At 39.2% G+C, this 72,089-nt stretch overlaps 4 protein-coding genes, 1 long non-coding RNA gene and 1 pseudogene across 8 annotated transcripts; 2 read left to right on the top strand and 4 right to left on the bottom strand.

The window, feature by feature from the left end:
* Window positions 1–15,483: 15,483 nt before the first annotated feature.
* LOC116192083 (cytochrome P450 71A1-like) lies at window positions 15,484–18,072 on the bottom strand. Its single transcript, XM_031520509.1, has 2 exons — window positions 17,058–18,072; window positions 15,484–16,480 (listed from the first exon to the last, which is right to left on the bottom strand). The coding sequence occupies exons 1-2, from the start codon at window positions 17,985–17,987 to the stop codon at window positions 15,872–15,874; spliced, it is 1,539 nt and encodes a 512-aa protein (XP_031376369.1). The 5' UTR covers window positions 17,988–18,072; the 3' UTR covers window positions 15,484–15,871.
* An 819-nt stretch (window positions 18,073–18,891) lies between these two features.
* On the top strand, window positions 18,892–20,607 carry LOC116203995. The gene has a single exon (XM_031536006.1). It carries the CDS (start codon window positions 18,892–18,894, stop codon window positions 20,605–20,607), a length of 1,716 nt encoding a protein of 571 aa, XP_031391866.1.
* Window positions 20,608–25,206: 4,599 nt separating this feature from the next.
* Window positions 25,207–25,799, bottom strand: LOC116195524. The gene is made up of 2 exons (XR_004154680.1): window positions 25,675–25,799; window positions 25,207–25,594 (listed from the first exon to the last, which is right to left on the bottom strand). It is a non-coding gene; the product is annotated as an uncharacterized LOC116195524 (long non-coding RNA).
* Window positions 25,800–34,984: 9,185 nt separating this feature from the next.
* LOC116192780 lies at window positions 34,985–35,980 on the bottom strand (annotated as a pseudogene).
* A 3,729-nt stretch (window positions 35,981–39,709) lies between these two features.
* LOC116192781 (peptidyl-tRNA hydrolase 2, mitochondrial) lies at window positions 39,710–42,914 on the bottom strand. 4 transcript variants are annotated; one of them, XR_004154146.1, is made up of 8 exons: window positions 42,751–42,914; window positions 41,851–42,057; window positions 41,563–41,623; window positions 41,395–41,431; window positions 40,903–40,980; window positions 40,651–40,808; window positions 40,382–40,421; window positions 39,710–40,184 (listed from the first exon to the last, which is right to left on the bottom strand). XR_004154146.1 is itself a non-coding variant. In XM_031521423.1 (8 exons), the coding sequence occupies exons 1-7, from the start codon at window positions 42,784–42,786 to the stop codon at window positions 40,417–40,419; spliced, it is 528 nt and encodes a 175-aa protein (XP_031377283.1). In that variant the 5' UTR covers window positions 42,787–42,914; the 3' UTR covers window positions 39,710–40,184; window positions 40,382–40,416. The 4 variants fall into 4 exon arrangements, 3 of the variants coding, with proteins under 3 accessions (XP_031377283.1, XP_031377282.1, XP_031377281.1); XM_031521423.1 differs by having other exon boundaries at window positions 40,382–40,452; window positions 40,736–40,808; XM_031521422.1 differs by having other exon boundaries at window positions 40,736–40,808; window positions 41,851–42,054; window positions 42,751–42,913.
* Window positions 42,915–46,869: 3,955 nt separating this feature from the next.
* LOC116204016 lies at window positions 46,870–48,803 on the top strand. Its single transcript, XM_031536037.1, has 3 exons — window positions 46,870–47,640; window positions 47,785–48,037; window positions 48,799–48,803. Exons 1-3 carry the CDS (start codon window positions 46,870–46,872, stop codon window positions 48,801–48,803), a joined length of 1,029 nt encoding a protein of 342 aa, XP_031391897.1.
* The last annotated feature ends 23,286 nt before the right edge of the window (window positions 48,804–72,089 follow it).

The raw sequence follows: 72,089 nt of genomic DNA on the forward strand, positions 1-72,089 counted from the left end.
GATTCTCCATACTTTAGACATCTTCATTGCTGAGTATAGAGGTTGATTAGTTCATATTCAGTTCATTTCAGCTCAGGTTAAGGTTTGGTGTGTTGGGACAAACGTGTTTAGTTTGCTGTAAATTTGTTATTAGTGAATTGGGTGACCTTATGCACTGAGTTTACAGGTAGATTAGGGTCTTACCTCAGTTCACTTCAGCTCATCTCAATCTATGTCTGATGTGTTTTCGAGTTTAGTTGATGAAGCGCTAGTTGAAATTAATTAGTGGTCTGTGTTGCAAGTTTGCATTCATGGCATAAGCATTCTTATTTGTCGAGTTTAGAGGCGGATTAGGTCATATTTCCTTTTGTTTAGCTGAGTTTATGTTTCCATGCGTTGCAAAAAAAAAAAAAGAATTAGTTTATGCTCCAGAAATGTTCTGCTTGGCTTGGGCGTCATTGATCATTAGGCTCACCTATAATTAGGGGCTTAATTTAGTTCAAGTCAGCTTAGTTTAAGAAATATATTGTTGATGGAATTTACTTAAGGAAGTGGGCTGTTCATGATGTGCTTGGGTAAATTCAGAATGTTGCCGTAATGAAAAGATGATATATATATGTATATATATGTACATGTTGCTAAGTTGAGTTGACATTTGTGTGAATTGGTTCTATGAAAGTTGAGTGAGATTGGTTCTAATTACTACAAAGGTCATGGTAAGTAATATGATTGATACAAACATGTGTATTTTGGTATGAATTATCCTTGTTGAGTTGAATTTCATCACAAGAAGTCCATGGACATATTAAGTTGGAAATAATAAGAATATGTATATTGATTTATGCGGGATGTTCTAACTATGTCTATAATTTATAGGAGCCGAGGAGACCGAGACTATACACCCGGAAGGCTCGACTCGTTGAGTTATCATTTTGGGGGTCTTTGTGAGTATTTTTATTCCACTATAGAATGAAATTAATTCTTAAATTAAATATATAAATGCCTGTTTGATTGAAATAAGTTAAATGAGGATAGTATGAGATTTCAAGGAGTTACTGTAAATGAATTCGGTTGATTACTGTCAGCACCTAATTTCGGTCCATCGGCTCCGAGGGGGGCAAAATTGTCATTTCCCAATTTATCACCTTTTCTTAAAAAAAAATTAAATTAATTTTAATTAAATTAAATTATATATGTATATAAAAAAAAGAAGAAGAAGAAAAGATTCAGGCAAGGCCGGGCAGGCCGGGCAGCATTGACCGGCTGCCTGGGACCCGCCGGTCCTAATTTAAAAAAAAAAAAATCGGGCAGGCCGGGCAGCGCCTGCCGGCTGCCCGCGATTCCCGCCGGCCCGAAACTACCCCCAAATCGCGGTTTTCCGCGATTTTCTCCAAATCGGCTGAAATCTCAACGGAAACGGGGAAGAAATTGCAATTAAATGGACAGAAATGGAATTCGGATGAGGAGGAACAACACCCATTGAGAGAAATCGGAAAATTTGCTCTCGTTTTAAGGAATTTGGAGATCGGAGAACTCGGAAAACCCTCGCCGGAAAATCCCAAAATTCTCCCTGATTCCGACTGTTTAAACTCCGTTGAGGCCCTGATCGACCACGGCGAAGCCCAAGCGGTGCCCAGAGCCATCTCCCGCGTCCATTCCGGCCCTCATCGCGGCATCCAGGGGCGAGAACCGCCGCCCGCAGCTCCGTGGCCGTCGCTGACCGCTCGATCCCGACAGCCCTTGGCTAACGGGCCTCGGCCCAGTTCGTTCTTTTGCAGGCCCAGCCCGGAAGCTTGGCCCATTCAGGCCCAACGCCCAGTCCAGCCCAGCATCTCTTCCGGGCGGTTTCTCCTTCGGGCGGGCGCTCCGATCAGATCAGATCCGACCCGATTGTCCGGCGGTTTTTTTATTTACAGAGAAGCCCCTCAACTTTCCAGATTAGGTAAATCCTCGACTTAGTGGCATGATTAGGACTCATTTCCTGAATATTATTGCTTGTTTGATGGATATAATGTGAATTGAGTGTTCTTGGGTCGTGTGGGTGATCGGATTTGTCCCGAACTCGATTTTACGAACTTTCCATTTTGTTACATTTCTGTCCAGAGGACTCATTTTATTTTTTTCAGATCTGCCCCGAACCCTAAAATTTATTTTCAACCAAGTCCCGGTCATTTTACTATTTTCCAATCAGTCCTTGGATTTTTCAGAATTTCTCAAGCGTCCCAAAGGACTTTCCAAGTTGTTTCAGTTTAGTCCCTGGGCCATTTTTCACCCTTTTCAGATCTGCCCCGAATCTCAAAATTTCTTTTCAATCAAGTCCCAGTCATTTTACTATTTCCCAATCAGTCCTGGAATTCCCAGAACTTTTCAAGCATCCCAAAGAACTTTCCAAGTTGTTTCAGTTTAGTCTTGGGGCCATTTTTTTTTTATTTTCAGATCAGTCCTGATTTTCAAATCCATTTCAAATAACTCCTAGGACATTTTCAGTAATTGTTTGCACAGTCCCCATTTTTAGAATTTTCAAATCAGTCCCCAATTTTTTTTAGAATTTTCAAATCAGTCCCCAATTTTTTCAGAATTTTCAAATCAATCCCTGATCTTTTAAAATCGTTCAATTTAGTCCCCTGGACATTTTCTAAAAATATCTTACCCTTTTCTACTTGGATGACCCACCGACAATGTATGTGCCGCATTTAAATATTTTATTTTTGTAATTATATGTATGCAACGTGATCATGTCGGAAATTAGAGTTTATCGGGCGGTCAACCAAATGGCTATCTCGACGACTCGAAACCCGTAAATCAAAGCATTCGGCAAATTTCTAATTAACCTAAACTTCTACATACGGGGTAATCAGGACGTTGAATTTGGCAGATTAAATCACTTGACTCTTTTAAATAAATTGTACGAATTGATTAATAATTTATAATCACATCGACAGTTCAAGAATTGTTAGCCATGCCCTTTCCAAATTCACAATTTCAAAAGCACCGAGATACGTGCAACGTAATCTTGATTTTCATACACACACATATTTACCGATTCAAGGGCATGATTACCGGTTTTTGTCCTGCCGTCACTCTAGTGTAGGTTTGTGTTTAGAACGGGTTAAAACATGGAAAAACGGATTAATCACAAACTCGGCATAATCAACATGGGCAAATAGTCAAGTAGAGGGCTAGGTTTTGGGTTTTAGGTGAAAACACTCTTAATCTATAAAAGCCATATTGCCACGATACAGAGTAATCTAAAAATAACCCACACATTCGAGACTCGACCACAGATGTCATGTCTATCGGGTCCGTTTTAAATAATGTTGAATGCTACATACCCTATACATCATCCCTTTTATTTGTTTTAGGGTAGAATTTGTATGCCAAGATACCCCGGATAATAATTGATTAACTCATGTAAATTCGGCAATAACAAAATCTCATTGTTTGTTTATTTGCTCTTACTTGTTACATTCTTGCACTTATTTGTTATGCGAGTCGAGCCCGGTCCTTTAGGATACGATTCACACTGGGTCCAACGCCCATAACCTTCGGCCCTCGACCTTTGGGTCGTAAAATGGCAAGTGGCGACTCCTTCTCACGTGCGTCCGTCGCGCATCCCCGGGAAGGTGGACACTCCCAAGCCGCATTGCATTTAGGCGCGCGCATGCGTGCCCCGACGAGACGAAATTCGCGCACAATTACGATGTGGTGAAATTATTGGTTGTAGCCATGGGACCGCTGATCTGGCTTTATATAAATAGGACGCCTAGACCGCTGATCTGGCGGGATATAAAAAGGGACGCCTAGACCGTTGATCCGGCGGGATACAAAAATGGACGCCTAGACCGCTGATCCGGCGAGATATAAAATGGACGCCTAGACTCCTACTGTCGGAGGATAATAGGCAGCCTCCGCTTATGATAAATGAAAGGAGGAGTTGGTGGATATGAGTGTGGGGTCATGGTATCATTGTAACTCTGTCGCAAGGATTGCGACCCTATGGCTACTATTGCTTGTTGCTTAGAATGATTGTTTGAATTATGTCATATTGAATTAGTCGATAAGAGAAGGTTTCAGGTTGGAAAGTAGACACATATACCACTAGAAATTTTAAGATAGATGATCTTACTATAATTGTATTGTGAATGCATAAATAAGTTTGATGCTTCATTCTGTTGTGGAATTTAATACTCACTGAGATGCAGCTCACTCCCTACATATATTTTTCAGATGAGCTAGGAGCTAGACTAACCACTCAAGACATCTTTTTGGACAACGGGGATCAGCGAGGAGGATCTTTTCGCAGTGGGGCCCACTCCTAGTATAAGTAGTAAGTTCTTGTAGAATGTTATAATTATGTTACGACCTGAAACTTTTGTTTAGTTGGATTAGTGATATAGTTGTGAAAAAGTACTCCCTTGAGAGTTATATACATATCAGAACTTGCTGAATTGGTTATACACTTTTGTATAGCTTGCTGAATTGGTTAAATATTTTGGGAGGTGGAAAGCAGGTTATAAATGAATTGTTTATGTGATAATGGATATCGAGAAAACATAAGGGAAACTCTGCTAAAATTTCGGGTCGTGACATGATTGCATCAAATTAGAACATTTTGTATTAAATCCTAACAGAAAATTCATTTTGTACTAGAGTATTACATTTTATAAGCTTTTTGTACCTTAGTGTAATTAGCTCTATAATTTATATGATTTTTTTTATCATATTAGAAATTTAAAACATTAATAATGTCTCAATAGCGAATTTATAAATGAGAGGTGTTATGTAAATATTTAGTTTAATGTTCATTGTAATTTCCTGTACCTAAATTTCTAAAAATTACATATCTATAAATATTATTGTGTTACAATCATTGACGGGGAAGAGTCAATTTCAAAAAATTTATGATGTATATTTATTTATTTATTTTGATAGGCATTTAAAAAATTAAATAAGGCAATTCATTTGATAACTGATTCAGTTAAACAAATATGTCCCATTTTCAACTGCAAATACCGTATATCAATTTGAGAAATTATTTCGTAAAAAGAATTATAAGTAATTTTACAATAATTGTATTTTTCATACTTCATTTTAACCCATACAACAAACAAGGCACAAGGCAACTTTTTTGGGGCGACCTATAGAACGTCGCTAAAAGTTCGACGCGGTGGGGTTTGGGGTGACCCATAGGTAAACGTCACCTAAAACGTGCTTTAAACGACCCATAAATAAACGTCGGCCACAATAATCACAAAATGATGGCCAGGGGTGACCCACAGATAAACGTCGCCTAAAATACGCTTTAGACAATCCATAGTGTAACGTCGGGCCTAATAGTCACGAAAAGATCAACCAACGTCGAGGTTTGTGGAAACATCGTAACAAGGTTATCCTGAGAAGACTTTTTCTTATCAATCGGAAAGTTTGGTCACCTAAAACCTTAAAACCCTAAAACCGTAAAACCCTTAGGTTAACCTTTTGCCTACTCATGCAGTAACGTCACCCCCTTATACCTATGACATCGTTTATGTGGGTTGTCAAAAGCCAATTATTTCAACTTTTTTGTCGAGCCTACTGTCAAAACATGTCGGCTTGTTGACAGATAGTAATTCATTATATGTCGAGCTGGAACTGAATGGTCCGGAATCCAGTTTATTTAAGCACTCGATCGATAGATTAACAAAATTGCCCATAAGCGTTGTCTCTCTTTCTCTCCTTCTTTTAAAACTCATCGGAAGAACGTATGCACTTGTGCTTGCAGTGTCTGCAATAAGCTTATTAAATTTGTAATAAAATGTTTCACGTATGGCAGACGGTAATCCATTATATGCTTGTACTTGCATCATTTCACAAGGGAATATAGTACTCACATAATATATATATATATATATATATATATATATTATTTCATAATGGAATGAAGTACTGACCGAACTCGCTAAAATTATTTCACTGAGTCAAAGCCTTCCGATGCATAATTTTGATCTCATCCATCGTCTATCATTTGAAGCATAAAATTAAATTATGAACAGCATAATAATATGACAATACATATCGATGCTGGTAAGTTTCCTTCTTGATAGGAAGAAGCCACACTAATACTTCCATAATCAATCCCATTTCTATTTTATCCTATATTACCCACCAGCCCTATCAACGCGTAACTTAATCACTATAACCTAATCATATAACACCATTATTTTACATCACTATCTACCTTTATATCTTTCTAGAATCACCACTTAATAGTTTTTAACCTCCACGCTTTACTTAAGCAATTAAATGGAGAAAAATATGTGTTTCAGTTATTAACAAGATGTTTAAGTTAACAAAAGAATCGATTTCAATAGTGGAATTCCATGAAAATAAAAAGCTTCTCAACTTGTCCAAGAATACAGGCTTAAAAGTAAAAGATGCTCAATTAATTTAAACTCAACATCTCATCTCATCCCTTCCGAGATATCCACATGCATTGATCAACCAATACATCTCCGTACCCACCAAAACATTTATAATAATTTATACATGTCAATCACTCCATTTACTTTCACATATATAACCTAAATCATATCAACTTAGAATATGTTGCAAATCATATCAAACAGTTGACCAATTCAATAAGCCAAGTTCAAGCAAAGGGTGCAAGGAATTCTAAGTACTTCCCTTATTCTAAAATACTAATAAGCAAGATCTTAGTCACACAATCCACCACATAATACCACCATAATGCATGATAAATTCCCAAATCAACTTCATACATACCCTGCTCTCAATCACAACAAGTCAACTTAGCCAAAGAGCATACAGATTTCTATTAGTACGATCCATTTCCACTAAGACATATATATACACACATTAGAAACTTACTAATTCAATCAATAGATTTGCTCCCTGCCTCAAGATTGAATTATTAAGCTCATATGAGTGACCAAACTCATTCCAACAATAGAATAAGACTAACTCCCAATATATCCTACTCAATTTGACATTAATTAGGAAAAAACTAACCAAATTACAGCAACTAAACTTCTCAAAGCTGAACCAAACTAAGATGAATGCAAGGATAGCCATAACTATCCCAAACCTAGTGAATATGAATGTTTAAATCATAGACAATCAACTTACAAATCAATAATTCCAAACTTAGTCTTCTTCCTCTTCTTCTTCTCCAACGTGTCTTCTCAACTTAACTCACTCCTCCCTCCCTCTCTCTCTCTCTCTGTTTTTGCTCTGTTTTTTCTTCGGTTCCAGAACACAGCTACCCCAGCCCAAAACAAAATAAGAAAAAGGAAAAGAGAGAAGTCAATGGCGGTGGATTCTCAGGGAAATATGAGGGGAAAAATGTTTGGCCACGTGGGGCCCTTTGAAACCTCTTTTTCTTCTTCTTCTTCTTCCTTTTTTTTTTAATTCCAGCCACATAAACGTGATATATAATATACATATATAAGTATATGTATGTATATGATTATGTATGCAGTTTTTGAAAAAAATATGACAGGTCTCACAATCTCTCCCACAAATAAAAACTTCGTTCTCGAAATTTGTCTGAGGAACCAAAAAATTTAGAGCATTAAGGGTTATCGCATCCTCATTATGATGTTCCAAAGCCATACTAACAGGAAATACCATCTCTAGTTATTTGAGACGAGGTTTCAGAAAGATCTCAAGACCACAATCTGCCAGGCTGCCACCAGTAAATCTAGAAAACAATATTATACACAACAGGAGGATCGTTGGTTGAAGAAAACACTAACAACAGAGCTAAGCCCAGAAAACCAATGAGGGGTATGCTTCCTCTGTTCTAATGCCATGAGTCATCATCTAATGCAACAAAGATGAGGTATATCAAAAAGAAAAGCTCATGAACCCACAAAATTGTCGATATAGGAAACCTATATATTGAATTGCTAGATTAGAAAGAACTGATTTCAGAGTTTCAGACGTAACATGTCTTGCACTGCCCTTGACCAAAAAAAAAATTGAAATCCAAAAACAACAATCCGTTTCTCTTATTACCCTTCAACATATTTGCCCATTGGGATATCAACAAAAGCTTGTCTCTAATGGTAATCTTAGAGAAGAAAATAGTCAGACGAGTAAAGATTAATTCACTTTCATATATCATATATTTCCCTAAGATTGTCGTTTGTCATCTATCAACATATCAGAATAGTCAACTGGACCCCAGGACCCCAATTCATATATTGATGCTTAAACATTCTTAATCCCACAACTAAACCACGTAAGTTTAAACATTAATACTGCTCAGGCTTAAAAACTATTCTAAGCACATTGAGAAATCAGTTGATCACACCCAACATAGTTGGAACTTATGTTAATTGAGAAAGCGCACTCGATTGATGCGAAGTGTCATGCAAAATCTCAACTCTGAAGGTACTTCAAAAACTGAGCGGACAAACGCCACAAAAACCCAAAGAAACACAAGCACTAGATTTATCGTGCATTCAGCTAAAATTCTCGGCATCAACTTCCATATGCAAATCGGTAACAAGAAGAGTCTCCCCACAAATAGCCAACTAATCCCGCATCAATCCAAATCAATATTTATAGAGACTGGAGTTAAAAACCAAGCATGCTAAAAGACCGCAAGCTACAAGAGAGAGGCATCCATCAAAGCAACTCCAGCCAAAGGAAGAGCTACCCAGAAGACCATACTATTGCCTCTAACATGAAAGAGCCAACAACGACACAAACACCAACAGCAGATAGAGATGAGAAACCTAGAAAGCAACCTGATCAATGCGTGTGCTTTATTGTTTAAGCCCATAAACCATCTGATTAGAAAAGAGAGCAGTGCAACCAACAGATAGATATCGTTCAACCTTTTGCATTCATTGCTGAAGAATGAGAGGCAGCTAATATGGAAAAAAAAACTTCAAACAGGTGTATAATATCCTTAGTCACGTAGTAGGCAGCTAGAATTTTCAAAAAATAAAAGAGTCGCAAAATCGGCAAAGACAAATCCATTACAATTAACCATCATCATCCCGTCACAGCAACTGATCCAATGAAAGAAATTTATCATCTCCAATCTTAAATGACCCCAAGAAACTTTACCAGACTCCAAGTAAACCATGGTGACTCCATCAGCTCCACTGCACCGTAGATATGTAACTAAACATTCCTAATGTTTTGAAAAATCCATAAGAAAAAAATGAAAACACCTGCAAATCTCATCACCCTACACAAACTACTGCTACATAACAGGCCAAAGCAATGACTTGAGATAGAAAAAAAAATCAGTCCAAAATATAAATGTCTGCCGACATACCAATAGATCAATTGGATCCAAATCCCAAAAGAAAAGCTTCCAAAATGCATATGAAGTAAGAAACAACAACAAAGCAGCTGAAGCATCTACAACACAATCATAAGAACAAGCTCCAAGTGGAGGAGAGAGTGACGACAAATACTAAGAGAGTAATTATATATTTAATCATTCAAGGGAAGAAAGTATGCACTCTTTGTATGCCATCATTCTTGTTATCCCCGAAACGCTAGATAAAAGAATCTGTATCATGTGCATAATGCCAAGAATAAACTTCAGGTTGAACTCCAAACATTCGGAACCATCGTGTAATAAACCAAATCAACCGAAGCAAAGAAAGGAGTTGAAATGCCCAAGCCTTTGCCAAAAAGAATAATTATGGACCAATATCTCTATAATTATCAAAAATTTCTCGGGAATCAAGCATTTACTTAAGTTTACAAAATCTCCTAGCCTAAGCTCTGATACCAAAATTGTCACGACCCGAAATTTTAACAAAGTTTCCACTAAATTTTCTGGATATCTATCATCACATAACTATTCACATAAAATTTGCTTTCCATAAACACCAAAAATATATATGTATATATATATATAACCAATCCAGCAAGCTCTCGCATATATATATACATTCCCAAGAGAGCCACATCACTAAACCGACTAAACAAAAGTATCATGTCGTAACATTTTCAAATACATTATATACAAAAAGAATACCTATCAAATAATTAAGGTCCCTACCTAGCTTTCGAGCGGATCCCCGATATCAACAATGGTTCTTTTATGCAGCTAGAAGCTTATCTAGAAAAATATATGCAGGGCAGGAGCTGCATCTCAGTGAGCACTATATTTCAAGTAAAATTATTTACTATTAAGTAATAATTATATTTTTAAACGACCAAGTGTTTATATAGATAACACTAGTATACCCAAGTTCGTCATTTAATTCACTAACACAGCATGTTGTACAATACATACAGATAATTACTAAATTCATTATTAACCAATCAATTATCTTTATAACTATAATATAATATTAGAATTAACCATTAACTTAGCATCGCCTAACAGTCACACCCTGACTAAATCAAGTATCAGCAAACAACACGATTTTTACAGAACAACTTCAGACAATCTTAACAATCATTACATCTCCAGCAATCAAACCAGACAAACAATATATAACAAAATCAATCAATATAGTCATATGGTCGCATTCCCTTACAACAATTTAAGACGGTACCCTGACCCCGCACATCTCATCCAAACCCCTTTTTCTATTCCGCCGGGGTCCAGCGGCCATTCAGACCTCATTTTCTATTCCGCTTGGTCCAGTGGCCATTCGGGCCTCATTTTCTATTTCATCGGGTCCAGCGGCCATTTGGGCCCCATTTTTTATTCCACCGGGTCCAGCGGCCATATGTGCCCCACTTGCTATTCCGCCAGGTCCAGCGGCCCCATGGCTATAATCAAGCAATATTAATATACACAAGCACAATCCAAATCATCAAGCAATGGTATCACATTATCATCACATATGTCATACACAATCAACATACACAATCACACCGCATATCTCAAGTCAAAATGAAACATAAAAGGGCAATACCTCTCAAATTATTCCACACTACATAGCAAGACCGATCCTTTAATCTAACTATCACAATATTCTTCTTAAATAATTTATATAATTATAATACATCATTTCATAAGGGAATAGAGTACTCACATATATATATATATATATATATAAATATATCATTTCACAATGGAATGAAGTACTCACCGAACTCGCTAAAATTATTTCACTGAGTCAAAGCCTTCCGGTGCATGATTTTGATCTCATCCATCGCCTATCATTTGAAGCATAAAATTAAATTATGAATAGCATAATAATATGACCATACATATCGATGCTGGTAATTTTCCTTCTTGATAGGAAGAATCCACACTGATACTTCCATAATCAATCCCATTTCTATTTTATCCTATATTACCCACCAGCCCTATCAACGTGTAACTTAATCACTATAACCTAATCATATAACACCATTATTTTACATCACTATCTACCTTTAGATCTTTCTAGAATCACCACTTAATAGTTTTTAACCTCCACGCTTTGCTTAAGCAATTAAATGGAGAAAAATTTGTGTTTCAATTATTAACAAGATGTATAAGTTAATAAAAGAATTGATTTCAGTAGTGGAATTCCATGAAAAAAAACAGCTTCTCAACTCGTCCAAGAATACAGGCTTAAAAGTAAAAGATGCTCAATCAATTTAAACTTGACATCTCATCTCATCCCTTCCGAGATATCCACATGCATTGATCAACCAATACATCTCCTCACCGACCAAAACATTTATAATAATTTATACATGTCAATCACTCCATTTACTTTCGCATATATAACCTAAATCATATCAACTTAGAATATGTTACAAATCATATCAAACGGTTGACCAATTCAATAAGCCAAGTTCAAGCAAAGGGTGCAAGGAATTCTAAGTACTTCCCTTATTCTAAAATACTAATAAGCAAGAGCTTAGTCACACAATCCACCACATAATATCACCATAATGCATGATAAATTCCCAAATCAACTTCATACATACCCTGCTCTCAATCACAACAAGTCAACTTAGCCAAAGAGCATACATATTTCTATTAATACGATCCATTTCCACTAAGACATAAATATGCATTAGAAACTTACTAATTCAATCAAGAGATTAGCTCCCCGCCTCAAGACTGAATTATTAAGCTCATATGAGTGACCAAACTCATTCCAACAATAGAATAAGACTAACTCCCAATATATCCTACTCAATATGACATTAATTAGGAGAAAACTAACCAAATTACAGCAACTAAACTTCTCAAACCTGAACCAAACTGAGATGAATGCAAGGATAGCCATAACTATGCCAAACCCAATGAATATGAATATTTAAATCATAGGCAATCAACTTACAAATCAATAATTCCAAACTTAGTCTTCTTCATCTTCTTCTTTTCCAATGTGTCTTCTCAACTCAACTCACTCCTCCCTCCCTCTCTCTCTTTCTCTCTCTCTCTCTCTCTCTCTCTCTCTCTCTCTGTTTTTGCTCTGTTTCTTCTTCGGTTCCAAAACACAGCTACCCCAGCCCAAAACAAAGTAAGAAAAAGGAAAAGAGAGAGGTCAATGGCGGTGGATTCTCAGGGAAATATGAGGGGAAGAATGTTTGGCCATGTGAGGCCCTTTGAAACCTCTTTTTCTTTTTCTTTTTTATTTTATTCCAGCCACATAAACGTGATATATAATATACATAGATAAGTATATGTATGTATATGATTATGTATGTAGGTTTTAGGAAAAAAAAATGACAGGTCTCACAGCCTTCTCCTCATTACATCTTAGTTTGTTATAAAAAAAACTCATCTACCGTCAAAGAAACCTATTTTTCAGTTCCTTGTAATAATAAAGTTACTTAATTTATGAGATCTATGATACTAAATTATGTAGAACCATTTACAGTAATTTGATCATGGTAGTTCTTCAAGTTTGTGAAATATTATGTAGTCTTTTGATGTCATTATGATACCTAGTTTCTTTACTAATGATAAATTATTTCTTTGTGCTTATCAATTAAGTACACATAAATACATAAATGTGTCTCTGTGTATATTTCCAAAAATATAACAAATATACGTGTTTTCACGAATACATGAATAAATTTTACAAAGTGTGAAACAATTACTCAATCATACCTTTTTCAATGCATATAGTAGGTAAGTATATGCTTATAGTCTTGATTATATTAGTAAAATTTATTTGAAAGCATTAAAAGATAGTGTTCACGTGCAATGCATTTGCATTTCTACAAGTCTATTTAAAATTATATGGTACTTAAAATGATTTTATAAATATATAAATGATCCTGAAAAAATTTTCATCCCTTGAAGAATCTTGAGTAAAGGGGCTGGGGAGACTGAGGTTATACCTTCGGAAGGCTCGACTCATTAAGTTGTCATTTCAGGGGTTTTCGTGAGTACTTTCTTCTATCGTAAAATGATAATATATATATATATGTATATATATATGTATGGTTATAGAGGTGATCGTGGTTGAATGATTGCGGAACATAGTTGATGTGCATGCTGAGTATGATTGTGATTGTTGGACTATAGCCATGGGACTGCTGGACCCGGCGGATTATAAAAGGGGCCTGATCGGCTGCCGAACTCGGCGGAATATAAATAGGGACTTAATCGGCCGCTGGACCCGGCGGAATACAAATAGGGGCCTGATTGGCCGCTGGACCAGCGGAATATAAATGAAGGTCAACTTTTACCGCCTGAGGTTAATGGGCGGCCCCCGCTGATGAAATATGATATGTGAATGAACATATAATTTCTTTGAAGTATGCGGGGTCACGGTACCGTCAGAACTTGTCGCAAGGCAATGCGACCCCATGGTTATATTATTGTTGTTTGGATTTGGTTGCCATATGAGTTGTGTGAAAGTATGATCTTGGTATTGGATTCTATATCTGGTGGAATATGTACATAAATAGATATATGATTGATTGTGGTGAATTGTGATGTTAACATATTAGTTCATTTTACGTTGGAATATAGTACTTACTGAGATACAGTTCACCCCCTGCATACATTTTTCCAGATGAGCTAGAAGCTAGACTAGCCGCACAGGAGGACTTTTGGATAACGGGGATCAGCGCGAAGGATTTTTGGCAAGTAGGCCCACCCATAGAATAGGTAGCAAGTTCTTGTAAAATGTTATAGTTATGTTACGACCTAAAACTTTCGTTTAGTTGTGTTGCGAGATGGTTGCGACTGAGTACTCTCTTGAGCGTTTTATGCATATATCAGAATTAGTTAGGTAGTCATATGTTTGTATAGAGCTTGCTGGGTTGGTTTAATGTGTTGGGAGTTATGGAAACAGATTATACATATATGAGTTGCATAAATGACAATGGATATTAAGGAATAGAGAGGAAACTCTGCTATATGTTTCGGGTCGTGACAGCCCGTTAAGATCCACGAGCAACACGGCTCATGTATCATGAGTAATAGCTGTGTTTACTTGATGGCTAAGTATATGAAAGATATACTTTCCTATTTAATTTATCCTTAACTATTGGGAATATATTGAAAATCTCTCCAAATTAGGCAACAAATATATCTCCAACTATATATAAATACCAAGGTATGACACCAATTTACAATTTACGCCCTAATTGCTCTTGTACGGCCCAAACTGACTTAAGCGTCGAAGAAGAAAATCGGGACACCACTCCGATCTTCCCCTTTTGCAGGTTGTTCGAGGCATATTCATGGAGTTCATCGGCTATTGGAGAAGATCAGTATCAGCGAGAACTCATGTGGATTTCATATGACTAATTGTGGACTTTCTAGGTCGGTAACAAATAGTATTCATCTTTTTATATTAATAATTTGGAAAAACATTCGACAAAATTTTTTCTTTTATTTTTATGAAAATTTATATTTTAAAATCTAGCTATTCGAGATCTCACTTATACTCAATGTCACAATTAAGCTGACCAAGTTAATAATTTGATCACTATTTGGTGCACTTAATAATAATATGCACTTTTCTAATGAGAAAAACTAATATGCATGTCATTGTAACACTTTCGGCCACTTATGAAATCCGACGGCAAAGTAATTACCTAATACATACATTCACTCGTATATAATACGGTAATTACACCTCACCTTATTGTATATGTAAGGATTTCTTCGCTGTAATTTTCCAATCCTTTATGCACCACCAAATATTTCCGATGCCTGTACTCTAATTTATAATTTTCTTTTGTCATGCTATCAAGTGTGCTGAGAGTTGTCCCACATCCAAATATTGAATAAGAATCCATGAGTTTATAAAAAATTGGGTACCGCAACTTATAAGCTCGAGATTTTAGGTTGAAAATGGGACCAATAGTTTGTGGGCTCACACCATCGAAGGCAGCCAAAGTTGTTGGCACACTTATAATTGAAAAAAAATGTTCAAGGTGGCACATAGAGACTTTGACTTCAACTGAGATATGACAATGATGTTAATTCTCCTGAACTCTCAATCTTTTTGTATTTCTCTCTATCATTCACACACATGTCTGCAGCAGAAAGAATCCGCAGAATTTGCAGTTAGAAAAACTGAACAGAGGGAGAGGAGAACAAGGGATGAAAACTGAGAGAGAGAAGAAAACTTCATTAATTTTCACCACAATACATCATTGACTCTTTCCTACATATATAGACACAAAGCAATCTATAACTGCCACTTAACACAGACTAATAACTGCCACATTAACACCTGTCTCGCATTCCTAAAAGCTAGGAACTTAAACTAAACATAAAAGGACACATAACACATAACAAAACAAGAGATAACTGTCATCTTGTCTGATCCAAACCACATCAGTACAGCAACTCTGATACAATCTCCAACAATAAATGATCGCACAGGAAAATGAAAACTTAGTTCTTTAACATCACATTCGAAAGGACATAACAACACAATGCACTCAGTCGTTGATCAGTTGCTGTCTCTCTCTGGCAACATATCATATACGATCATCAAAAGCGTGGTTTTGCCACAAGAATGAGTTCCTCTACGCGGTGCATTGTGATACCAAACACTTCGGTCATGTCCAGATCTTCGGGCTTAACACCCGAGGGAAGCTCCCAATCAAAACTATGAAGAAGCTGAGTTAAAGCAAGCTCAACAGTGGCTGCTCCGAAAGTAACAGCCGGGCAAATTCTTCTACCGGTGCCAAATGGTATCAGCTCGTAGTCCTGCCCTTTGTAGTCGATCGGGCAGTCGAGGAATCTCTCCGGCTTAAATTCCTCAGGATTTTCCCATGCCTCAGGGTCTCTTCCGATAGACCATGCATTGATGAAGAACCGAGTTTTTGCTGGAATTCTATACCCCTCTACAGCAATTTCTTCCGTTGACTCTCTTGGGACTAAGACCGGAGCAGGAGGGTGAAGTCGGAAGACCTCTTTAATTACTGCCTTCAGATAGGGCATATGAGGAAGGTCAGTGTCTAGTACGAACTTCCTCTCCCCGACAATGCTTCGGACTTCATTTGTGGCTCGGTCCATGGCTTTCCTGTTCAATATGAGCTCCGTCATCGCCCAGTCAAGGGCGATGAAGCTTGTATCAGTTCCTGCAGCAAACATATCCTGCAAGAAATAAGTGTTACATCGTCTCCTTTTGATATTAGCTTAGTCATTCAGATAAGTTAGCCAATAGCTTTTGATACACGGTATCAGAGCATGTCTTTGTCTCATAATTAGTTAGGCACGTTCATGGGCAATATTTATCAAATCAAGTGCTCAAAAGTAAGCCAATACAAAAAGAAAGGGGGAGAGGCTGAGGGTCGAGGAGAAACAAGTCCAGGATATATGGAGAGATGTTATAGACTAAACGGGGAAAGCCCGACCCAAAAGAGAGATGTTATAGACTCCCGACCTAAAAGACTAGTCTATTAGGTAGGAGAGCCCATTATACTTTGCAATTGGTTCACTCCATAACAAGAGAGGATTAAGAGCCAATTGGATCGATTTATCCATTCTATCCTACCCTCCTTCCTAGTGATCCTGACCGATCCTTCCTGACTCATCTAACTATCTTTTAAGCATAGATGATCTCGTAAGGTTCAGAATCCGGCTTGTCTTCCACTTGCTTGTCTGCAGCCTCAGCTTCAGATAGGTTTGTAGAAGTTAGAAGCAAGACAAGGAAGGAAAGAATTTAACTAACCATGATTATGGCTTTAACGTTATCCATTGTAAGAGGCGTTTCCGCCAAAGAGCCTTCCTTCTGTATTTCGAGCAAAACGTCAACAAGATCCTTGTGGTCATCTTTCCTTGATCCATCAAATACACGATTACTATGTTCACTTAGTATCCTGTCGAAGAGCTCATCAAAGCGTCTGGAAGTGTCCTGCAGTCTCCTTGTCATGCCCGTGAATCTGTGTATGAACTCCTCCAGGGACGGGAAGAAATCTCCTATGCTGAACCCGCCAACGAGCTCCTGATACTCCTGAAGCATATCCTGAAACCCGAGCGAATCATAATCCCCACCTCCAGAGAAATCCCGTCCGAACGCGACCCTGCAAAGAACATCGTTTGCATAAAGCCCAAGAATCTTTGTCAGGTTCACACTCCCGGAACATGAGGATTCCTGGATCCTGTCAACCATTCGGGCGACTTCCTCTTCCCTGACAGGCCTGAATGATTGAACCCTCTTGGCACTGAGCAGCTCAAGAATGCAGATCTTCCTTATTTGTCTCCAGTAGGCCCCGTAGGGCGAGAAGACTATATCAGTGCTGTCATAAAAGATATACTTGGCTGCGAAGAGTCGCGGGCGGCTCGACAGCACGAGGTCATAGGTTCTCATAACTTCTTTGGTCATTCTAGCAGAGGAAATGACCACAGTCGGAACCCAGCCGAGCTGCAGGGAAATGATGGGCCCATATTTCTTTGCGAGACTGTGGAGGGATAGGTGAGGTAAGTTCCCAAGCTGGTGGAGATTCCCGACGAGCGGTAGCTTAGGAGGGCCGGGGGGGAGTTTTCGCTTTCTATAACATTCTGTGAAGGCATAATTCAGCAATATCACGAGCAAGATGGTCGGGAAAAGCAGAATCATAGGCCGGGATTCGTCGGGCTGCGGCCACTGAAGGAGAGCCATTGGACTGCGGGTGTGCTGGTTTTTTTTTGGGGGGTGGCGGCGGCAGGGGAGTAGATTCCTCTTTGATATATTAATTAATGACAAATTATGGATCGAATAAAAAAAATCTCGGCAAAAGAATCGTTTCCATCGCACGTTTTTGGAGTATCCACTTGTGGAAATACGTGTGTGTCCAATTGACTACAGTAACAAGTCTGCTTCATCAACTCGTCAATGCGTGTTTGGAAAGGTGTGAAAAAAGATGAGGTTGCAGTCCTATTCTTAGAAATGTTCCAAAGAGACAAGGAAAAACATGCCCGTTGCTATTTGTCTAATTACCAAATTGACATGCTGCCCAGCTTAGCCTTAGCTGAAATATATTAGGTATTTGGTTTGATAATTATTCTTGGAAAAGTCTTCTGAGAAACATTTGTAGGCGCTTTCTGTCACTTCTTTACACAATTCCACCTCAATTCAAACAAAGAATAATTTGTAATACAGTGGCACGTCCCCTTATCAAATAATCAAGAGATTTTAGATTGATTTTCATTAATAGAACTGTCCGTGCTCTTTTATTTACTTTTCATTTTCTTATACTAAAAGAAAAAAGAGAACCTTGGCCACTTAATCGACCAATTCAACTTCACCAAAATAGGATGGCCCAGAGATCTAAAAAACAGATCTCGAAAATCACAGCTAATAGAGGATGATATGCGATCATAGATTTCCATTTATAATTGTTGTATTCTAGGCATTTATCGATATACATTTATGTACCTTCCTTTAACAACCATGTACATTATCTATATAATTGAATACACTCACCTCACCTAATGAGTGGGGATTCAGCCTTTCTTTCTCTGTTTCTTATGGTATCAGAGCCTACGGGGTAACACCCATCTGTTCTCTAACTTTCTTGGCATCAATGGCTGACAGCTCTTCCTCCTCAACTCTCATGACCCTTCCCTCTTCTTCTTCAAATCCCACAACTCTTCCTTCATCTTTTCCAACAATACCGGTCAAGCTAAATGGCAAGATCTACCTCTATTGGAAAGGAGTAATGACTCCTCTGCTGACTACATATGGACTGCTTGACTATGTTGAGGGAAAAATCACAATACCAAGCAAAACCACAACAGGAGCAGATGGTACAGTCATGCAAAATTCGGATTTCCTCAATTGGCAGTCAAGAGACAATTTTGCTCTTACCTGCATAATGCTGGCAATCACCGAAGAAATCGGTGTAACCATCCTCTCTGCCAGAACATCCTCTGAAGCCTGGACGTCACTTGCCACTGCCTTCCTCACTCTAACTGCTGCACAGGAAGACCTCCTTGATCAACAATGGCGTGACCTCAAAAAAGGAGACCAATCAATGGCAAAATTCATTAACTCAGTAAAAGAGCATGCTCTGCGATATGCACAAATTGGGAAACTAAAGACCCCTGCAGAAATCAACAGGCGTATTTACACGGGACTCGGTCCCGATTGGGAACCGATTGTCCTTGCCCAGTCGGAGAGAATGCTCACCATGACCACGGAGGAACTTCAATCGCTTCTGGTTGGCCATGAGGAGCGTCGTCTCTATGCAGCAGCCCAAACCGTGACGTCTCCGGCCGCGCCATCTCCTGCACCTCTCTCGGGTCTTCTGGGTCCAGTCCCGACTGAGGTTCACTACACTAATAGCCGCAGTAATCAAGGGAATCGTGGCAATTGGAATGGGAAAGGAAAAGGATGGAAAGGCAAAAGCAAAGGAGGCGGCTCGGGAAGGATTTCGTCCGGAGAAGAGGCGAGCAGAGAAACAGGGGAAGCTAACCCTAATCTGCTATCGGGTGGAGGAGGAGAAGCTCTCGGGTCGGATAGGCATTTTAATCCGAGTTTCAGACCGGGTAGATACACGGGCCAAATTCGAGACCAGCGTACTGGGCCGATTGGGCCCCTTCAACACCGGCCCACCTCGTCCGGTTATTCAACTCGCAGCCCAGCTCCATTTAACAATAATTTCATTGGGCCGGCTCAGTACATTGGGCCCAGATCCACAGTCGTCTGTCAGCTGTGTAATCGTGCGGGCCACACCGCACCCTCCTGTCAATTCAGTCCTATCTCTGGGGCACAGGCTCATTTGACCCACGGATCCTCTCCAGGACTACATGACCTTGACTGGTATATGGACTCAGGTGCTACACACCATGTGACATCACAATTATCTAATCTTAATCTTCGTGATGATGCTCCGATTTCAGATAATGTCTTCGTAGGTGATGGTAAAGCACTTCCAGTTCTAGCCTCTGGTTCCTCTACTATTAAAATTTCCCAACGCCCTTTACACTTAAATCATATTCTATATGCCCCACACATTTCCAAAAATCTCATCTCTATATCTAAATTTGCCAAGGATAATAGATGTTTCTTTGAGCTTCACCCAGACTGTTTTCTTGTGAAGGATCTTCATACTCGCCAGGAGCTTATGCGTGGTCCAGTTAAGGACGGACTCTATTGCTTTCACCAGAGAGACAGGCATGCTAATGGTCCACAAGCTCATCTGTCCACAAGCTCATGCGATAGAGACTTGGCCTTGACTTATAGGTTTGATAGATTGTGCAACCGATACCCCTTATACATTACGAGGATTTCTCTTTAGCTAGGCGGGGTGGAATTTTTGTTTTGTTTTTTGTTTTTTGTTTTTTTTTTATTCCCCTTCTACTATCAATAGCCATGTAAGTATATGGGGGCAATTCGTTCATCTCCCAGTCCAATGGGTTGATCTTCTATTAATCTGAGGTCCATTGCCCGGAATAAAAAATTCCTTCATCTCCTAGCCTATAATGACCACAGTCGGGTCGCGGGCGGCTCGACAGCACGAGGTCATAGGTTCTTGTAACTTCTTTGGCCATTCTAGCTGAGGAAATGACCACTGTCGGAACCCAGCCGAGCTGCAGGGAAATGATGGGCCCATATTTCTTTGCGAGACTGTGGAGGGAGAGATGAGGTAAGTTCCCAAGCTGGTGGAGATTCCCGACGAGCGGTAGCTTAGGAGGGCCAGGAGGGAGTTTTCGCTTTCTATAACAATCTGTGTAGGCATAATTCATCAGCAATATCACGAACAGGATGGTCAGGAAAAGCAGAAGCATAGGCCGGGATTCGTCGGGCTGCAGCCACTGAAGGAGTGCCATCGGAGTTTTTACTGCAGAGAAACTAATGGAGTTAGCTGTGCATAAGAGTCGACTGAATCTCTTCTTTATGGAAATATTTGGTCCAATTGACTACACTAACAGGTCCACTTCATCAACTTGTTAATGAGTGTTTTTTGAAATGCGTGAAAAAGATAAGGCATTAGGTGAAAAATTATTACCAAATTGACATGCTGCACAGCTTAGCCATGGCTGAAAAATTATTAGGCATTAGGTTCGATAATTATTCTGGAGAATTCTTCAATAGACACTATGATGCGCTTTTGACTTCTTTGGGCAATTCCACTTCAATTCAAACACGGAATGGATCATATTGAATGGCATGCGCCATCGTTTGATAACTATTATAATGTTTTAGGTTAATTCTCCTTAATAGGATTTTTTATACTCTTTAATTCAACTTTTTAATTTTTATTTTTTTATACTAGACTCATAAACCTAGTTTATTAGAAACAAAAAATAAAAATAAAAAAACCTCGAAACACGGGCACTTAAATGGGATGATCTCAATAATCTTAAAAACTATAGAGGCGCTGCCTGAACCTTAACTTATTGGGAGCCCCCATATGTATGTATGTATATATATTTGTTAAATTTTTATTTTTTAAATAATTAAACGATGTCTATCCAGCTCAAAAGTTTTCTTCTTTTTTCGGTAGAAAAAAAGTTTATTTGTTGATGGTTTGTGCAACCCATAGCCCTTATAAACAAGTGGATTTTTCTACTGCTAGTAGGTTTGGGATTTCACCTTTCTTTTTCCCACCTTCTACTAGCAACAGCCATATAAGTATATGGGGGCAATTCGTTCATCTCCTAGTCCAATGGGATGATCTTCTATTAATCTGAGGTCCAGTGCCCGGAATAAAAATTCCTTCATCTCCTAGCCTATTTGGTTAAGAACAGTTGGGCCCGTGCTCACCAGAGCTCAATGAACACAACCTCAATCCCACCCAATGGCGTAGGCATTGACGTATGTTCACAACACCATCCCAATGGCCCCATCAATTGCAATGTCGAGGAGTTCGGGATTCGCTGGATATGCTTCGTCTTTGGGATAGGACTAGGAGGAAGTTTTCCTTTTACAGCACCGAAACAATAACCGACAAACCCAAATCGAACTCGTTGTTTGGTCGTGATTTACTGAATATGGTCCATCACTCTTGCAGTGATTGTTTGTGCGAAAAACATAAAAATTCCCGACCCTCGCAAGAAATTAACATAAAGGATCATCGCAACAAAATAGAAGTCAGACTACCGTGTAAAACTTTTCCAATTTATTCTTGAATGACATCAAGAAAGGGTATGTCATGGGGATAGAGAGCCAAAGAAAGAGAAGTGTGACCCAATTGGGCTTCCATATAGGGGGATTCACACTGAAAAAGAAGAGAAGTGTGAAGACAAGGAAGGATTTCTCTTTGTCCAGTCTAGTGAAATTTTTAAGGGAAAAATATATATCATGGCACAACCTTTTGCTTTTGTGTCAATTTTATCACAATTTATCACATCGTTTAGGATGTAGTGTCAATCATTACACAACCTTTTTACTTTTATGTCAATTTTATTACGATCTTTTAAAATTACACTATATAGCACATCGTTTAGGGTGCAGTGTCAATTATGTCATGACGTCAAAGTTTCCATAGAAATTAAACAAAAGGCTAATGTGGCGCACCCATAGATGAATAGCGGGCCCAAATTCTTGCCACATGCAAATTAACCCATATTCTAACCGGCCCAGTGCTCTTTTACCCAATCGACTCCCTCATCATTAATGCCCAAATATCATTCTCACCTCTTCACACATCTCCCATCTCACTACAGCCCTAAATTTATCTTTAGTTCAACGCTTTATCCTTTCTCCACCGTCTTCACCTATGAGTTTGTCAGTCTCTCTCTTCACACTTCTCATTCTTTTGTTCCCATAGAAGAAAACGAATTAAGATTTGCATTTCATTTGACAAGTATTAGCTTCCCTTTTCTTTTTAACGATTTTTCATCGATTGTTCACTATATGAACTGCAATAAGTTCAACATGTGTTTTTTTTTTCATTCTATTGATGGTGTGGCTGTTTTCAAAAGGAGCAATTTTTTATGCAAAGAGGAGGGAATGAGATTCGGGTACTGATGGTGAAGTAGTCAGGTGGGTAAATGAACACCGAGCGAGTTGGAATATGGGTTATTATGTATATGGCAAGAGTCTGAGCCCACTATTCATCCACATGTACCATACATCAGCCTTCTGTTAAATTTTCACAGAAAATTTAAAGTCATGATATAATTGACATTACATCCTAAACGTTGTGATATATAGTGTAATTTTAGAAGATTGTGATAAAATTGACACAAAAGCAAAATGTTATGTTATGACATATATTTTTCTCGATTTTTAATCTCTGATCTATTATACATATATTAAAGTATAATTAGTACATTTATTATGCATTAAATAGTTAAATATAAAATAAATACAAAACTAATAATTTCTAATTTTGTTCTCTAAAAAGTGAATCACATAAAAAAAATTATGAAAATATTCTACACGAAAATAAATATAAGTTTTTGTACTAGAAGTTTAGTCTTAAATATTCTAAAAGGATATTTGTATAAAGCTTTTCTGCTCTTCGTATGGTAACAATGTAAAAGTGAGGGTGTCATGTATATATATATATATATAAAACTTTTTCCATTGATAATCTAACAATGAAAAAAATTGTATGTCTTATAATTTAGGGCTAATTACACCAAGAGTACAAAAAGTTTACAAAATTTAATATTTTGGTATAAAATAAAATTTTTATTAGAATTTGGTACGAAATGTTCGAACTTGTAGTAATCAGGTGCACTCTGTTATCTATCCCTCTGACGTCGTCAACTTCCGGTGACTTGGCCAATGACGTTTCAAATTGCATCCGGCGTAGCAAGGAATTTAAAATAAAAAATTCGTTTTTAAATTTTAATTAAAATATAATAATAAATAAGTAAAAGAAAAAACAAATAAATAAATAAACTATCTTTCCTCTTTCCTTTGCTCTCCCGGTCGTCTCTCCCTCTTCCTAGCCTATCTCTCCCCCTCGTAAGTCACCATAGGAGGCTCGCCCGGCAACCCGCCATCGTTGGAAGTTTGTGTCCTTGGAAGCTCGCCGGAGCCTCTCTCTCCTCCTCGTCTTCCTCTCAATTGATCTTCTTTTTTTCTTTTACTTTTACTTTTTTTCCTTTTTTATAAACTCTTGAGTAAATCAGGGTGGAGGCGGCTGATCCCTTGACTTGTCTTTAGAAACAAGGCAGTTTAGATAGCAAATGACACAGAGGCAGGAACTTATTATTCTTCTTTGCAGAAGATTCGTACTTCCCATCTTGGATCAAGCAGAGCTCAGATTTGCTGTACAAGGTGTCAGCACCCCATTTTGGTCCACTGGCTCTAGGACATGACATCAGCAAGGCTGACGACTAAGGTTCCATAACTCTAAATAAAAAATAATGGTGAGGGTAACACATGGAATTTTGCAGCACACACAATTGAACCCGAAAAGTAATGCACGAATTATCAATATCCGAACCGAATGCAGTGGACAAAGAGGAAATCACGTCTTTGTACAATTTTCTTCGGTGAGAACGACTATCTTCGTGGATCCTAGAACTAAGTTTGATTTTTTTTAGATCAAGGTTTGGTGAGTTGGGGACATTTCAACGCAAAAATCACGTCGAGAGCCCATTCGAGTAAAAAGATAAATCTCGTGGAAGCTGAGGTGCCCAAACAGTGGATACAACAGCTCGAGCATGGGATTCGACGCATCATATCACGGTCAATCCTAAACCTAAAAGGGTTAATTCTATATGCTTGACCTAGGAAATCGAGTTAGGTTCGATTTGACGGGTCACTCATCCCAAGATTCAATACGGAGAGAGAGTTATGAATTTTTTAGCACACCATGCCCAAAACTGTTAAATCGGGACAGACTCTGCCAGTCGAGGGAGAAAATCCATAAAAAATTCAATTCTTTGTATTTTCAAGCATGGCCAACGTCAATGGACTCACAATTCACTGAAGATTCAGAAAAAAATGGGAGATTGTTTTGGCTAGATTAGTATAGAATCAAATATTTTCTCACAAGTCAGGACCGAATTTCCTGGTTTTGGCTAGCTGTCGAAGAAAAATTGCTTCGGGCACTTCCCAAAGTCGAACGATCTTCAAATTTTAAGAGGATGTGCCTAACTCATGTAGGGATCAAAGAAAAATATCACATAGACTGAAAGGTTCATGAGCAATTCAAGAAAATTTCAGATGTTCAGGTCAGCTCATGGACTGCTGGTCACAGCTCCCCACCTGCTGCTTCTTCTGCTCCAGCTGAACAAGATTGAGTGCAAGCAACCTCTTCCCTTTTTCTTCTGCTGCTGCACGCCACCTGCAGCTTCTCCTCTTCCCCTTACGTCTGCAACCTGCAGAAGAAAACAGACAGAACAGAGAAGAGAAAAGAAAAGAAAAAAAGAAAACGAAAAAAAAAACCTCAGCTGGAGACCTCCATTCTCCCTCAGCTGAACAACATCCTCCCAGCTCCCCCCTGGCCCTTAGCTGCCTCTCTTCCCGTAACTCTTAGCTGGGAAGCTGCCTCCCACAGCTCACGGCCTCTCTCCTTTAGCTCACTCCCCTCTCATTCCCTTTCCGGCAGCCCAACTCAACTCCCTCAGCTGGAGCTCACGGACTCTCTCGGGACTCCCTTAGCTCTCTGACCAAACCCCCAGATCCCTCTCGTTTTTTCCTCAGCGCACTGATGACGCTCTCAGCTCCTCAACTCTCTTAGCTCACACTAACCAGCCCTCAGCTTGTTATTTCTCTCGGAGACTTGCCCTCAGCTGGACGGGCTCCCTCTCTCACGCCCGCACTCTCCCTCTCACTCTCTTTCTTTTCTTCCTCCCCTTTCACCAGTCAAGCTAGCTATCAACATCTCGACATCCCTGAGCTTCCCGAGGCTACTAAGCAGCTGAACACTCACCTCGAGCTAGGTCTCATGCTTTGTTTCCACTTTCCCGTGCTCACTCTCGTTGTTTTCTTTTTTCAAGGGCTTACGTCCATGTTATGTCTTTTGTTTGTCTCGCCTTTTGCAGCCATATCGACATCCACAGAGCTGTTACACTGCTTTGCTGCCCTCCCGAGTTGCTTTGCCGATGTATCGAGGGATTTTCGAACGTTCACGTGTTTCTTACCGAACTAGGTAAATATCCCGACTTAGTGGCATGTATAGGGCCTCATATTCATATATCGTGCTTGCTTGGGTGGTATTGATGTGAAACGAATGTTCGTGGATCGTGTGGATAAGCGGATTTGTCTTGAACCCGGTTTTATGAACTTTCTGGTTTGTCTCATTTCAGTCCTGAGGATGTTTTTCGTTTTCTTTGAAATCAGTCGGAACTTTCTGATGCATTCCAAACAAGTCCTGGGCTTTTCCAGTATTTTTCATACATCCCTGAATTTGTTTTAGAATTTTTCAGTCATCCCAATGAACTTTTTAATCTGTCCCAGTTTAGTCCCTGGAGCATCTTTCGCCTTTTCAGACCAGTCCCGAATTTCCAAATTCTTTTCAAATAAGCCCTGGGCCGATTTTAGCCATTTTGATCAGTCCCTGAATTTTCCAGAATTTTTAATCACCCGAAGGAACTTTTAAATCTGTCTCAGTTTAGTCCCTGGAGCATCTTTCGCCTTTTTCAGTCCAGTCCCGAATTTCCAAATTCTTTTCAAACAAGGCCTGGGCCGATTTTAGCCTTTTCGATCAGTCCCTGATTTTTTCAGAATTTTTAATCATCCCAAGGAACGTTTTAATCTGTCTCCGTTTAGTCCCTGGAGCATCTTTCGCCTTTTCAGATCAGCCCCGAATTTCCAAATTCTTTTAAAACAAGCCCTGGGCCAATTGTAGCCTTTTCGATCAGTCCCTGAATTTCCAGAATTTTTAATCATCCCAAGAAACTTTTTAATCTGTCTCATTTTAGTCCCTGGAGCATCTTTCGCCTTTTCAGATCAGCCCCGAATTTCCAAATTCGTTTCTAACAAGTCCTGGGCCATTCTTGGCCTATTCCGATCAGTCTCTGAATTTTCCAGGATTTTTCAACCGTCCCAAGGAACTTTTCCATCTGTCTCAGTTTAGTCCCTGAAACTTTGACCGAATTTCGAAATCAGCCCGGTTCTTCGAGATTGTTCCAATCTAGTCCTTGGATAAATTTGTGAAATGTGTATTGTAATCGTGAGTGACGTATGGGTGCGTGCAACCCTACTTTGTCTGTTTGGCTTTAAATGGTTGATAAATTGTAGGTTAAACACATTAATTTTAAATAATATGCATAGATTTGTATATAGGTGACTGTCTTGAGCCCACGATGATCCAAGAATATTTCGGCAATTATTGATAGAATATTCTTAGTTTTCGGGGACCCGTCTCGGTCTCCGTGTCGCAAATCGATTCACCAACTCGTAATACCCAAGGCGTAAGACAATAATCACTAAAACAATTTCACATACAGGAAAAAGGACATGTAACTTGGCTAAATAAATCACCCAGCTTTAAGCAAAATGCATAAATTGATAAATTACCGATAATCGCTTCGATAGAACGGGTTCTTTTGTCAGAAAATGCATAATTCGACTAATTGCGCACTCGGTTTAATTAAACACGGGCACATAGGCAAAAAAGGGATAGGTTTTGGATTTTCTAGGGGAAAACACATGCTCTTGGCCTAATCTGTAAAAGCCGCATTGTCATCATATAGAGTAATCTAAAATAGACTCACACATCTTTAGTTGAATTAGCACCATACAGAAACATGCTGTTTTGTCCGTTTAGGCAAGGAAATCGTTTACCAAACAATCCCAGTATATAAACGGTTAATCACGTAAACTTGTCGCTTAATACGCAATTTGTTTGTAATCATCTGTTTTTTTTTTATCCGTTTCCGTTTGTTTTCATATGTTTTTGTCTGTTTTATCGCGGTTCAAGCCCAAACCCATAGGATACGTTGTGCACAGGGTCCAACGCCCCCCAAATCCGTCGATCACGAGTCCAACGCCCATTCACACTGAGCGCGTACAACCTGAGTACGGAATCGGGTCTTGCCTCAACTTACTACTTTGCTCGTAGTAGTGTCTATATGGAAGACGACTCGGATCGGGTAGGTAAGGCTTGTCGGACATGACCCGGGAGCTCAACCGATCCCATGGCTATCACAAGAGTCGAACTACTTTTCTGTTATCCGTCGTTTTGGTTGGACCCGACACCCGGCTCTTTTGAGCCCGCTTTACCTTAATTTCGGTTTTGGTTATTCAAAATCACGCGGTGAGTACAAGTGAAATATTTGGCCTAATGCAAACTAATCGGGTCCATGTATGGTATCGCGTTTGTATTTAGTATTTACTTGAGAGTACATTGTAAGGATATCTTCTGTATTATCAATCAGTCGTCATAAGGACCTCGATCAATGAGCAGACGGTCTGAGTGTTTCATCGAAGTTACAGTGTCAAAACGAGCGAAATGAGCGAAACTTAAATCAAGCGGTAAATAAGTAAAAACGGCAAACTCTAGACAAACTATAGTACTAATAGGGCGTGCGGGATATAGGCACGCACGTAGCAGAACCCCCGAATTCGGAACCTTGGGTTTCGCGAGATCATATGCCTTAGCAATTATGTGTACCCCGTACCCCTAGACCCAGGCAACTCACCGGCCTTCGACCTTCGGGTCGTATGCAAGTAGTGGCAACTCCTTCTCATGCGTGTCCGTCATGCGTCCCCACGGGAGGGTGGACACTCCCAAGCAGTGCGATAGGTCACGCATGCGGGCTTCAACGAGATGAAATTCGGGTTCGCACACAAGGGAAAAGGGAATAGATGTTGAGATGTTATCTAACTCTATTTGGCTTCGAAAAGCTAGGACTACCATTTTTCTAACTGCGGGGTTTACGTTGTTTTGTTGTTCTCGTAGAAACTCTTCAGCTTCTCATCCTCCATAAACAACTTTATGAAAACCTTGAATTCCATTTCCAAATGACTGAAGTATATTCAACCCGACTCTAGCATTTTGAGTTTCATCTTGAAGAGGGTATGTCCTTAAGCATGGCAATAATTCAATTGAATTAGGATTGAGTCGGTCAGGGTGGGGAGAGTCACCACCAGAGACCCCACCCCCCGACCAAGATCGCCTGCAGGCTCCACCCCTGATGCAGTCATAATTCAAAAAAAAATTGAATTTTGGGATTGACAAATATCTCGAGGTCACTGCACCCCGGATATACTCGAAAATATGTTCTAGGAGAGGGAGAGGGAGAGAAAGAGAGAGAGAAAGGAAGATGGAGAAGGAGAGAGTGGGCTCCAACGAACAACTGTTGGAAGGAGCTTGGATGATCACACTGAACCACAAGCAGAAGGAGAGAGAGAGAGGAGAATGGCAGAGCGTTTTTTTTTAAAATTAATTTATTATATTTTTATGAACATTTTAAAAAAGATTTTGGGATTTTTACCCCATATAGTCCATGATTTCACCTTTTATTCAAATATATCATATACTTTTAAAAGTGTAAAAAATATCTCATAATTTACATTTTTTTTCAAACCTAGCCCGCCGTTATATCTTCCGTCAACATTTAGCGGTCTTGCCACTATGGCCCATTTACCCGAGATATATTTGAGAAAAATTAAAATCATGGGATAGATTTAAGAAAAAGATTAAAACCATATGATAGATTTGAAAAAAAAAATTAAAACCATGAAATAGATTTGGAGCTTACTTATATTTCATTAATGGAAAATATAACGGAGGGATAGATTTAGAAAAAAATGTAAACTATGGGATATGTTTTACATTTTTTAAAGCATATGATAGATTTGAATAAAAAGGTGAAACTATGATATATATGGAGTAATTTACCCAAATATTTTTTATTTTAAAGTCAGTACCACGTCATATGTTTGAAATGTTATCGGTCACGCCACCCAAAGCTAACACCATCAGAGCGGCAAATGACGGAGTGCACATGATTGCTACAAATTAGAACGTTTTGTACTAAATCCTAGCAAAAAATACATTTTGTTCTAAAGTGTTACGTTTTATAAACTTTTTGTACCCCTGGTGTAATTAGCTCCATAATTTATATGATTTTGTTTTTATCATATTAGAAATTTAAAACATTAATAATATTTCAATAGCAAACTCATAAATGAGAGGTGTTATGTAAATATTGAGTTTAATGTTCATTATAATGATCATAGACTGACTGCCGAAAGGTCCTATTTCGCTTCGCGAGAGGGTAGTTCGTAAGGTCCTCCTTTGATTAGGTGGGAGTGCTTGAGAGATGCTTCGCTGAGACTAGATGGAGCTCCAAGAGTGTAGCATCTGAGTGTTAATGCCATTGCATGTCGCGAAGGTGAGAGTTGTTTAAGTGTCGGAGAGGCGTATTGAAGTCTCTGGGACCAACTGGATGGCAAGGATGAGCCAAAAGAGCTTCGCCGAGGTACATCGCCGATCTCGACCCGGATTCACAGTACTTCAGGCTCCATAACTTAACAATCTCCCACTTGGAGGCTGAACACGAATGTAATTATCTCTTCATCTTCATAGTCAACAAATAACCCATAAATGATGGCGGCGCCAATCCTCGAACTCCTCAAGTTCCAAGGCCAGTTGAAGCCATGCATAGCTTCAACTTCTCTAAGGTCACAACCTTAGTTAACATGTCAGCAGGATTCTCGCTTCCACGAATCTTCATCAGTTGCAAAGTCTTCTTTTCCAAGAGATGTCGAATGTAATGATACTTCAACTCAATGTGCTTTGTTCTCGAATGAAAAGCTGGATTCTTAGCTAAGAAAATAGTACTCTGACTATCGCTGTAAAGAATATTGTTCTTCTGCTCTTTCCTCAGTTCACACAAGAAATTCTGCAGCCATATCATTTCTTTACTAGCCTCTGTCACTGCTATATACTCCGCTTCTGTAGTAGACAAAGCCACTGTCTTCTGCAACTTAGAAGCCCAAGAAACCGATGTACCACCGAAAGTAAACACGTACCCGGTTGTACTCTTCTTTTTATCAAGATCACCTGCCAAGTCAGCATCAACATAACCATTCAAGACCATGTTCTTGCCTTCGAAACATAGAGCCCTCTCTGTGGTACCTCGCAAGTATCTGAAGATCCACTTTACTGCTTCCCAATGCTGCTTACCCGGATTACTCATATATTTGCTCACAACTCCCACTGCATGCGCAATATCTAGTCTAGTACACACCATAGCATACATAATACTTCCAACTGCTGAAGTGTAGGGAACTTTCTCCATATGAGCACGCTCTGAATCACTTTTAGGTGAATCCCTTATTGATAGCTTAAAATGGCTACCCATAGGAGTACTTACTGGCTTTGCTGTATCCATACGGAATCTCTTCAAAACTTTTTCAATGTATTCAGCCTGTGAAAGGAACAGCTTTCCTGCCACTTTATCTCGATTAATCCTCATACCTAGGATCTGTTTAGCCTCTCCAAGATCCTTCATTTCAAATTGTTTGGACAATTGCTTCTTCAACTTATACATCTCTTGAGCACAAGAGCCTGCTATCAACATATCATCAACATATAATAGCAAAATAATAAAGCTATTGTCAAACCTCTTGAAGTAGCAACAATGATCAGCATTGCATCTGACAAACTCGATCTCATGCATGAACCCATCAAACTTCATATACCACTGTCTCGGGGCTTGTTTCAAACCATACAAACTTTTATGCAGCTTGCACACAAGCTGACTGCTACCTCGGACAAGTATCCTTCTGGTTGCTTCATATATATGTCTTCGTTAAAATCACCATGAAGAAAGGCTGTTTTTACATCCATCTGCTCTAACAATAAATTCTCTGCAGCAACTATGCTCAAAACTAAACTGATAGTAGTTAGCTTCACAACAGGAGAGAATATATCTGTATAATCAATACCTTGTTTCTGCTGAAAACCCTTCACAACCAACCTTGCCTTGTAACGCTTGCTTCCATCCGCCTCTTCTTTAATTCTGTAAACCCACTTGTTATGCAATGCTTTCTTACCCTTTGGAAGCTCAACTAGTTCCCAAGTGCTATTGGACATCAAAGAATTCATTTCATCTTCCATTACAAGCTCCCACTTGCTCGAGTGCTCACTCTGCATAGCTTCAGCATAACATTCTGGCTCACCACTATCAGTCAACAGAAGATAGTGTAAAGAGGGCGAGTACCTTTCTGGTGCGTGATGTTGTCTGTCTGATCTCCTCAATGGAACTACCGGTATACTTGGTTCTGCCTCAACAACCTCCTAGTCATTCTGAATTTTGCTAACACATGAGTTTGGAATATCCAATTCAACAAACTGAGGGCTTTTAACCTGAGTACCTGCACTATCAATGTCTGGTGCACCCGACCTGTCTTTGTACAGAACATGCTCATTAAATATGACATCTCGACTTCGAATTATTTTCCGATTCTGATCATCCCAAAATCTATAACCAAATTCATCACCGCCATATCCAATAAAAGTACACTTCACGGATTTTGCATCCAGTTTGCTTCTAGCAGTAGCATCAACATGAACATACGAAACACAACCAAAAACTTTGAGAAATGATAGGTTTACCTCTTTACCACTCCAAACCTCCTCTGGTATGTCGTTGTCCAAAGGAACTGATGGTCCTCTATTAATTAAGAAAGCAGCAGTGTTAACTGCATCTGCCCAAAATGTCTTCGGTAATCCACACTTCAATCGCATGCACCTAGCACGTTCATTCAAGGTTCTGTTCATTCGTTCTGCAACCCCGTTCTACTGAGGGGTTCCTTTGACAGTTTTCTCCATGCGAATGTCATTCACAGCACAGTACTCTTTGAACTCATCGAGCTCATATTCTCCACCATTATCAGATCTCAAACACTTCACCTTCAGGCCTATTTCATTTTCTACCAAAGCTTTCCACTTTCTGAAAGCATCAAAAGCGTCAGATTTACGTTTAAGAAAATAAACCCATACCTTCCTCGTGGAGTCATCAATGAAGGTCATGTAATATGATGCGCCACCAAGGGATGTGACCGGTGCCGGTCCCCATAAGTCACTATGTACCAGCTCCAATTTCTGCTCCTTCAAAGTTCTACCAGCCTTCGAAAAACTGACTCTTTTCTGCTTCCCGAATACACAATCCTCGCATAATCCAAGCTCAACTGTTTTTAGACCTGGTAGTTTGCCCTTTGAACATAATTGTTTCATCCCCTTTTCACTCATGTGGCCAAGCCTGCAATGCCACAAATCTACATCGCTGTTTGCACTGGCGAGTGCAATGTTATCATGGTTGTTCACGGTCATGTACAGTGTACCCTCCTTCTTGCCTCGAGCCACCACCATGGCCCCTTTGATTATTTTCCAGGAACTAGAGCCAAAGGACAGGTTATAACCCTCATCATCCAGCTGCCCTACAGAAATCAGATTCCTCTTCAAACCAGGAATGTGCCTCACACCACGCAACTGCCATACGAGTCCATTCGGTGTTTTAATCCGAACATCTCCCTTCCCTGCAATCTCCAAAGGCTCATCATCAGCAAGATAAACCTTACCAAAATTACCAGAAGTATAGTTCTCCATAATATCGGCATTAGGGCAAGAATGAAACGATGCTCCAGAATCCAAAACCCACGATTCCAACGGACTGCTGACACTCAAGATCAGTGCGTCACTATTCTCCTCTGTTGCCACGTTTGCTGAGTTGTCGTCTTTCCTTTCCTTTCTCGGTGCCTTACACTGATTCTTGTAATGACCACGTTTCTTACAATTCCTGCACTCAATTGAACTTTTGTCTTGTCCTGACTTAGATTTACTTCTTGACTTCGATCTGCCTCGATGCGAATTCCCTGATTCTGATCTGCCTCTATTTTCTGTACTCAAAGCTGATCCCGAAGCTTTCCCTGATTCTTTTCTGCGAATTTCTTCACTAATTATCAGATCTCGAACTTCATCAAACTTTAATTCCGCCTTCCCCGCTGAAGCACTAACAGTTGTGACCGTTCCGCTCCAACTTTCTGGTAGAGACGACAATAAAATTAGGGCTCTTACTTCATCATCAAAATCGATAGCGACTGAGGTCAATTGAGCCGTTATCAAGTTGAACTCATTCAGATGTTCGGCAACAACAGTACTCTCCGACATCTTTAGGTTAAACAGCCGCCGCATCAGATGAACCTTGTTCGCCGCTGATGGCTTTTCGTACATATCAGCTAAAACCTTCAGTATACCTTTGGTGGTTTTCTCCTTCGCTGTATGAAACGCCACGTTCCGCGACAGCGACAGACGAATCACACTCATCGCCTTCCTATCCAGCACCTTCCATTCCGCTTCTGTCATCCCGATCGACTTATCCTCTAGAGGTTGCCACAAATCTTTACCGTAAAGATAATCTTCGATCTGCATCCTCCAAAACCCGTAATCCGATCCATCGAACTTTTCGATCATCAATTTTCCTCCGTCCATCGTAGATTGCTCCGATTCAAGCCCGAGCTCTGATACCAATTGTTGCGTCTGATGTATGATAGTAGAAGACAATATGAACGAAAAGGCAAAAGTGACACACGGAATTGATTACCCAGTTCGTCAGTAATTCTGACTACATCTGGGGGCGCCGCCAAGCCAGGTATATCCACTATTTTGAGTTAGAGTTACAAGAGATATAAACTGATGTTTTAAAGGGAATAAACCCTAATTACATCCCCAATGGATCGCCGATCTCGACCCGGATTCACAGTACTTCAGGCTCCATAACTTAACATCAGCTTCAGATGGGTATGTACAAGTTAGAAGCAAGACAAGGAAAGAATTTAACTAACCATGATTATGGCTTTAACGTTATCCATCGTAAGAGGCATTTCCGCCGAAGAGCCTTCCTTCTGTATTTCAAGCAAAACATCAACAAGATCCTTGTGGTCATCTTTCCTTGATCCATCAAATATGCGATTACTATGTTCACTTAGTATCCTGTCGAAGAGCTCATCAAAGCGTCTAGAAGTGTCCTGCAGTCTCTTTGTCATGCCCGTGACTCTGTGTATGAAGTCCTCTAGGGACAGGAAGAAATCTCCTATGCTGAACCCGCCAACGAGCTCCTAAAACTCCTGAAGCATCTCGTGAAACCCAAGCGAGTCATAATCCCCACCTCCAGAGAAATCCCGTCCGAACGCGACCCTGCAAATAACATCATTTCCATAAAGCCCAAGGATCTTTGACAGGTTCACACTTCCAGAACAAGAGGATTCCTGGATCCTGTCAACCATTCGGGCGACTTCCTCTTCCCTAACAGGCCCGAATGATTGAACCCTCTTGGCACTGAGCAGCTCGAGAATGCAGATCTTCCTTATTTGTCTCCAGTAGGCCCCATAGGGCGAGAAGGCTATATTGGTGCTGTCATAGAAGATATACTTGGCTGCGAAGAGTCGCGGGCGGTTCGACAGCACGAGGTCATAGGTTCTCATAACTTCTTTGGCCATTTTAGCTGAGGAAATGACCACAGTCGGAACCCAACCGAGATGCAAGTAAATGATGGGCCCATATTTCTTTGCGAGATGGAGGAGGGAGAGATGAGGTAAGTTCCCAAGCTGGTGGAGATTTCCGATGACCGGTAGCTTAGGAGGGCCAAGAGGGAGTTTCCGCTTTCTATAACAATCAGTGTAGGCATAATTCATCAGCAATATCACGAACAGGATGGTCGGGAAAAGCAGAAGTATAAATCGGGATTCTTCCGGTGGCCACTGAAGGAGAGCCATTGGAGTTCTGAAAGCTGTTCACAATAGCCGGCCGGTTCTCTTCCACTAGATTTTTTATTTTTATTTGTGTGTGTGTGTGTGTGTGTGGGGGGGGGGGGGGGGGGGGGGGGGGGGGGGGGGGGGGGGCGTCCTCTTGATATATCACAAATTATGGATCGAATAAAATAGAATCTCGACAAAAGCATCGTATGTAATACAATGGCGCGCTCTCTTTCCTGATAACCAAGAGGTTCTAAATTGATTTTAGTTAATAGAACTGCCCGCGCTTTTTTATTTACTTTCTATTTTCTTATATTAAGTTCATAAACCTTCCTTATTATCCAAAAAAAAACCTCGTCACCTCGTCACTTAATCGACCAGTTCAACTTCAACAAAATAGGATGGTCCAGAGATATAAAAGACAGACCTTGAAAAACCACAGTGATACTGGCTTGGCCTCCACTTATTTGTGAAGCCACATGAATACGTTTATTTAATTTTCAGTAATTGAAGGATGTCCACCTCAAAAGTTTTATAGGTTTGGTAGATTGTGCAACCGATACTCCTTATATATTGCGAGGATTTCTTTTTAGCTAGGCGTTGTGGAATTTTGTGTCTTTTTCTTCTTTTTTTTTAAAATTTTTTTTCCCCTCTACTATCAACAGCCATATATGGGGGCAATTCGTTCATCTCCTAGTTCAATGGGTTGACCTTCTATTAATCTGAGGTCCTGTGCCAGGAATAAAAAATTCTTTCATCTCCTAGCCTATTTGATTAAGGACAGTTGGGCCCGGGCTTGGCAGAGCTCAATGAACACAACCTCAATCCCACCCAATGGTGTAGGCATCGGTGTATGTTCACAACACCATCCCAATGGCCCCATCGATTGCAACGTCGAGGAGTTCGGCATTCGCTGGATAGGCTCCGTCTTTGGGATAGGACTAGGAGGATGTTTTCCATTTACAGAACCGAAACAATAACCGACAAACCCGAACGGAACTCTTTTTTTGGTTGTGATTTATTGAATACGGTCCATCACTCTTGTACTGATCGTTCGTGCGTAAACATAAAAATTCCCAACCCTGGCAAGAAATTAAAAGAAAGTTGCATCACAACATAATAAAAAAATTCCCAACCCTTGCAAGAAATTAAAAGAAAGTTGCATCACAACATAATAGAAGTCAAACTACCTTGAATGTCATAGTGTAATGACATGTGTGCTCGCTTGATAATTAAATGTTCTAAGTTAATTCTCCTTAATAGAATTTCCTGTGCTCTTTCATTCAACTTTCTATTTTATGTTTTTTTATACTAGACTCATCAACTTAGCTCATTTATAACCCAGAATAAAATTTAAAAAAGAAAAAAACGTAACAGGGGCACTTAAATGGGACAGCCCCAATAATCTTAAAAACCATAGTGGCGCTGACTGGACCTTGATTTATTAGGAGCCCACATATGTGTGTATATATATATATATATATATATATATTTGTTAAATTTTTATTTTTAAATAATTAAAACATGTCTATCCAACTCAAAAATTTTCTTCTTTTTTCGGTAGAACTCAAAAGTTTATCTGTTGATGGATTGTGCAACCCATAGCCCTTATAAACAAGAGGATTTTTCTATTGCTAGCAGGTTTGGGATTTCACCTCTCTCTTTCCCTCCTCCTACTATCAACAGCCATTTAAGTATATGGGGGCCATTCGTTCATCTCCTAGTCATTGAGTTGATCTTCTATTAATCTGAGGTCCAGTGCCCGAAAAAAAAATTCCTTCATCTCCTAGCCTATTTGATTTGGAACCATTTGGCCCGGACGTACCATATAGCTCAATAAACACGAGCCTCAGTCCCTCTCCCGATGGCCCTTTTTTATTTTTTTTTTGGGATGAATACTCTCCCAGTGGCCCATAGGCATTGGTCTATGGTCACTGCCGTCCAAATGGCCCCATCGATTGCAATGTTGGGGGTTAGTGATTTGATGGACATGGTCCATCACTGGGATAGGACTAGGAGGGTTGCTTTCCTATTCTGGTCTGGATATGCATGGCGGACGAAGCTCTTGTTTGTTATGCCATGCATGCTTCAAACTGTGGTCCCAACATTATTGACCTGCCAATGCAGAACAAATTAAGCGCACCATAAGTCTCTTTTTTCGGTATAAATCATGATATTCAAAAATTCAATTGGAACTATAAGTCTCTTTTCTTTCTGAGTGAAACAAATGCTTGTATATGCCATGAAAGAGAGCGACAATTTTTTTTTCTTTGTTTTTTTTTTTAACCTTTGAATTGTCCCGAATATACAGAATCTTTGTGGGACAAAGTCCAATTGGGACCATAAGTTTCTTTTCTTTCTGAGTAAAACAAATGCTTGTATATGTCATGAAAGAGAATGACAGATTTTTGTCTTTGTTTTTTTTTTATTGCTTTGAATTGTCCCGAATATACGGAATCTTTGTGGACCAAACAAAAGTCCAATCAGGACTATAAGTCTTTTTTCTTTCTGATTAAAACAAATTCTTGTATATGTCATGAAAGAGAGCGACAGATTTTCTTGTATTTGTCATGTTCAAAACAATTTTGCAAAATATAAAGGAAAAAAATTACAATTTTTAAAAATTACAATCATATAAAATTTCATAAAATTTTTATTTGAAAAAATAACATAAAATAAAATAACTAAATATAGAAGAAGCGACCGGATAGGCAAAGCTGGATGTTTATTCATTAGGTTATTATCCTCGTGAGATTTCCAAAAACTAATTAAATATGCTTGTGAAATGTGCAAGTCAAAATTTTGTTATAAATTTTGACGCAAGTTTTTTTAACTTGAATATGTCAAGTGTACATTTAATTAATCTTTGAAAATTTCATGAGGATTATTGCCCCGATCAATATACATTCCTCTTTACTTGTCAGGTCGCTTACTCCTTATTTAATTATTTTATTTTTCCTGAATTTTGTTTAATTTTTCTTTTTCTTTTTCTTTCTGAATTTTCCTGAATTATAGGAATCCTCTTTTTATTTTTTAAGCATTTTCTTCTTTTTTTCACGCTTTAACTTTATTTTTAAATTCTTTTTCTGATTTTTATTAGTTTTATTTTTATCTTTTATTCTCTGAATTTAATTTTTTATATTTTGCATTTTGTCTGAATTGTTTCCACCTTTTCTAGAAGTTCTATTTTTTGTAATTTTCTTAGTTTTTCTATTTTTATTTTCTCAAATTTCTACTTTTGTGTCAGAATTTGTTTTTTGAGCATTTCTAAGATTTTCTTTTTTGTATTTTTCAATTTTTTTTCATTTTCCTGAATTTTTCTTGATTTTATTGTTTATTTCAAATTATGTCAGAAGCTTTTTTGAACATTGCTGCAATTTTTTATTTTTCTGATTTTTTTTCTGATTTATTAAAATTTTATTCATTTTATATTAGTTTTCGAAGTTTTAATGGCATGTCAACAATCTATTTGCCACGTTAGCAAAAATAAACGAAAAAAGCGATAGCATTTTAAATTTGGAAAGAAAATGAGAGAGACTTGAAAGAACATGAAAAACTCATAATTTTTTGCACAATTAACCTGATGACATATTGTAGTGGAACCGCTTCTTTGTAAAAAAATCGTTGGGTTTGCCTTATGCCATCTTTTGTATTTGTAAGTTTTATTTGATTTTAATTTTTTCTCTTTTCAGTCGTCTAATCTAATGTGTTTAGGCTCCACTTATCACAAGAAATTTACCCGTGCACGGCCTACCCCGGACGTACCACGCTTCAACTATAATGAATGGATAAGAAAAATAGAAAAGGTAAATTCCAGGAATGATAGGTTCGTTTGCAGTCAGAAATCTAAGAGATGCAAGAACTATGGTAAGTCAGAAGAACTTCTACATCTGAGGAGTCTGATGACAGATGCAGATGAAAGAAAGTTAAAACCTTCAAACCACAAACTTCCCCAATTCTCTCATCTCTATGCTCTACTTTGAACTCGAATCCGAGATAGATAACGACTACCCTACGAACGATTAAGAATTTTCCTGGGCCTGCTTCACCTCAGTGGTGTCCTTCTCACATCAAATTTGCCGGTACGAAACAGAGGAAATCACATAATCCATGCAACCAAATTATGGCTCCCTATCTTACCGCAAGAAAAAAATTATGGCTCCTCCTGAGTATGACAAGTATGGCAATAGCAGGCTCAGGTTCTTACTTCTTAGAGCAGGCGCAATTTCCCCGTCACCGAGTCGACTAATTCTTTTGGTCCTGCACAGAGAACAAGAAGGTAACTGTAAACTTGGTGCTTCAACAGCGTATGAAAGTTCAGTTTGGAACAGTATATGACACTTCAGAAGGTATTGACAGATTCGATTTTAAAGTTCACAGGGTGTTCGAAGACTTGCAGTTTGATTCCAATAAGTAGAAATTAAAAAGATGACCAGAATTGAAATGAAGAAGCATACCAGGCCCCACAGCAAGGACAGTCCTTGACCCAGCTTCAATCTGAGGATATTACAATACAGGTTCTCAGCTCCTGATTCATGAATTTTACGTAACAAGAACAAAGAAGTATCTTTCATTTACCAAATCTTAAAAATCAGTTAGCTAAAACTTCCCTCTTATATTTCCATCCGGCAGTTAGTCATGTCATAGAGTTCACAATAAAATCTGACTATCCTGATTTCTCCCACACTTGAGATCCAGGCTGGAAAGACAGAGAAAGGATACTTGCCAGGCAAAAAGTATCCAAAATAGGCAGGAGGAGCCCCAAACATTTCATAGCATCGAGATACTTTCGAAGCATTATATTATGATACCTCTGTCCATCCTGCATCAGCGACCACAAAAGTTGCAAGCCCGGTGTTCTCAGCTGCTTCTCTTAGCTTATTCCTGCAATGAAAGGCATTAATGATCGAGAGATTGCAAGCTGTCCACAGTGTGAAATGTGTAAAAATGCCACTAAACATGGAAATCCACTGCTTACATTTCCTCTTGATTTTTGCATGTACAGACAATTTTAGGTTGTCCACATTCTTCCCACTTTCTAAGCATATAACGGTCACTGCAAGAAACAATAAACCATGAGAATGCAAATAAATGCCAGTTGCAATAAGGACCAATGAGAATTTCTCAACATAAAAGCATTTCGTAATTTTTGAGTATCGCATCATAATTTCACAACAGACAGATCTTTTTTTCTTTTCCTGGGCATTTTCTAGAAATCCTCTTTTCTAAAAGCAGGTTCAAGCGAAATCCGTGAGCTATTAGATTTGCACAATACAACACGGTTTAGTCCAATGGTTCAAGCCTGAAGGAGCTGAGAAGGCATAAATGTCTCAGATTCAACTCCCCAGAAGCTCATTCCAATGCAACTCAGCCATCACTGTGGGTTACATGAAGTGGTCCAAAGTTGCTTGAAATTATGGGCTTTTATGTGGCAAAGGGATAGGGCACTATGACTCGAGCAATTACATACCTTTGCATCAGTTCCGCATACAAGCCAGTGGCAGCATCTGGAGTATTGTAAAAGAAACGCTTCAGAACTAATGCATTACCAAAAATAAATAAATAAATAAATAAATTTGAAGGATGCAATCAAGGAAATATATTAGAGGAAATGAGGTAAAAGTGTAGAGCATCTTACGAGCACATTGAGATGCGATTTTTCCTGAGCTCATCTTTAGATCCTGTCTCACGACCAAAACCTGAAACAGGAAGATCTTTCCAATTTAAGACCAAAGTTCGACAAGTAGAGTGAAAGTAACAGCCAACTTGTTTCCAAGTGGGCACTGAATAACTATACTATATCACAATGAGTGTCTGCTGAAATTAATTTCCTTTAGACAGAAGGTATGGAAGAAATTAAGATGAGGATGGATGATGCCATAAGGAATTGCTAAAAGAAGAGATAGAAGGGAATTTGAAGAAAAACCATTTTAAGTTCTCTGTCTTTGTTGCTTGGGAGGAGGCATTGCTCTGACAGCTTTCCCGGCAAGAAATTTCGCCTCCTTTTGCGATTCGCAGCAGGCTTCAATAAGTCACAGAAAAGCCCAAAAATAAAGCCAATGATGACGCCAGGGATGAAATTCTCCGGCCTGAAACTCACCGCAAATAATCCTTTCTCTTGCTTGTTTTCCTGCTGAGTTGACACAAGGATCCAAGTAATGAAGCTAAGAAGAACAACACTGATCATGATGAAATACACCAGAATGCTCTCTAAGGAAGCTCTCACTGGGCCTATCAACTACCTTCTGCAAACTCGTTTTTACCGTTACCAACGCCCCCACCCCAAAAAAAAAATAATAATAATAATAAAGGGGTTGAAGGAAGATCTCGGATGCCTTGGAGTATTACGCAAAAAGTGATGCAGTATCAGAACACAATACACATGCTCATCAGAAGTCCAACTATATAAAACCAGCAAATACACCGAGTTGCCCTTTCACTGTAAATGGAAAAAGATGTAGATTGCTCCAATAGCGGAACGTTTTTGCCCCAATTTTCATTTTCCAATATGAGGAACACATACTACTTAAAAAATTAAAGGAATTATGACAAATAATTTCTCAATAGAAGCAAAAACAACACCCAACAATGAACACAGTCGTCTGAAAATTTAGCAGAGAAATCCCACTCAAAGCTTAAAACTTTCAACAGTGAAGACAGTCGTCATTTCTGCCGGAAGACGAGAAAAGCGTAGCACATGACTCCGAGTTCAGAGTATCCATTTTCGGGTTTGATTTTCATTTTTCTCGCACTTCCTCGACAGCCTCAAACAAGAAGGGAAAGTATAACAGATATGAAAGGAAGACAGTGAAAACAGTTGATTCACCTTCTTCTCAGATTTAGATAACGGCCCGAACATCATCTGAGAGGGCTTCTCCTGCTGCTGTAGCTCTGCTCAGTGAATAGATAGTGAACTTATTCAAGAAGAGAGGAGATGAGAAGAGAGCTCATAGATAGAACAACAGGCGAGAAGGAAGGGCTCTGTCTTCAGTTTCAAGAACAAACCACAAAAACGACAACGAGTGTCCTCTTTTTTTCGTTTTGGTCCCTTAAGACTTTCGGTTATCTGTAAATTGCCCTCTAAACTGAATTGGGTTAATTACAAAATAGGTCCTGTACTCTAAACCAATTCCAAATCTAACCCAATCTTTATCCAATGTAGTCCGCCGTTGAAAATCTTTTTATCTTTTCAGTGAAGCCCTATAAATCCAGAATAATCAAATTCAAGTTGGATTGGTTCATTAAGAGACAAAACCCTTCCAGCATTGATTTTTTTCATTCGCAACACTCGAACCTAACGATTTGTTTAAGAAGAATAAGTGTCAAACTACTTAAACCGACCCACGTTTGTAAATCCTTGTATTTTTTTCATTAGTTAATATATAATGTCCTCCCTCCTCTACTGATCTTGATTTGGTTGTCCTGCAAATTATCCGCAAAAAATGTGTTTTGACTTGGTTTTCTGCAAATTAATTAGGCAAATGGGGTTTGATTGGGTCATTGTTCACAGTAATTGTGGTTATGACGTGTAGTTTCCATGAGTATATATCCTGCATTTTTTTTTCTTTTTTGTTTCTTCGGCCAAACAGTCACCTTATTCAATGTACTAACCATGGTCCAATACAGAATTGCATGTTATTGACATGAATCGTCTCTCTATCTTTACAAAGAATCAAGAATAAAGGAAATGGGGACAAACGTCTGCCCAATCCTCCTGGCACATCGACTTTTGAATTGGGTGGCAACCCAATTAGCGCACGAACTTGCATTTCTTCTTACCAATAGCTCACATGAAACTTGGAAAAGAACAATATGCAGCTTCTGATCTCCTCAACCACAGTTCGATAAACCAGCCAGGTTGCATTTTACCCCGTTAAACACTAAAAGAGCACCTCCGAATCAGTCTCATACACCACCCTCTGCCATATATTCTTCCTTGCGAGCCGGTTGATAGCTTCACTTAGTATTGCAAGCCCTTCAAGCACTAGAACATAAAATCTCTTCTCAACTTTCTTCCATATCCACCAACTACATCTCCTGCAGCATTCCTGGCCCCACTCCAATCCCATCCCCGCTTCAAATGTCTGATCATCGAATTCTGCATCACAATTGAGTTTTATAAAATCAACTGCTGAATGTCTTTTTTTTTCCCCACATATGCCACAGCATATACCTATCTTCCAACGGCTTCTCTGACGGAAAGTTCTGTCCAAGGTTTCCAACAGATATTCCGACTGATTTGCGACAGAAATCCATCAGAAGGGCCCTCAAAAGAGCCGCCGGAATTTTTCGACGTACTTTTGATGAAATTTTCTGTCATAAGTTTTTGGCGAACTTCCGAACGAACTTTCCGTCGGAAATCCGTCGCAAAGGCCGAAAATGTTATAATAAAAAATGGGGGCACTAGGGCTTGGCCCGAACACCCCCCGGCATAGATCCGCCCCCTGCCCATCTTCTTAACAAATGCACTATCGCATATACTATATGTATATTGTTTATATTTATTTAAGAAAACGCCTACTTTTATATATTTAATTATTTTCCTTTCACCCTGACACAATATGTAAGACAAAATTGACGATTTGGTCCCTGAAATATGCATCTCAGGGCAAGTTCATCCCGGAAATTAATTCTGTGGACAAATTGGTCCGGGTATTGCAAACGTTTGGACGAATTGGTCCTTCCGTTCGAAAACAGGAGAGGTCCCTGACGGATTACCTCTTACGGCCGAATTTGCCATCCCTTACTATTGATCATCTTCCCGCCTGAATTGCCCCCGAATTCCTTCGTCCTTCTTCCCCCAAAATTCGATCAAACCTTAAGTAAGCTACAAATCTTCCTTCTGATAGTGTCGTCCGTGAGTTCAAGAAGCTGCAGAAGGAGCTCAATTCAGTTCGTGTTTAACACCGTTAGAGCTCATTTCAGCTCATCTCGAGCTCGAGATCCTGCGCAAGGAGTCCTTCTCCATTGTCAGGTCAGTTCAGTTCGTGTGTGGCACCGTTGGAGCTCATTTCAGCTCATCTCGAGTTCAACATCGTCGGTTTTAGTGAAATGATTGTAGAGATACGATACTAGGGACGCATTTTTCCATTCTCAGTCTCCCTTGAGCTGCTCCGAGTAGAGTTTTGTCCCTTAATTGTTGCTGGACCTTGGTAAGTTTGTGTCGATTTCCATAGTGTAGCTCGTTGCTGAAACTCGACTGTCTGCTACGGATTCCTGATCCGACTGTGTTGCTCATTATGAATTCTCATTATGATCGACTCTATGTTGCTTGTGTGCTTTTGTGTCTGTGTACTGGATTTTCATGGTTGATTATGTTCACGCGGAAATGCTCGCAAGGATCAGTTTTGCTGAGTTTGTATCGAATGAGACACAACATCAGCTGGTGCTAAATCTCCAGCCATTACTTGTTCTGAATCGGACCCAAGAGTGTAAGTTTGAAACATATAGTACAAGGCGTTTTATATAGATTTGAATGGTGACAGGTATGTTGAATGTATTATTCAATTTAAACTAAGTTTGCTTTGGAAAAATAAGCAACCTATGAATGAGGGAACTATGTGAATCCTTTCGGGTGTTCTGCTTGTGGTGAAACCAATAGGGTGATTCAACCAAAGAAAGAACCCAGCAAGTATATCGATCAACCATCGAGTTCTATCAAACTTGAAATAAAGCTAAATTGTGTGTACGTATATATCATGAGCAAGTTGATGTAGCTGCATGAGGAAGCAGGGTACTATAAATCAATGTTTCCATCAGAAAAAATAACAGCTAGGTACTTTCTTATTAACTATTTTAGCATCTTAAAGAATGTTCATGCATAGTTATATCGGAAAAGATGATATGGAATATGAGATAGGCTAGATTTGCATTGCTATGGCTCATAGGATCATATACGCAATTCGTCTGCTGTAATTTTTTGTAACGAACACGACTGTCAATTTGCTTTCAACTATTCGGACAACCGTTCTTATATCAAATTCGATTGCTGAAATTTCATTTCAGAAGGCCCCTCTTTTGTGCCGCATGGTTTAGCTTTTCTTAGTCCATTCGTGGGTCGCAGATCAGTTGCTGGTCCGCTCACCTGCCTGTCTTAATCTACCAGTCCATTCTGTTATATCAACTGCTTCTACATGAGATGTATTGTGATATATATATTTTTAGTGAAATGATTGTAGAGATGGGTTTTATTATATCTCTGATTTTTATGTTTCTTTATGGAAGTTTTTGTTTCGTCAAGTTTGATGAGTTGGGATATATTTATTTTCGGTGACACAACGGAACATCCATAATCTAACTCGACAACATATTTGATCAAGTCTCATTAAATGTTTTCAGGGATGAGAAGGGGAATAAGCTCGAGAGGATCCGGGAGTCCCATGGCTTCCAAGTCAGTTATACGATTGTTTGCTGAGAGATATTGCCCTTTTATGCCGCTTGCCAATTATGAATGTGTGGTTTAGCATTTGCAATCAAATTATTCTTTGTGTTTCGCATGAGAAGTTGGATTTTTTAATTGGTTTTATGAAGGAATGATGATGAGGTTAGTGAGGAAGAAAATCTTAAAGGATATGATGTACATGGGCAGGAGGATCATTTTGAGTATGAAGGTACTGAGCATGTTGATTTAGAGATTTATTGGGATTCATAATATATATTCAATGAGGATGCTGAGGGTCATTTGGATGAAGAAGAGGAGCATAATGGTGATGGATCAGATCTCGAAAATCGAGAGCATATAGTTGTGAGATTATCACTAACAACAGCGGATATGGTCATATCCAGTGATGAAGATGAAGGCTATATTTCAGAGGAGTTAGCGGATAAGTGTATATTTGATGATGACAAGGGTGAAGAGGAGTTGAGAAAGTACCCCGAGTTTGATGAGTGGACCACGTTTGGGGACATTTAATTAGAGTTACACATGTTATTCCCAAACTTAACTATGTTCAAGAAAGCTGTGACAAATTATAATATAACAATTGGAAGGGTGTTCAAGTTTGTGAAGAATGACAACGAAAGGGTTAGGGCAAAGTGCATATCAGAAGGGTGCAAATGGGAAATCTTATGTTCTTGGAGTAATGAGGTGAAAACCATCAAAGTAAAGAAGTTCGTGGAGCCACATACTTGTGCTAGGGGGTTCAAAAACAAGCAAGCTAATAAGAAGTGGTTGGCTGCTCAGCTTGTTGATGAATTAAGATCATACCCAACGATGTCAGCACATGATGCTTTTGAGTGGCTTAAAAGGCATAGAGGTATTCATGTTGGTGATCATCAGATATACAGAGCAATAAGGTTGGCCAAAAAAATTGTAAAGGGATCTAAGAAGTTGCAATATAAAAAATTATGGGACTATTGTGAGGAACATAGGAGGAGAAATCATAACTCTACATTTGGTTTGAAAGTGCATAGACCTACTGTAGAACTGCCACCAACATTTGATAGGTTATACATTTGCTTTAATGCAAATGTTCAGGGGTTTAAAGCAGGGTGCAGGCCCCTCATTGGGCTCGATGGGTGTTTTCTAAAAGGATATTATGGAGGACAGTTACTGTCTGCTATTGCTCAAGATGACAATCAACATTTCTATATGATTACAGTAGCTATTGTTGAGCAAGAAAGTAGGGAAACATGGGGTTGGTTTTTGACAAATTTTCTTGGGAAAATTGGACAGTACAGTGATAATTGTTGGAATTTTATATCAGATCAACAGAAGGTATCTATCAATTAACTATAATTTTTTAATATTGATTAAAACTAGAATATTATTTGACAATAAAGATTCTTGCAGGGTTTAAAATTGGCTTTTGAGAAATTATGTCATGGTGCTCCACATATGAATTGTGTATTGCACATATAGAGAAACTTCTACAGCAAATTCAAGAACATGGACCTGACCAAACAACTCTGGAAATGTGCAAGAAGTACTACAATGGTGGAGTTTGACCATAATATGATGATAATGAAGAGAATGAATGAAGATGCATGGGCATGGCTGAAGAGATTCAAGCCCGAAGCTTGGAGCAAAGCTAGATTTAGTGATTATCCTAAGAATGATAATCTACTAAATAATATTTGTGAGCAGTTTAACTCGAAAATTGTGAAGTTCAGAGGTAAGCTAATCATTACGATGCTTGAAGAGATTAGATGTTATTTGATAGGGAAGATGAATAAACACAAATTGAGGGCAAATAGTTTTGTGGGTCCAATTTGTCCAGTAGCACAGAGTAGGCTAGACAAGTCTAGAAAAGATAGTTCATATTAGACCCCTGAATGGGTTGGCGATGCAGATGGTTACAAATTTCAAATATGAAAAAGGCCCCAATGCAAGGTGGTAGATTTAGGTGCTGGAACTTGCAGTTGTAGAATGTGGAAGTTAACTAGGATACCATGTGCACATGTTATTGCTTGCATGGCTTATAATAATTTGGAACTCGGGAAGTATGTTCACTCATGGTATTCTACTGAGCGATGGAAAGCCACTTATGTCTCGTAAATTGAACCAATTACTGGTGAAAGTGACTGGAATAGCACTGAACTGCCACCAATTGAACCACCTGCATTTAAAAGACCATCCGGAAGGCCTAAGCATAAGAGAAGGCAATCTGCGGGTGAGGTAAGCAACTCTAGCAACTCCTCCAAGACAACAAGAAAGTATGGTGAGACTCACCGCTCTAAGTGTGGAGAGGCTGGGCACAACATTAGGGAATGTACGAATCAAGCCACTAATGATGCTCCAAATGATAGAAGAAACAAAACAACAACCAAGGGTCCAAATGCATCTTATTCACTGGTATAATAATTGTTTATTATGTTAACTATAATAAATTCAATTGGCTTTTGTCTTATAAATGTTCTTTTGCTCTTTTGGTAGGTTGAAGCCCCTTTAGGCCCCTCAGGCCGCATTGTACGGTCTTAAGACTCAATTATCCTCGGGCCTAGCATACCTGTTTCATTGGGATCTATGCCATCAACTTCACATGCTTCTGCTCAGGTTGATTGAACTCACATTGAGTATTCAATTTATTTTTACTAAGGAAAGCCAATATATAAATCTTATTTTTATAGGTTCAACGAAGGCCTTTTAGCTTAGGAATGGGGATACCAGCAAACCAAGGTCCTAATTGGAGGCCTCCAACACCATTTAATCCGTCTCCAAGTCCAAGCACATTTCCATTCAGGATCCCTGCAGCAATGATGGGTAGAGGCAATTGGAGTACTCGTGCTCATAGACCCCCTCCTATAAGGCCAACAGTACTTGCACCAGCTTCAACAGCTTCAGCGTCAACTTCTCATTCAAGCTCATCACAATGATCAAACACAATCAGTCGAAGATTTTGAGGAATGGTTATGTATAGTTTTAATTGTAGTTTCACCTAATGGTTATATATTTTGTTTAAAAAATGCATTATGTTATTTCCCAATACAAAACAATGGTTTTGATTATGTATTCTGTTGAAAAAATACATTATGTTATTTTCCAATAATAACAATGATTTTGGTTGTGTATTCTGTTGAAAAAATGCATTATGTTATTTTCCAATACAGAACAATGGTTTTGGTTGTATATTCTGTTGAAAAAATGCATTATGTTATTTCCAAATACAGAACAATGGTTTTGGTTGTGTATTCTGTTGAAAAAATACATTATGTTATTTCCAATACAGAACAATGATTTTGGTTATGTATTATGTTGAAAGAAAGCATTATGTTATTTGCCAATACAGAACAATAGTTTTGGTTGTGTATTCTGTTGAAAAAATGCATTATGTTATTTCCCAATACAGAACAATGGTTTTGGTTATGTATTCTGTTGAAAAAATACATTTTGTTATTTTCCAATACAGAACAATGGTTTTGGTTATGTATTATGTTGAAAAAATGCAATTTGTTATTTCCAAATACAAAACAATGGTTTTTGTTGTATATTCTGTTGAAAAAATGCATTATGTTATTTTCCAATACAGAACAATGATTTTGGTTGTGTATTCCGTTGAAAAAATGCATTTTGTTATTTTCAAATACAGAACAATGGTTTTGGTTATGTATTCCGTTGAAAAAAAAAGCATTATGTTATTTTCCAATACAGAACAATGGTTTTGGTTGTGTATTCTGTTGAAAAAATGCATTATGTTATTTCCTAATACAAAACAATGGTTTTGGTTGTGTATTATGTTGAAAAAATATATTATGTTATTTCCAATACAGAACAATACGCAACAATAACAGAAGGCCGCGCAAAGCCAAACATTGAATTATATTAGCAATAACAATCATCTCAATACAAATTAGAATCTCACAAGCCTATAGTATCCCATTCACACGAGGAAACACGTTACAATATCCTAAGACAAATACAAACTAAGACTAAAACAAGCACGAAAATCAATATACTGCATACAATCTTCAGCATTTTGTTCTCCTGTTTATACATTTGAATTTTCTTCTTCATCTTTTTCATGAGCTTGTTATCTTCTCCATTTAAACCATTAATCTCAGGGAATGTAAAAGAAGCTCCAATCCAGGGTCTTGTAATCTGCTGCACTTCAATCAGCTCCTCATTATCAACCCATTCAAAGTATCCACATGCAAGATCACTTCTCTTCCATAAAGGACAACTAAGGAAACGTCTACCATAACTTTGTTTCCTGGTAGACGTTTAAAATAGAAGCTTCCTTCCACACCCACAGAGATTGACTGATTCCTCAACTCGTCATGAGGCTGTGGACTTTTGGACATATTGCTTTGTCCCACTCCATTGACTTCCCTCACCTCCCATATTTGTTATGCTGAAATCTGAAGCTTAGTTGAAGCTTTTGGATGTGTCTGTCTATTTGTTCTCACTGCAGATGGTTGAAGCTGCAAAAGAACATGTATCGACCAATTTGGAGAGTGTTATTAAGAGAGGATCTTAAATCAGGATTATAACCATTGCCGTGCTACTTCAACAAACCAGATATGCATAATTTCAGTTCAAACAAGAGTAAATGTTCAACAATACAGACCCATTCATCAGACAATCAATAGAGAACCAAACATGCAATTAACTCTGCAAGATGTATGTCCATTCATTAGAAAATATACTAATCTAGAACTCTGATTACTGACCCAATTTTATCATTCCAATGGAATGTCCGCAGCATATGAACCTAGTTCAAGGTTCAAACCCAACTTATCACTACACTGGAACAAAATAAGTAAAAGCAAGTTATACCTCACAGTAAAACTTCATTGCATACCACTGTGCAAGGTGAAGTAGCAGCACAGGGAGCTTAAGTCTGTAGAAACAGAACTTCCAAGACAGCAGTGACCGAAACATGGGACCAAGTATTCACCTAAAAAAGAATAAGGGACCAAGTGTCCACATGCTGCCTATGATGCAATGTCATTTCTAAACTTAAAAAATGTAAACAGTAGGAAATGAGCATACCCAAGCCACAAGCAAGCAGAATGCCACTGATGCCAATTGTCTATGTCAATGCATAGAATTGACCAATTTTCATCCTAAGTGAGAATTCAAACTACCTTCAACATGTGCGGATACAAAAATTATACTTCATATAACTCCTAAGAAATAGGAAAGTGAGCAGGAAATCTCAATCTAATTCCGAGCAAATAAACAACCTAAAGCACCAGACAAATGCAAAGAAGCATTTCACATCAGGAAATCGAGAAATGTATTGTCTACAAAATTCTTCAGTAACTCTCCTGAAGCAACAACATCAAAAAATAATGCACCAAAATATGAAATCTGAATTGAAAGGAAGTTGTTTTCATTGATTGGACAAAACCCAGATGCGATAAACCTAGAAATAAACCTAAATTGTAGAAAGAAACAACATTCGGGCAACGCAGCAGACTAACCTGGTCCTCATTCGGGCGACGCATTAGACGACCTCCACTCCCCCCGCAGTGGTTCGTCCCAAGTGATTCTCGCCGGAAAACGACCAACAATAACGTTCGCGACTTCGGAAGATCACAGTCGACAGTCTAAATCACAGAAATGTTGAGGCATTTGGTCGAATTGGAAGATTGGCGTAGAAGCGAGTAGTGCAATTAGGGTTTATCGGAAGGCAGAGAAGCTCCAATCGGAGGCAATTACCAACGACATTATCAATTACAGAAGGAAGCTTGATTGAATTTCGGGCTTTGTCCACAATTTGAAGATTAGGGTTTGATCGAATTTTAGGGGAAGAAGGCAGAGAAGCTCCAATCGGGGGCAATTGGGGTGGAAAGGAAATCGCAGGGGGAGGGGGGTTGGGGGTTGACAGCAAGGGACGGCAAATTCGGCCGTGAGAAGTAATCTGTCAGGGACCTCTCCTGTTTTTGGATGGAAGGATCAATTCGTCCAAACATTTGCAACGTCCGGACCAATTTGTCCACAGAATTAATTTACGGGATGAACTTGTCCTGAGGTGCATATTTTAGGGACCAAATCGTCAATTTTGTCCATTATGTAATACCATTAACACCATATTCATGCTATTTTTTTTAAATCCATCATCACAAGAAAAATATAATTCCCATACAATTAAATATGTTGTGAGGGGTGAAAAAAAAATCGATAAAGCCTTCCCTTAAATTGTCGATATCCCATCACAACACTTCAACTTGTTCACATATTTTCTAACAAACATTCATTTACAATGTCCAAAAGCACAACATGCATAGGTTCAACAAGTTCAACACGCATAGGTTCAACACGAAATTAAAAAAAAGTCTAAAAGCATAAATTCGAACTTACAGTCTCCACAACAAACACATTACACATCACTTACTAATCATCCGACGAGCTTCGTTGGACTCCTCGTCTCTATCTTCCTCCTCCTCGTCCTCATCTTTACCGTTCTCCAAACGATGTTTAATTCTTCCCTTATACAGATGTTTATTTTTGTGCTTACGGCGAGGTAATTTTCCTTTCAATTCCGCCAAGCTCTCGTGAATATCGAGCAACACCATCTTCAATGTCCCCACCTCTCCCTTCACTTCCACATACTAGTCATGTCTCACATTTGCCATCCGAAAGGGCTCTGCTCGTAGCAATTTGGGTCAGGAAGCTAATTCAGCCCATAAGTGCGTTCCTTCTTATTTGTCTGTACGACCTTTTGCCAAGTCTTCGCTTGGGACTCTTGAGTTCGCAGGCTATCCACCTCCTGCTCAGCAGCCTAAGTGATTGATTGCTAGAAAAAAAATCAATACAAACCTATTACTCATGATGCTATATGGAAAGCTCCCCAAGCGGTATAAATAAATATTTTCCTCATATATTAACTTACATAAGTCTCTGCCGCATAAGGACTTACCCATTGCTTATCCGAGGTACGCTCATGGCTTCTTTCAACTATCTCGGCTAGTGTAGGATCCCTATGTAGCTCCTTCTTTCCAGTATGGCAACTTCAAAAGATGCTCTGCTTGATGAAATCATCATCTTTCACAGGCCTTCCTTCTTCTGTGACTTTCTTAACCTTCTGGCTAAGCCACTCGTAGATCCATTCACTAACTACTATCGAGGATGGTTCTTCTCGCTCAATCCTCCCTGCCTTGAAGTGACAAACGCCCTTCTTGTATGGATGGTCTTTCGCCAAGAACATTCTGTGGCAATCAAATCAACTATTCTTCCGGTCATGTCAAAGTGTGAATGCTTTGTTGTAACTCATACAATGAGGACAACGAATTTCTCTACAGTCCCTCAACCCGACGACATACCGTAAGCGAGAAATCATTTATAGTCCATATCATGGTTCTTAGAATCGTGATTCGAATCGTAGAATCGTACGATTCCACGATTCAAGGGGGGTTATGCGATTCTGATATAATGGGCTGAATTGGAAACTAATGAATCGCATCTGAATCGGGCCGTGAATCGCGGAATCAGGTCGATTCTGCGATTCCGAATTCGACCCAGACTCGGGCGAAGGCCAGGCCTAATTAGGGCTTTCAGGCCGAAGCCCAGCCCATTGGCCCTTAGCCCGACAGATTCCCCCCCCCCCCCCTCATTTTCCCTTTCTTCTCCAGCGCTCCCCCTTTCTCCCTGACATTTCTGTGCCCTAATCTATTGGACCTCCTCTTCGTGTTCGGCATTTCTTCAGATTCTTCTTGTTCTGCCAGTGCCAGGGTCTCTTGTTCGATTGTTCCGACTCCGATGAGCTTAAAGCTCCGCAGATCCGACTTCCGCAGTTCTGAGTTCCGACTTCCACAGTTCCAACTTCCGACTTCCGAGATTTCTTCCACAGTTCCGAGCTTCGAGACGTCCGAGTTGATCTGCCCGAGCTTCGACCTCCCAAGCAACTGCCAAGGACAGCTCATCAGCGAGAGTGGCCACAGTCATCAGCGAGCTGTGAGTCTCTTCGATCCAATTCATCGGGTAATTCACCAAGGGGACGACCAACTTATCCCAACACCTCGACATCAGTTCTTGCTTTCCGACGCTCTTGAAATTCCCTGGAGACTGGTGCATGACATTGAGTGCAATAGACTTGTCCTCAGGCAACGCACTCGCCGATCCTTCTCTTACCTTGGGTACTGAAAGCAGAAATTTCACTGTCTGCACAAACAATGTAAGTATGTCTGTGATTATGTGTGTGCACATATAAATATATGGTTATATACTAGCACATGATGCGGTAACTGGAACATTAGAAGATAAAACCAATTGCAAGTATGAGCACCATATTCTATATTTGTTGAAGAAATACGCACAAGAACCTGAACGTGGCGAGTAATTAATGGCATAAAAGCATGCACCTTCTTGTGATGTCAAGCCTAATTGAATCAGTTTGATGCAAATTGGTGTTATTACTCATGCTCTTTGGGTAATAGCTTCTAATAAAACTGTTTGGTTTGATTGTGTATATTTTAATGCTTCAGGAGAAAGATTAGTAGTCATAAGCTTGTAATATATTTTGTCTTCAGGAAAAGAGATTAGGCTGCATGGGGATCATCGGGAAGTAAGAAGAGCAAGAAGGGCATGAGTTATGACTTATGACTTATGTTGTTAACTTTTTATTTCGGGAGTTTGAGTTATGATTTGGACCTTGAATTTCAATAATTTGTAATGATATTTTGTGTTTTTATCATTTTATGACTTATTGTTGATTTGTTAGTTTGTAATCTTTATTTGAATGAACAAGGATTGATTTTTTTTACATAGAAAAGTATGCTACATATATATATTTATATATATGTTTTTTTTAATTACAGGTTGAATCTTACGATTCATGATTCTACGACCCTCGACCGATTCTAGGTAGAATCGCGATTCTGAAAACCTTGGTCCATATCAAAGCAGCTCTTATGTTGAAATTTTGCCTTGTCGAAGCATCATAAGTTGTAATCTCAATATGCTACAGTTCGTTCACCTGATAAATAAATGGTTACAAGTAAACATCTATCATTGACTTAGGACTTTTGTGGCCTAGGCATAATTCATGTCAGTTACATATACTCCGACATCATACACAATTTCGAAGGCAAGCTGTACAGAACAATAACAACAGGCTAGCACGAGTAAGAATTCATCCATCTTTCAAAAGGATTGAACCCATCTAAACATAGTTTGTGCCGAACAATAAGAAGGCCAAATCAGAAATCCAAGTGTACCTCATCGAAGTTCTTCCAAGCTCTCCCTTCGAATGGATGACACAACATTTTCAGGGTGACGATCCTCGTTGTGCCATCTCATGTTGCTTGCTGAGATCATAGACACGTAAAACCTTTTCAATCTCGGAATGGGAAGCAAGTAGTGAATTTTTTTACCTTGCCACCACCTTAGTTTTGCCTTTAGCACCATAATGATGTTTGTATCTAGACTCACCAAAGAATTTGCACTTCGTACAATTAGCGTCGTCTTTATAGTACAACATGCGACCATTTGGACAACAATAAATTTTTTCAGTGTTCAATCCAAGAGTCAACACTAACTTCTCTGCCTCGTAAAAGTTCTTGGAAATGTTATTTTTCATTAGAAGGAGACCATGTATGAAGACCAGAAGCTCATTGATCGCACCTCGAGTCACATTATAATCACTTTTGACGCTTAGTAATCTAGTGGCGAGACTCAATGTAAAGTGTTGGTCAGACCCATGCCATCTAGGCTGATTATATTACTCCAAAAGTGGCCCTCCGAATTGGGCTCCTGGACAATTAGACATCGGAGATCCAAAATGCTCTTCATGCCCATAATCCGCCTCACCGCATCATAGACCGTGTCCCTGTACTTATGCAATGGATTCTCATCGATCCCAATTGCATTCGAATCCAATACTACTCCAGTAGAAGCAGAAGCCACATAAGGATCGGCTTTTCCATGATTACTCCAATAACAATGATTAGGCTTGAAACCGTCCTGATACAAAACCTTTGTGCTAGCACTTTAAACATGGATATTGAATTTCCTCTACGCAACTCGGTAAATTTGAAGCGTGCTTCGAGAATTTCTTTACCCCTTCAGTGAACTCTTTTCTAATACCTCCACGATTCGAATGATTCCTACTACACATCCATTCCCGATGTGGAGCGATATTCATCTAAATACATTCACTAAAAAATACAAACAGTAGACACCCCATCACTTAATCAACCACAAGCGCATACAATAACTAATATTCAGATCTCCTTATTACTCCACAACAAACATTAAAAATAATCAAATCCATAATGGGAAGGCTCAACCACTTCCTCAAATCCCGTCTTCTTTCTCCACAATTCTAAAATGGCAACTAACCTATGGTCATATACAATCAATCTAAACTAAACATAAAAGTTTTAATTACAACTACAGATTAAGTATATATATATATATATATATATATGTAATATTCCATCATACCTTTAATTAGGCTTTACAACAAGTAAGGGGTACTCCTTTGGACGATCCACGAACCTATACAACATAATAGCATTGTAATTAGGCAATTTCACAGGTGTATATACACATATATATATTTATATTAATTACACTCTAATTTTCATTAAATAAACTTATTAGTTTTCATCAAATTAATTATAAATTAATTTAGAAAATTAATTATTTCTAATGAAATTCATTATATGCTAAATTTTCATCGAATTATTAATTACATTCTAATTTTTACAAAATCAACAACTTTAATTTCCATCAAATAAATTATAAATTTAGCAAATTGATTAATCCTAAAATTTCATCATACATTCTAATTACATATGTTATCTAATTAATTTATTATTTAAATTTTATCAAATTATAAATTCATCATCAAAAGGATCATGTACGCACTTCTCGAACTTGTGTTGTGACGAAGCAGGGGTCTAGTTGAGAGTAGGGACGGAGCTAGCGCGTTGTGATCGATAGAGAAAGGGTAGAGCTCAGCCTCTCGTCACAGGGGAGAAAGGGTCAAATTTGGGCCGGGGGAAGGGCTAACGTGGTAGAGCTGAGCTGGACGGAGTAGGGCTGTGGGTGAGGCTGAGCGCGACGAAGAGGTGCTGGAGCTAGTGGGGCTGGGACGAAGCAAGCTGGCCGGGCAGTAGTATCTCGGGACACGTCGCATGCACGGAGTTAGGAGATCAGAAAATACGAACGTGTAGGAGCTTGGACCGATAGAAGTGTATGGAGGGAGCTTGAGCTAGTGGAGTAGAGCTGGACAGAGCTTGGGCCCACGAGAACTGGAGCTGGAACGGTGGCTGGGTTAGTGAACGTGAGAGAGAAAGGAGCTGTCGATTGTATATACCTAATTTCGATCCAAGTTCGAGCTTAGACAAAAAAAGAAGCTCTGGATCTGTTATCAATCAAGGACAGAATTAATAACAAGAAACTGCAAAATGAGAGCCCCAAAGAATGGTTTTCAAGACAAATCAGATAAGTCCTTGAGTGCTTTCCTTACATTTCATATATTAGGTGCCATTTTCAAAAATAGTACGGTTGTCGATGACATTTTTTTCGGGGCCACAAGCGATAAAAACAATTTCCCAAAAAACACCATGTGATCCTTGAATGTTTTATTTTTAAACCTGATATTTTTCCTCAATACCACAACACCTCAATTATTTTTCAACTGATAAAAGCCAAAAATGCATTTAATTCCCAATTTTATATAATAGAGGAAAGGGCTCGCGACTAGGGAATCAATATTCTCGCGTAGTGAAAAATATACATTACAGAGTTTTTTTATTTGAAAAGGAATTTTCTCAAATTTTACAGACAGATGCATAAAAGGGCGATTAATTTTTTGTGTCCAAAATATTTTCAATCAAAATTTAAGTCAAAAAGTATTTTCTGGCATTTTGTGAAATTTTCAAACAAAATTATATCTAAAAAACACCCGAAACCATTCGAAACATAATTTTTTATTTTTCAGTCAAAAATTATTTTTTGGAATTTTATGAAATTTTCACACCAAATTTCACTGGAAAGTATAATTGAAACAGACCGAAACATGATTTTCTATTTTTTTGACGGACAATGGCGTAACAGGATATTTTTCGGGAATCAAAATATTTTTGGTCAAAGTTTCGGTCAAAGAATATTTTTCGGGATTTGTATAATATTTTGGATTAAATTATACCTAAAATACACCCGAAAAATACCAAAATCGATTTTTTATTTTTTTATGCGTCAGGGCAGTTTGGTAATTTCAGTGAATAGTGGCAGGTCGCCGGAAATCGCGGCGACGACGGGACACCTGATGCGACGCTCGCATCAGAGCCCCACCCCAGTCTCTCTTATTTTCAGTAAAGTCCCTGATTGCTTCTTTATTTCCATTTCGGTCCTTCCTTCCCAGCCCTGGACTTACAGTGTTCTCATTTTTGCCTCAAAACGTCTCCCCGGGTCGCAACGAGGCCCCTCCCGCCGCGCCTGGCTTCCAGACTCTGCATTTTCGCCCCGGAACTTTTTTAAATGCTTCAAATGGCCCCTCCAGCACTTCATCTAGGGTCGGCAATATTTGACACGACACGATAACACGACATGGATACGACACGAAGTTAAATGGGTTCGGGTTGAGGTTTTTTGATATTCGGTCTAAACGGGTTCAACCCGTTTAGACACGATCAGTAAACGTGTCTTAACGGGTTGAACCCGCATAACCCGATTAGACACGATTAAACCTGTTTATTTAAACGTGTTTAATCATGTTATTTAATCGTGTAATCCGTTAACCTGTTTATCTAATCGAATTTACCAATATACCCTTCCACTAACCCTAATTTTGAAATTCCTCCTGCACAGGGACAAGAGGACGAGAGGAGAGTTCATGCTTTTTTTTTTTTTTTTTTTTTTTTTCTGAAATCAGAGTTCATGCCCTAATTTTGAAATTCCTCCTAGCCTCCTGCGGTCCTGCCTCCTGTCCTGCTCCTGTCTCCTGCCGCTCGACCCTACGACCTCGGACCCCCGTGACCGCGACCCCGCGAACCTCAACTCGAGGCCTCTCTCCGACCTCAGAGACGACGTCGACCTCGAACCCAGCTCGAGTCGCTCGACTCCACGACCTCAACGCGGCGACCTCCCCCCCGCGACCCTCGAGTCGTCGACTGTTGAGCCCTCGACCTCGAGCCCTCTCTAACTGTTCAGACGTTGCGACGTCACTGAGACCTCAACCGCACGGCCTCGACCTCAGGTATCGTTGCTGGCTGCTCTGCAGACCCGTCCTCTGCACTCCCTTCCCTACGCTGCTTTACTCGGTTTGTTGCATCTTTGATTTCGTCCAATTTTGCACTCTGTTTTGTTGCATATTTGATTCTGTGCAGAAGAAAGATTAGATGTGTTTAGGTGTTGTTGATTAGAGGTGTTGTTTAGGTGCTGCTAAGATACAAACAGAAGAAAAAAAAAAAAGAAAAGGAAAACTGGAAAAGGACTGAAAAAGAAGGAAGAATGTATCTATCCAGATTGATTATACAAGTCGCAGTGGTTGTCCCAATTATATGGTCCCATGACATTAAATCAAGATGCGACCTCTATCAGGTCTCTCATATGTTTTAATGGCAGGGAAGAGGAAAGGCTATACAAGTTCTTCGATCGGACCATGTGTGTAGATGGACAGCATTGGTCGTGTGGTATCCATGTAAATCGAAATTAAACAAGACGTTTTCCGAAATTTCCTAGCTGACTAATATCTCATTGCTGCCTCTACCGCCTTCTTTCTTTTCTTTCACTAATTTGCTTGGTATCTGTACCATTCTTGAAAAAAGATTTAATCTGCAATATGATTTATATTATATTCCCCAGCTGCTATATATGCATGTATATGTATATCGAGCATTAATCTGTATATATTCAGATATTGCTTAGATACACATTTCTTCCTACCCGACAACATAAGAAATAGAAAATGAACACATAATTGCTATATAGTTTTCTTCCCATGGGCAGGTTATGCAGCTGAATAATTACTCCTCCTACGACTAAGTGTTATACTGCAAGCCCCATTTCGATCAGCTCTCCAAGATGTCTGGACGATTAGATAAAAGTTTTGAAGGTGATTGTGAACATATATATTTATATGTATTTGTGCTCCTTCTGATGGTGAATGCCTACTTTGGAAGCATCAATGATATGATGCTATTACATGTTATTGTAATTTTTTTTAAGACTTAAGAGTAGACTTATATCTCATGATCTTTGTACTTCCTAGATTATGATCCATTTCTATGAATGAAATGAGCATGGTCGGAATTTTTAGAAATTTCTCATGAATTTTTAGAAATTTCTATTCGAAATAAACAGGTCGTAATCGTGTTAATGTGTCAAATGAACGGGTCGTGTTAATGTGTCGAATAAACAGGTCGTGTTAACGTGTCAATGTAATCGGGTTGATCGGATAAACGGGTCGTGTTAACGTGTCTGTGTAACCGGACTAATCAAATAAACGGGTCGTGTTAACGTGTCGAGTAATCGGTTATAATCGTGTCGTGTACGGATACGTGTACCTATTATGACACGGTTCGATAAACAGGTTTAAACGTGTCGTGTCTGGGTTGACACGAATATAAACATGTCGTGTTCGTATTTCCAAAACCTGACCCGTTTAATAATCGTGTCGTGTACGGGTTATGATTTTGATGATACGAACCCGTTTAGACACGACACGTATAAACACGACACGACACGAATTGCCAGCCCTACCTTCATCCTCTATAAATAGAGGGCCTCTTCATTTTCAAGAGAACTTTTGGCAATTTCATGAGTTGAGCCCTTGCCCAGAGAGACCCCATATCCCGATTTAACCCGTAGTTTTCCTGATCTAGTAAGGAGAGAACCTGAGGTGTGTCCCGTTGTTCGTTCCTGCGCCCGTTCTGATAACGGCAAAACGGAAGTTAGAGTCCCACTTGAAGTGGGCTGGTCAGTGAGGATCCGAGCTCCTTAGCTCGGGTCCAAACCTATTTCCTTCCTTAGTCCTTCTTTTCCCGCTTTATTATGTTATACACACTTATATATTGCATTTTCTTTTCTCGCACTTTATATTATCGTCTTTCTTTTCCCGTACTTTCTTCTTGTTTTTAAGCTTCTCCTTGGCTCGTCACTCCCCGTTGAGACCCTTGATTCCGAGACTCAGTAAAGGAGAGAGCTCGAAGTGTCCCGGGATTTTTATTTTGTTAATTACGCACTCTTTATATTCTTGCTTATACGTAGAAATGGATATATGTATATGTAAATATATATATATATATATATATCTTATTTGTATAATGAGATATCTACTCTCCTCCACATCCCAGCACGGACCTTCCGATGTCGGAATCCTGACAAATGAATGGAGGTCGGGATGTCTTTTACAATATTCATGCACTTATATATGTATATATATATTTATATTATATGCTCATATATATTTATACAATATTTATATTTACGCCGTTATAATGAACGTTTTACGTTTGATTTTTCATTTTTTAATCTTTTTTATTAGACCCGACTTAAGAAAGCCAAGTAGTGTCATGCATAGGGAACTCAATTTTTGCTTGCTCTTTATGTTAGCTCACGGGTTCTACTAACTAATAGGGGAGGGCCTAATGCTGTTTAATGTTCACGAGGTTCAATTCTTGTGAAATTTGCATGAAAAAGGGTTAATTCACTAAGTAGCATGATAGGATAATTAATGAAATCGATCAACCATGCTCACTCGGACTTAAAATCAGTAAATCAATAATAGATACAAGCATAATATTTCACGGTCGTATAGGATTAGGCGTTTGCTTTATTAATTGGACTTCTCAAATTTGGATTTGGAGCTCTCTGTAAAATCTGCATGGTCAAGTGGGAGTTAGATTGGCTTGGGTTCAAAATGAGTCAACTTGGGTGATTAAATGAAAATTGGAGTTGAATTGGATCTTGTAGGTCTCGGCCATCAGGAAAAATTGTTTAAATTGAGGGAATTGGCTTCAAGAATGGGATAAGGAATAAAAAATAAAAATAATTGCCAAGTCTGTGCATGCGTGGCCGAGACACTTTCTTGACGTCTAAGTGTCAATTTGAGTTAATCGGTCAATTGGAGAGTCAAATTGAATAATTATGTACACACGACTCTAATTTCACTGGATTGGGAATCTAGTCATACACTTAGATTAAAAGTCAGGATTAATTTGGAAGATCCTCGAGGTCTTGCGGGGTAGGGTCATTACGATCAGGAAATTAATCGATTAAAGTCCTCATTTGGTGAAAAAGGAATTTGATTAAGAAAATGGACAAATTTTGCGAAATATGGATCATTCAAATTAAAATGGAATATCACTTGAGCTCGACTTTTAATTCACCGGATTAAGGAAATAATTCGTCAAAGTGTCAAAGGACTAATCTTGAAGGTTATTTCAACTTGAGAGATTAGGAGCTTTTTAGATTTGCGAGAAATTGGTAATTTAAATAAATACGAATTTTTAAATTGGAAATTTGGAAAATCGTAAATGAAATTGGTAGAATTGGGAAATCAAACTTTGAATTTTCTAAGATAGGGGTCTAAGACTCGTTTTCTATTCTTCAAGCTCCAAGCTCACTTTCGACCCACTTGGCCCAATGAATGTGTGTAAATAATAGGGAAAATAGCACCGTACAACACATTTTTTTGACTTTTTTCATACTATAGCAAATGGCGGGAATGCTTATGTGGCGACTTGTTTGGGGAGTTTTGTAATAAATAATAACTTAGGGCCAAAAGCAAAGAAAATATAATTTAAATATTAAAAAAAATCCCATTGTGGATTGGAAGAGGCAGTAGGGGTGGCCCCAACGGACGTGCAACTCTCAATCAAGGTCGCTGATAGGCTTAGATCACGCCAATGACCCCGATCGAGAGGTGGGTGGTTGACAGGGTCGCGCCCAACCCCCTAATTTGAGGGACCCCAGTGGTTAGGATCCCTCGAATCAGAGGGTTGGGGGCGGCCCCCCAGCCACCCACCCCTCGATCGGGCTCGTCGAACACCCACCCCTCGATCAGAGTCGCTGGTTCGGCGAGCTCGATCGAGGGGTGGATGGCTGGCGGGGTCGCCCTAGTCACCTCTTTTGATCCCAAATGAGATTTTTTTTTGTTTATCTTAGATTTTATTTGTTTATGCCCTTAAGTTGTTTGTTACAAAACCCCCCAAACAAGCTATCATGCTTGGAGGTGATTTTTTTTTTCGTGATGCACAAGGAAATGACTTGAATTTGTGCTACAGCGTGAATAAAGTCAAAAAACCGTGTTGTAGGGTGCTAGTTTTCCTAAATAATATATGTATGTGGATGTATGTATGTGGGCAAGAACCCACCCATGACTTATAATTCTCTTTTCTTTGGAAAAGTACTAATTCATGTTATAAATACTTAACACTATAAAAACTCAAATCTCGTAAAAAAAAATTCACGATTAATTAAAAGATTCTAGCACAATCAAAGACCATCAAAACGAGCAAACAATTGGACTCCAAGGTTAAAATGGACAAGTTAAAGACTTAAACTGATGGATGGGTATCAATTTGGGCGCATGGGTTTTTTACCAATATATATGTAATAGGGGCGCCGAACTCAATTTCTGATTCAAGACCGACAAGTAAATCTCTAGGCGATTAGTAACTTGATCACTAATGGTGCGTTTGGTTTCATAATTAAAGTAACTTTGATTTTGATTGTGGAAAAGGACAAATGATTGTGTAGTGTGTTGAGTTAAAGTTAAAGTTAAAATTTTTGACTTGGGAAATGTATATTTTTGTTGTATAGTGTGTTGAGTTAAAGTTAAAGTTAAAATTTCTGTTATTTTAACTGCGAAACCAAACGGAGCATTTAATAAGTGGCTTACCAGCCTATAAAAACTATTAAGTGGCGACTCAAACCTTAGGTCCCAACCTCACACTCATATCTAATAGAATCATCTCAAAGTTGGTCAAGAATTAAAAACTCCATATCCACATCGACGTTAAGCAGCCGATAAAGAGGAGGAAGAAAAAAGGTGATTGGGGTATGGTTTGGTCAAATATTTGACCAGTACCAACAGTTTTTTATTTTCTTTTTTTAATATTCTAATTTATCGACGAAATTTCAACAGAAAATTTCATCGATAATTGACGACGGTTTTTTCCATCGAAAATTGGTCGGAGTTTTGTTGGAAAACTTCATTGCCGGATTTCCAACAGAATTTTACCGACAGTGATGTTCCATCATAAAATCCCGTCGTTATTTTCGCATTTTCTAGCAGTGGACTTAGAACTCCAAGAGTACAAGATTCACCACCTTAGAGAACAAGTCATGACACTCAACACTCTAGGCATAAAGAAAATGTGTTCACTCAAGGAAGAATCCAAGAGATACCAAATGAATTATGTACAAAGCAATCCGAATGCCAAATCATCTCACAAAATGGAGTAACATAGATATCTATTTGAGTCTAAAGACTTGGCTGAATACTGTGTGAGGTGAAATTTATTAGAATAAATAGTGGTGTATAAAGTTCTAAGTATGTAAACTAGTTTTAAGTATGGAAGTACACGATCGGCACATGGTAAACAGTAATGACAAATATTTGTGCTAATCTTCTTTGTTACTCCCCCGCAAGCCAAACGTGGAGTTCTTCACATGAAGATTGGACCGGATGGCAGCAAAGCGTGAAGAAGATAGTCGTTTAATGAGTCCATCAGATAGTTGATCATCAAAGTTAATGAAGCGAATTGATAGCTGCTTGCGCAAGAAACGCTCCCGCACAGAGTGATAATCAATCTTAATGTTCTTGGTCTGAGCATGGAAAATAGGATTCGCCGTAAGGGAGATCGCAGAGATATTATCATACCAAAGAGTCGGAGGGTCACGCTATGAAATCCCAAGTTCTAGAAGGAGAGACTGGAGTCATAAGATTTCAGCAATGGCATTGGTGAGACTCTTGTACTCAGACTCAGTACTCGACCAGGCAATTGTCTTCTGCTTTTTAGAGCTCCATAAGACGTGAATGGAGCTAAGAAAAACAACTAATCCACTGACAAAGCAACGATCATCAGGATTGTTAGCCTAATCAGCATCAGAGAAGCCATGAATAGATGATGTAGAGCTTGGACGAATATGAAGCCCATAGGTAATTGTACCCTGGAGGTATCTCAAGATACGTTTCATAGCCAAGAAGAGAGTAGTAGTGGGACAATGCATGAACTGACATACCTAATTGACCGCATAGGCAATGTCAGGTCTGGTCATCAAGAGATATTGAAGACTGCTCACCACACTCCTATAAAGAGAATGATTGTTAAAAGGATCTCCATCAAGAATAGAAAGCCGAGATTCTGATGTGACCGGGGAGCTGATATGCTTACACTCTAGCATAAAAGTGCGAGCTGTGATGTCATGAATGTACTTAGACTATGTGAGATAGAGTCCAGTACGATCAGTGCGAGCCTCCATCCCAAGGAAGAAGTGAAAAGGACCAAGGTCTTTCATAGCAAATTCCCGTTGTAAGGTAGTAATGATAGAACGAAAAGGCGCACCTGGTGTCCTGGTCAAGATGATATCATCAACATAGACCAGAAAAGATAAACAAGATAATCTGATCCCCGGAGAATAAACAACGAGGGGTCAGCCTTGCAATCTGAAAAACCAAGTCGCTGAAGATAAGTATTGAGACACTAGAACTAGGCCCGATGGCCTGCTTGAGCCCATAGAGAGATCGACGGAGACGATAGACATAATTAGGGCGAGAAGTATCAATGAAGCTGGGAGGTTGAGTCATATAAATCTCCTTAGTGAGATGCCCATGAAGAAATGTGTTCTTCACGTCTAGTTGTCAAATCGGCCATTGAGAGGAAATAATGAGAGAGAACTGTCTGAATAGTAACCAGCTTGATCACTAGACTGAATGTCTCAGAATAATCAACACATTCTCTCTGATTAAAGCCCTTTGCCACCAAACGGGCCTTGTAGCGATCAATGGTTCCATGAGCCTTCTGTTTGAAGCGATAAACCCATTTGCAGCCAACAACATTCTGCGTAGGTGTTGGTGGGACAAGATTCCTAGTGTGATGATGGAGTAATGCCATGTACTTTTCCTCCATTGATGCTCGCCAAGAGAAGTATTTACGAGCCTGAGCAAATGTTTGAGGTTCCTACAGGACAGCAGAAATAAAGAAAGCCGAAGGATGGCGAGATATGGAAAAACGAGGAGGAGGTAGAGTACCAACCTTAGACTGCGTTGTCATCCTGTAAGTCTTTGAGTAGCAGGTGCAGCATCAGTACCCACAGCATCCTCAGTCGGAACTATATGATCTATAGACTGGTCATGAGCCTTAGGAGTAGGAACATATAACTCAGTGGGTAAGGTGGTAGGTCCACCAGATTCATGAAATTGCATAGAAATAGATGATGGAATAGGGATAGAAGTGGAAGCCATACTTGAAGAAGAGGGAATAGACATACCAGTAGCAAATGTGGGGCTAGAAGATGACCTACTAGTATCTACCGAGATAGGCACACCTGTCCTGAAAGGAAAAGAATACTCATCGAAAACAACTTGTGTATATAGAAAGATACGATCAGTTGTAGGATTTAGACACCGATAACCCTGATAAGGGTATCCAAGGAAGACACAGGGTTGGGACCGAGATTCTAGCTTATGGCGTGTATAAGGACGTAAGTATGGATAACAGAGACATCCAACCACCTGTAAGGTAGAATAATCGGGTTGACTACCATGAAGTACTTCATAAAGAGATTTGAAGCCAAGGGATTCTGTAGGTAGCCTGTTAATGAGGTACACCGTTGTTTGGAAAGCAAAATCCCAAAATTTCGGTGGAGTGGAAAAGTGAGAAAGTAATGTGAGACCCATGTCAATGATGTGATGGTGTTTGCGTTATGCAGAACCGTTCTGTTGAGGAACATGAGGACACGAAATATGATGGAAAGTACCATTGTTCTGTAGTTCAGATTGAAAGTTTGCAGAGAGAAACTCCTTCGCACCATCTGATTAAAAATACTTGATTCGTGTCCGTGGAGATTCTTGATTTGAAAACGAAGTGCTCGAAAAACACTAAGGTTGCGTTTGGTTCGCTGGAATGGAATTGATAGAAAATAGAATGGACAATGATTAGAATTGACATGGAATATAATAGAAATTATGATGAAATTTATTTTGTTTGGATGGATGGAATAGAAAAATGGCAAAAACTGGGAATACAATGTAAACAAGATAAAAAGACATAAATACCTTTTTTTTAAAATATATTAAAATATTATATTAAATAGAATTAAAAAAAAAGAAAATGCACTGTTCATCTTCTTCAACATAAAGACGAACAGTACACGGCTCCCATACTGCATAGATCGTTTGCGAACGGGGTCAAGGTCGACCTCCTGCTCCCCAGTCTTAGCCCCAGCCCTAACCAATCGACCTGTCACGTCCACCTCTACCTGATCCCCCGGCGGCATCTTCCTCTTCGGAGCCACTCGACGAGAACCTTTTCTTCGACCTCATACTCGTCACTCCTCCCCCAGGTCTGCTCTCAACACGAATGCTCTGCACCACGAAGAGCCATTCGGACCTTCACCATTACTCCTTCATACCTCAGCCAGTTCCTTCTTTCACAGGTTCCCATATGACAAAAAGCACAATCTTCCTAGCTAGGAAACATTATTCTAATCTAATCTCATATCAAGGGAAACAAAAGGAAACGAAGAAGAGAAGAGAATTATTAGTTGCTTTCTTCACCACTGTGCCTTTTTTTGTCATTTTGGCACAACAAAAGTTCAGCTCGGAAGCGTTAGTCAAGCTCCTTGTAATTCCAGTAATTTCGTGGAGAGACTGTTCTTTTTCTCTGGATTGTTGGGGTTTTAGTGTTCTTTTCTTTGATAGGTAGCTGCGAATTTGCTGTTGCTATTTGAGCTATGTCCAGATCGAAGAATTTCATGCATAATCTACTCAAGCTTGTCTGATCAAGAACTCTTCGGAATGGTTAATGGAGAAGTGGATGGCATGAGATTGTAATAAGTGAAGAAACTTGAGGGCATTTTCGGGTTTTCACGCATTTTCCGGATGGAGATTAGCCATTCCGATCGCTCGAGGGAGCCACCAATATTCCTGATGCAAGTCAGATAACTATTCCGACACAGAATAGTTGTTTCGCATTCCCATGAACCAAACGTTGGAATGAGTATTCCGTTTGGAATAGATATTCCATTCCCGATCGATTCATGCGAACCAAACATGCCCTAAGTGCATCAGATCGAGATTTGAGAACATAAAATCAGGAATATTTACTATAATCATCAAGAAAGTGAATATAGTAATGATGACCGATATGTGAAGTGATTGGTGCAGGACCCAAAATGTCGGTATGAACAAGTTCAAATAAAGAAGTGCTTTTATAAAGAGTAGGTGGAAAAAAATTATTTATTATCTTTCCTTCTTGACAAGCAAAACAGATATGACCAATATGATCATTATTCAAAGAATATGAAGTACTTAGTGCACGACGAATAATAGGAAATGACAAGTGACCAAGACGTTGATGCCATAAGACACTAGACCCTGACACAAAAAGATGAGCTTGAGCTTCAGGACGGTCAATGCGCCTGCCTCTCGAGTAGAAACAGTAGAGTCCATCCTTAACTAGGCCACATATAAGCTCATGGTGAGTATGACGATCCTTCACAATGAAACAATCTGGGTGAAGCTCAAAGAAGCATGTATTATCTTTGGCAAATTTGGATATGGAAATGAGATTTTTTGAAATATTAGGAGCATAAAGTATGTGATTCAAATGCAAAGGCCGTGAAGAAAGTTTGATCGTAGAAGAACCAGGGGCTAAAACTGGGAGAGATTTACCATCACCCACAAAAAGATAATTAGAACTCTAATTATCATCATGAACACTGAGATTAGAAAAATCTGAAGTCACATGATGTGTGGCTCCCAAGTCCATATACCAGTTTGGATCATAAAGTGTCGGAGAGGATCCATAGGCCAAATGAGCTTGAGCCCCAAAGAATTGACAGAATGGCGCAATGTGACCAGCTCGATTGTAAATTTGACAGACAATAGAAAAGCCGAGCCTGGAATGTTGCATTAGGCCGAGCTGCTGATTAGGCCCAAGAGAAAAGGACCCGCGAGCGGAGGAGAGAATGGGACTGGGCCGACCGAAATGTGGCCCATGATTGATCGAGCCAATGTGTAGGTCAGCACGCGGGTCAGAAAAACCGAAAGAGCCACCTGAGCCTCTTCCTTTCCCGTTCCCGTTTCCTCTTCCTCTTTTTTTTTTTTTGCCCTTGTTTCAGCCAATTTGATTGTGCCGGTCATCAACATAATGAGCTTCAACTAAAGGAGCACCGAGTATCCCTGAGAGAGGAGCGCCTATGGAAACAGAGGAAGCCGAATTCACAATTTGAGCTCTATGGTTGGCAGCATACAGATGCCATTCTTCGTGTCCAACGAGCAGCGATTGAAGTTCACCCGTGCTAATCGTGAGCATCCGTTCGGATTGAGCTAGGACGATGGGCTCCCATTCTGGGTTGAGCCCTTTGTAAATTTGGCGATTTATCTCAACCGTGGTCTTGGGCTTCCCGATCTGAGCGTATCTAAGGGCATGCTCCTTCACCGAATTGATGAATGAAGCCATTGATTGAGAGCCCTTCTTCAAGTCACGCCACTGTTGGTCGAGTAAATCTTCTTGTGCAGCTGTTTAATTCACAAAAGCTCGTTCCAGAGACGATCAGGCCTCTTGAGATGTTTTGGCAGTAAGGATAGTCACCCTTATTGCCTCGGTGACTGCCAGCATGACATAGGTGAGACCAAAATTGTCTATTGACTCCCATCTTAGGTAGTCAAGATTAGAAACTTGGACACCATCTGCTCCATCAATTGTCTTGCTCGGGGTGGTAGTCCGACCCTCAACATGGTCTACCAGACCATAAGTAGCTAGCAAAGGTGTCATGACACCTCTCCAATACAGGTAATTCTGGCCATTGAGCTTGACAGGAATTGTTGTAATAGTGGATGGTGTTTGAATGATGGGGGGTTGAGGATGCTGAAGAGAAAAGTGGCGAAGATGAGGAAGAGATGAGTGAGGGTGTGGTACAAGCCATAGTCACTGATTAGAGAAGAGGAGAGGAGAGGAGAAAGAGCGGAAGCAGAAGAGCTAATTGGAGTTATCCGTCTTAGGCTTTGATACCATAAAAACTTGGGTGAATCCTCACTTACTGTGTGAGGTGAAATTCATTAGAATAAATAGTGGTGTACAAAGTTCTAAGTATGTAAACTAGTTCTAAGTATGGAAGCTATCTATACATAACTAAAATACATTATCAGTACATGGTAAGCAATAATGACAAATATTTGTGCTAATCTTTTCTATTAGAGTCGAAGGAAATTCTAAATTATACTAAAAAAAATGGAAATCTTATCGAAATTTTATATCAAATTCTAGATTTTAAATAAATAAATATATATTATAAGAGATTTCAAATCTAACTGAGAAGATAAAACCTGATCAGAATTTTTTAGAAGAATATCTTCTTGGACTTGGTCATTATTATTAGAATGATAATAGACATTACTGTGCTTGTTCGCCAATGGACCCGCATCATGCTCCCCTTGTTGATAAAAACCCGCCTTTAATTCCCTTAAGCCATGTACCGATTATATTTATCTTGTTCCTGTCAATCATTATTCCCATACTTGAAACCCAAACAGCCCTACTCCATTCGCAATGCAACAGTGCATGCTCATCCGTTTCATCTTCACCACAAATCAGACAACTACTTGAGACAACTCCTCTTCTTCAAGCTAAATTCCAAAAGGTTGGTAAAATATTGAAACATACCTTTCACAGAAAAGGTCTGAGTTTGGGGGGGCAATCCACACTTCAAATCTACTTCCATAGCTGGTCTATGCTAATCAAAGAAGAGGCTTTGTTAATTACTATATATTCATCATCTTCTTGTTTATCTCATAAAGCTGTAAGCTAACTTTACAGACATTTCACCGTCTTTCTCATATGGCCAAATCATATACACTGCAAAAAAAGATGGGTTTTGGCCGACCTTTTTATTTTACTTTTCCCGACGCAAAAAAAAAAAAAAATCGGCCAAAACCCCACTGACATTTTACAAAATATCGTGGTTGCCCCCATTGTCATGGAGCGTCAGGAAAAAACAGTCCTAAGCCGACGTTTTTAGAAACGTCAGCTAAAAACCAAGTCTAGGACGATACTTTAAACATTGACAAAATCATTCCTAGGCTGACGTTTGTTACGTCAACCAAAATTGTGTTTAAACTGACCTTTCTGCGTCGGCCAAAATCAGGTCTAGACCAACATTTTTATTGTTGGCCAAAACCATCCCTAGGCCAACGCAGAAAACGTCGTCCCAAACATGCCTAACTCGACGCAAAAAACATCGACATAGACCATTTTCAATTAGGGAAAAAAAAACGTTGTCAACAAGTATGACAACTTGTTCAGTGTGGTAAATTGGAGTTTACCACTGAGAACAAATTGAATTTGTTGACAGCCCATCGTCAACAATTGACACTTAAAGAGATAATGACGGTACAAACAAGGTACGATCGTTTAAAACATCATAGTCCAAACATTTAAGATAATCACGATACAATCCAAAAGCTCGAGTAGACCGACTTTAAGTTTTAACAATGTTACTCAAAACCAAAGACAAATCACATACCATTCAAAACCAAGAACATTTAACTTATATCCAAATCAGCTATGCAGCAATCAATTAAACAACCTCTAAAATCGGAATCA

The sequence above is a fragment of the Punica granatum genome, chromosome 1, assembly GCF_007655135.1.
Source record: "Punica granatum isolate Tunisia-2019 chromosome 1, ASM765513v2, whole genome shotgun sequence".
Lineage (NCBI taxonomy): Eukaryota > Viridiplantae > Streptophyta > Magnoliopsida > Myrtales > Lythraceae > Punica > Punica granatum.

Coding starts and splice junctions, on each gene's coding strand:
- LOC116203995 (XM_031536006.1), top strand. CDS start 18,892: ATGGCTGACAGCTCTTCCTCCTCAACTCTCATGACCCTTCCCTCTTCT.
- LOC116192781 (XM_031521421.1), bottom strand. CDS start 42,786: ATGATGTTCGGGCCGTTATCTAAATCTGAGAAGAAG. Junction 40,981..41,394: donor TATGCGGAACTGATGCAAAG/GTATGTAATTGC, acceptor TGTTTCTTGCAG/TGACCGTTATATGCTTAGAA. Junction 40,185..40,381: donor TGTCCTTGCTGTGGGGCCTG/GTATGCTTCTTC, acceptor TTCTCTGTGCAG/GACCAAAAGAATTAGTCGAC.
- LOC116204016 (XM_031536037.1), top strand. CDS start 46,870: ATGTTCAAGAAAGCTGTGACAAATTATAATATAACAATTGGAAGGGTG. Junction 47,641..47,784: donor TTATATCAGATCAACAGAAG/GTATCTATCAAT, acceptor TTGCACATATAG/AGAAACTTCTACAGCAAATT.
- LOC116192083 (XM_031520509.1), bottom strand. CDS start 17,987: ATGGCTCTCCTTCAGTGGCCGCAGCCCGACGAATCCCGGCCTATGATT. Junction 16,481..17,057: donor ACGTTAAAGCCATAATCATG/GTTAGTTAAATT, acceptor TATTTCTTGCAG/GATATGTTTGCTGCAGGAAC.